This window comes from Chiloscyllium punctatum, chromosome 24 (assembly GCF_047496795.1).
Source record: "Chiloscyllium punctatum isolate Juve2018m chromosome 24, sChiPun1.3, whole genome shotgun sequence".
NCBI classification, from domain to species: domain Eukaryota; kingdom Metazoa; phylum Chordata; class Chondrichthyes; order Orectolobiformes; family Hemiscylliidae; genus Chiloscyllium; species Chiloscyllium punctatum.
The window spans coordinates 23,513,185-23,585,273 of NC_092762.1; the positions used below are offsets into that span (position 1 = coordinate 23,513,185).

A 72,089-nucleotide genomic window follows, 5' to 3' on the forward strand; every position below is an offset into this window, starting at 1 on the left:
AACATGAAACATATTGCATTTATCAATAATCTTCACCATTCCTACAACCAAGAACACGTTGCACGAGTTTAATGAATACTGAAGATGTAAGAATGTGATACAAGAATAAATTCAATTCCAGTTTAAATTATAAAGTAGGAAGAATGCACAGTAAGACTCAAAATGCCAGAATTTCATGTACGTCACCATGTCCAGAACTGCAACCCAGCAGATGGGAAATCTGTCCCTGAATCCCTAATATTCACACGTTTGCTTGCTCCATGAGCCCAGTTGGAAATCTGTGTGAAGGAGCATGCAGTCTGACAGAGCGCCTGTGAGAAACCTTCACTGTCTGATCTAGGAGCTGTCTGTTCCAGCTGTGAGACCGGAGGTGTAAAGGGGAGCACCTTGGCATTCAGTGGTGTAGATTCAGATTGTCCTCGTCATATTATTGTTGAAAACCTTCTGTCAGAAACAGCACAGAAAGAAAGGAACACGAGGAGGCTATTCCACACACCGGTCCTATCCGACCATTTGATATCGTCATGGCAGATCAAACGCTTCAATCTTGTAACCCAGCTCATCCACAACAACCTGTCACACAAAGGGAAAAATACATTTCAGCAGTCGCCAATGTTTATGCGACTATGGGAAGGAAAAGTTTTTCGACACAGTGGGTTTCTGCATGAACTTTGCAGGTTTTGTGGCTGAGCAGCTGATTCTGGTTGATCATGTTTCAAACGATATGATTGCGTCAAAACTCACAACCAAGAATGTAAGGAATGTTCTCTGGTTAAAAGCAGAGACGTGAACTCCTGACGATGGGAATTGATGATGATTCAGCAGAACAATCATTGATTGAGCTGGCATCGAAACTCCGATTCTGGTGTAAATCAAACCCATAAACTTTGAATAGCAATGTTATCAATGCTGTAGAAATCTAATATGCTTTTCATTGCGCCACAGAGTCGTGCTAGCCACAATTCAGGTGCACCCAAAGTTGCGGTTGTCGTGGAGAAAATGTAGACAATCACCAGGAAATGCGGAGAGACCTTCAAGGAGTAGATCTTTTATTTGTAAACAAAAAAACCGTGACATTCAGATAGCAAATTCTTGAACGTCCCCGAACCTCAGGTTCCATGGGACTACTTTATACCTTTTCTCAAGTTTCTCAGCTTATCAGCACGGCCAACTGCGTTAGTCCGAATTACTTCACTCCAGCTACACAATGAACCAATGATGTTAGTTCCTATTATCATTCTACTTCTGCCACTAAGGGTTTTCCAACATTCTATTGTCCAACATTCATTTATATTATTCTATTGTCATGATTTGGTATTTTACTGCCACCTCTGCTACAATGATCTTCCATCCCAGACTAAACTGTCATGATTAGATATTTAGCTACCCAATCTATCACAATGTTTTCCTGTCCCAAACTGACTGTGCTAACTACCAATTTGATATTTAATGACTTATCCTGCTAAGAGGGTCTCAAGCAGGCTGACTCTACGCACGATCAATTGAATATTAAAAGTCATGTCCAAAATATTTATAGTCACGACATGTCCCAACCTGCCATGATGATATTTAACAGGCAAGGCTGACTTGACTAATTGTTATTATCTCAGCCTACCATAGTAAATTTTCAGCAAACTCTGACTCTGCTAATTGGTGTAGGAGCATTGCACTATTCTTATCCCCTCCTGCTACAGCGGCCCCATCCTGCCAGAGTGATCTTCTGACTAGTGTACCATTCCACAGACCCCTTGTAACAGATTGCAAGTAGTATCCATGCGTATAAACTTCCCATGCTTTTATGGTCTCTATTTTCGGTAAGGTGTTTGGATCTTTCATCAGACATCTGCTTATCTTCACCCCACCTTCCAGTACCTGGTCCTTATCCATGCGTACTCTAGCTTCTCAAGTATTCGGCTAAATACTCCTATTTTGATGACTCATAGCTTTACCTCACGTTCAAACAGTGAATTCCAAATAAGCAACAATATCAGAGGGAAAACGTTCTTCATATATCTGCTCTGAAAATCCTCTCCCTTGCGTTTACCGTACATCCCTGGTTGTTAACCCTTCCCATGAGAAGTTTATTCCTAACACACATACCGATCCCCTTAATGTGCACCTTAATCATTTCCTCACTCAGCCTTCTCCGCTCTCAGATAAAGAGCCTGAGCTGAGCTCGTCTATCTTTGCCATGGCGAGAGTGTCGTGCTGGAAAAGTACAGCAGGTGAGGCAGCATCCGAGAAGCGGGAGAATAGACGTTTCTGACATAAGCCTTTCATCAGGAATGAGTCTTATGGGTGGGGACTGAGAGATAAAAGGGAGGGGGTTGGGGTTGTGTGAAAAGTTGCTGGTAAAGTGATAGGTGGATGGAGGCGGGGAAGAAAGTGCAAGTTAGAAGGGGAAGAGATGAATGTGTCTGGAGGGTAGTGCCGAGTTGGATGCTTTGGACTGTGATAATGTGGGGAGTGGGAGGGGAAATGAGGAAGCCATTGAAATCCATATTTATCCCGTGTGGATGCAGTTTCCCAAGACAGAATATGAGGCATTCCTCTTCTAGGCGTCAGGTGGTAACCGTTTGGTAGTGGCTAATGCCTGAACCATCAGGTTGTCCTGTTATACAATTCACATTACAGGAGAGATGTGAAAAACGACAGACTTGAAAAATGGATAAAAACTTCTAGATTCAGAGTTAGAATTAGACACAGTATAGACAGATATCATTTGGCCAGTTGAGTCTGCATTGTGCCATCGACGCGATTCACACTCCCCCACCCTATCTTTCTCAACCCGCATTATTGATGCACCAAAAAATACTCCAAATGCATCACTCGAGAGAAATCAGAGTTAACATAGTGAATCAAAACCAGTTCCGATGAAGTGTCTGTTGAACCAAAGTCGTCATTCTGTTTTCCCCGAGCTGTAATTCCTACTTTTGTCTTTGTTCATAAATCTTACAGACCATTCAGGTTTTGATTGCCATCTATCTGAATTGGTCTATGCCTTGGCATCACAAATTCACATCTGAATACTTCTGAAACTTAGGAGGATTTCTGCCCCTAAAACATTTGCTTGCGCTGAGTACCAGAATTCAACTACCCATTGTTTCAAAGCATTTGTCTGCGCATTCACTCAAATCTTTTCACCTCTGTACATAAGTCCATGCCACACTCCCCCGCCACCCCACCCCCACCCCCTCACCGTGATTGATCTCACCATCTAAGAGAAACGTTTTTTCAGTCTACGCCATCCATATCCCTGATTATTTTGCACATCTCAATCATGTCTCCTCTCAATCTCTTCTGCTCTAAGATAAACAACTCCAATCTATCCAATCTCTCTTCATAACCGAAACTATTCTTCTCAGACAATATCCTGGGAAATCTCTCCAACATCATTTCCAGTGATATCACATCCCTGCTATAATGTGAATTGCAGAACAGCACACAATAGTTTAGATAGAGCCAAATGAGCAAGTGAAATAAATGATGTAGAAATCCACAGAAAAAATGTCTTTTAGAATAAAGTTTCTTTTCCTCAGTGCTGTCCTGATTCCTTTTCCTGAGCCTGATATTCCAATAATCGCTAGTCCATATCAGGAAAAGCTGCGACATGAGAATTAATCTCACGACTGTGGTATTGAAATGGATTGACTGGTTTGAAGGTGAGCACGTGGTTATTCTATGACGGCACAGAGGCGCATGAAATGCCAAAGCTGGGAGTGGTCCTGGTCAAAGGCGGGAAAAAGGGTATATTTGTATCCATTTATTAGATTATTAAGATATAACAGCAGCATTAACCCGCGCTGCAGATTGACTCAGCGGAAGCATGCTGTGGGTCACGAGAAGTCGATGAATTGGAAGCATTCTCTGAAATGTTCCTTAACAATGCCCCATTTTGTTACTTTTACTCGAAGAGCTGTTTTTGATCACATCGTCACCACATTGGCCTCTTGCGCCCAGTAAACATTCCAATCCAGCGTACATCACTTAAATTCCGACACAGCCACATGTCATATTCTTATTCCCTCTGTGATAATCGGAATTGACAATGTCATTCTCTGAGATGGAAAAATGTAGCATGGAGTTGGTAGTGTAGTGAACAAAGAAGAACAAAGAACACAGAAAATGTGCAGCCCAGGAACTGGCCCTTTGGACCTCCAAGCCTGAGCCGATCCAAAACAACTGTCTAAACCTGTCACCCAATTTCTAAGCATCCGTAGCACTCTGCTCCTCACTTACACGTACATCTGTCCAGGCGCACTTTAAATGAATCTACCATGTCAGCCTCTACTACCTCTGCTGGCAACGCATTCCAGCACCTACCACCCTTTGTGTAAAATATTTTCCGTGTATATCTTCCCTAAACGTTTCACCACTCTCCTTGAAAGCGTGACCTCTCATTATTGAATCCCTCACCTTGGGAAAAAGCTTATCTCAATCCATCCTTTCTGTACCCTTCATGATTTCGTAGACCTCAATCAGGACCCCTCAATCTCGTTTTTTCTAATGAAAACAATAGTAAGCTACTAAACTTCTCTACAGAACTAGCATCTTCCATCCCAGGCAACATCCTCGTAAACCTTCTCTGCATTCTCTTCTAAACGTCCACATTCTTTTGGTAATGTGGCGATCAGAACTGTACAAAATATTCTAAACGCGACTGAACCAAAATCTTGTACAATTGTAACATGACCTGTCAGCTCTTATACTCAATGCCCCGTCCGGTGAAGGCAAGAATGCCCTATGGCTTCTTGACCACAAGATCCACCTGTGCAGCCACCTTCAGGGTACAAAGGACCTGAGCTCCCAGATCTCTCTGCTCATCAACTTTACCCACAGCTTTTCCGTTTACAGTATAGTTGGCTCTAGAATTAGACCTCCCAAAATGCATCACCTCACATTTGTTTGGATTGAACTCCACCTGCCACTTATCTGCTCACTATTCTGTCTATCTATATTCCCCTTCATTCTTTGACAGTCCTCTATGCTTTCTGGCGACTCCACCAATCTTCGTGTTACCTGCAAATGTAATCACGATATTTGGGCTGGCAATCCTTGGAGACTGGAACATGGCAGGTGTTCATTCCATCGAGCCATGTACCATGTTTGCATGTCTGTTTCCAGTGAAGTACCACTGTTTCTTGATGTAGATCACTAAATCAAACTTCGATGTAGGAGTCATGATTTAGAAGTTTACAGATGATACAACAATTGGTCGTGTAGTTGCCTATGATGAATAATGTCAGGGACCACAGGGATGTATGAATCAGGTGGAAAGGAAAAATGGCGAATGCAATTGAATCCAGACGAATGAGTGGTAATGATTTTGGGGAGTTGTAACAATAACAGTGAGGATTCTGATTGGTGCACAGGAACATGGGTGGCACGGTGGCACAGTGGCACAGTGGTTAGCACTACTGCCTCACAGCACCAGAGACCTACGTTCAATTCCCGCCTCAGGCGACTGCCTGTGTGGAGTTTGCACATTCTCCCCATGTCTGCGTGGGTTTCCTCCCATAGTCCAAAAATGTGCAGGTTAGGTGAATTGGCGATGTTAAATTGCCTATGGTGTTAGGGGTAGGTGTAAATGTAGGGGAATAGGTCTGGGTGGGTTGCGCTTTGACGGGTCGGTGTGGACTTGCTGGGCCTTGTTTCCACACTGTAAGTAATCTAATCTAGAACAAAGAGATCTTGGAGTGGACATTCACAAATCTCTGAAGAACAGGGAGATCAGTTGTTCGTGTGGGTTTTTTGATATTTTCTGTTGTTGCCACAGACTGTGGATGATATTCGATCTTTAGCAACCGCCAGTTTAGGAAACAACTAAAGGAATGAGCACAAGTCTGGTCAATGTAATAATCTACATTTTTAAAACTTGTAAGACAGCAGAAGGAAGGCTGAAGTATAAATCTTAGCCCATCAGGACCGCTTCACCACTCAATGAATTTACCACTGATTCCTCTCCGAGTCATGCTGGTTTGTCCCTTGGAGTGTAATTTGTAAATGGTGAAGTTTCAGTGCATCTTCAACCTTGTCCTTATAGTCAGTACAGTTTTTGAGCTTTGAAGGTTCTGTCAACAAAGCCTGGATGACTTACTCCAGTGAATCTTCTAGGTGGTGCACTCTGCTGCAATTGTGCCTTAGCAGTTAAGGGAATATATTCAGGTGTTGAAAAATATACAGTTAAGTGACTGCATTGTCATGGAGGGTGTCCAGTTCCTTCAATGGTGTTGAAGCTGCACCCACCTCGGCAAATGGAGAGAGTTCTGTTAAACATCTAATTTGTGCATTGCGGACGATGTAGGCTTCACGGAGACAAGAGTTGAGTTAATAATCAAACAAAAACGACCGACGGACATGTTTTTGTAGTCAACTTCTTTATATGGGCGGTTCAGGTTCTATTTCTCCTAAATACTAGCTCCCACGGAGGAATTCAGTTACAATGAAGCTATTGAATGTCAATCGAAATGATTAGATTCTCATTTGTCAGAGTTATCATTGCTGCATTTGGTCATTCTGTGGATCAATCCGATTCCAAACGCTTTCTGATTTCAAGTTCCAATTCCCATCTGCGCCTGAGATTTTAACCCATTTCCTGGGTTTCGCTGAAATTTCTCCACCTATCTTAATAATATGTAAGGACGCTGAAAAGGACAGCAGAGATTTACAAACGTGTTGCTAACTCTGTATAACATGGAGCTTCATGGAATGATTGTTTAGGCGAGGATTGAATCAAAGGAGGTGGAGGGTAGATATAATCACGTAATAACAATTATAAACGTTCAATATTCGTAGGATCTTGACAGGGTAGATACGGGCAGGTGGCTTGCCCGATGCTCTGAGGAGAGCACCAGAGGACATGAACTCAGATTTAGATATCGCCCAGTTAATTCAGGATTGAGGAGTAATTTCTTTGCTCAGGGGACAAGGAATCTGTGGCATTTTCAGCAACCGCTGTTGAGACTGTGTTGTTAGCTATTTTCAAACTGTGCCAGATAGTTAATCAGAAAGATGATGAAATTTTGTCGAGGTAAGTGAGCAGAAAGGAGTTGAAGATTATCAGATCAACCATGAGTTCGTTGAATGATGGGGCAGACTCCATGGGCTGAAAGGCATACTTCCACTTTATTTAACATTTGGTCGAATGCCTTGTTTTTTCATAAGTTCAGCATTATGAGGGGATAGAAAAAGTTTTATTAAACAGATCAGACAGATCAGGAACAAAGCTCGTAAACGCAGGAAGAAGAAATGGACTATGACCTGTGGGCAACAAATGACATTGGCCACAGCACAGGTGGCTGTGTACAGAAGCTGTGATTGCTGAAGAAAGTTGGTCGATCTTATACAGTTGGCAAGTAAGTAATCACACTGGATGATGGATCGTTGTATTATTCACACTCAGCAGGCATTTGTGAAAGAATGAAAGGTTTCGTTCATTGGAGAAGTTTTCTGTGGTTCAATTCCGAGTGACTGTTTGAAATACTGATCAGATAATTGTGTGAAGTGTTAGGTTAAAATATTCATGTGCAACCCCACTGGATCCCGATCTCTTGTTATTTGTTTCTCTTTTTTGATGTAAGTTCATAGAAAGACAAAATGAAATGTGAGGGTGGAGGTGGGGTGTGGCGCGGAAGAAAAATGCATTCGCTCTCATTACACCAATTTAATCTACACTTGAATAGAATGACTGCTCTCACTCTTCTTTTCGACTTTAATGTCGAGTTGATTATTCGTGAATCTCCCGTGCTGTGAAGGACAAGAATAAGATTCTCGATCCAGTGTATACCAGAGTGTGAGGTGCAAAGAAAAACTGCAGTAGCGGTTTGTGAAGTTAGCAAACAGTGTGACTCGAACCCGTGAATGTGAAGCCCAGCGGTATAATAACCCACCACTATAATCTCTCGGTCTCCTCTGTACATTTTGTAGAGCGGTGATTTATGACCTCATCACGGTTCCATGCGTTGAAAGTCATGGATGAGAAATTTCCAGAGGGGAATCGAATCCACACCATTGTGTTTCTGCATTCACCAGAATTATAATGGCAGCAAATTCCAATAAATAGCCATGCTCGTCAGAATGAATAGATGTCATTGATACATTCTGAGTCAGAACTGTGTCAGAATGAAACAGAGGACAAGACTGTTACGTCATATTCACACCTACATTTGACACAAAGTATCATCAGTCACTTTCTCTCTCACGTGAAGAAGCAGCCATGGAGAGGGAAGTAAAGACGATGTTGTGGCACAATGGCCTTTCTCATGTGGCTGAACGTGATTTGGATTAAATCGCAAGAAACGCTGTTTTGTTCATTTCATTTTAATTTTGCTGCAACCTCACAATGTTCATTGTTATAATCAGAAGTTAATTAGATTTATCTCATTGGGATGATTAATGTTCTATTCAAATTTGCTCCAACATTATTTCAGCTTAAGGAAAATATTGCTTACAAAATCAGAGGGTTAAAGTGCAAAGGAAACCCCAACAGTTTTGTTGCTCGTTGCTTTGGCAGATTTCACTGAATATTAAGTGAACCAAACATCATGGTGTTTGTCCTCACATCTTCAACGTGTGTGATTAAAGCAGGAAGTCGCTCTCCAAGCAACTGGTCACTTCCTATTCATTATATAATATCATCGCTTCACAATAAGAAAAATCCACTCAGTTCCATTTACAATGTTTCAGGTACATTATTATGCCAAGTCTTTCCAAATCCAGAGTTTTTGGAATCGAATGTTATTCATCTTCACACGTTCACTAAATTTCTTTACATTTCAAGTCAACCAACTTAGACATTGTTTTCCCCCAATATCCGACCGACTACATCCCACGCATACACCTTTACCTAGCCACACGCTGTTTCTCTCCTTGTGAAATGTATTCCTTGTATGCAACCAATTGCGCCCTTCCAAATATTTTGTAAAACAGATTCTCGGAGTGACAGCGATTCATTTGTAAGTTGTTCAAATGTTTTGTCAAAGGTTTTGAATGCCTGACGTCTAGATGTTTACTTAATTGAAAGAGAGAATTTTCCACCTATTTACTCTGTCCAAACATTTCATAACATGAAAAACCCCAATTAAGTCTTTCTTGGTTCAGGAATAACTGTTCTAAATTTTTGAAGATAACAACTGAATAAAATCTCATCCTCAGCAAACGCCATCAGCGTCGTCTCTAATCGCTTTACACCCCAGTAAACACCGTCATTATCAATTCATAGAATTACAGAATCCTACAGTGCAGAAAGACCATTTCAGTCAATGGATCCGGTGTTGACTCTCTGAAGAACATCTCACCCAGACCTAGCTCTCCTCCCTATTCCCTTATATTCCACCAGAAGAAGGGGCAATCTTCGCCCTTATGATGTCAAATGAACCTGTTGGAGTATAACTTGACGTCCTGTGACTTCTGACCTTGTCCCTGCGTTATCCGTGGCTAATTCTTTAAACTTACTTAATTCAAATCCCTGGACTCGAGGGGGGAATTTAAATTGGCCAATCAACATAACCCTCAGACTGAACAGCAGTGCGAATTACTGAGACAAAGTTTCATCATCGTGTGCAAAACCTGCATCATTTTTAATGGCTTTATACCCTGATTCTGTAATTCTATACCCTGGTAACTCAGCCTCATCAAAGCAAATCAACCCAAATTCAATGTATCGAAACACTACTCTGTGCTTTACGTTCTGGTTCGTGCTGCGTGAAATGTTTCTGCACTCATATTTGAATGCTTATACGCTGTTTCTTCCTCACCTTCCTGCTTCCAATAACACTTCAATCCGGCACAAGTCTGTCAAATGCTTTTCATTCCAACACAGTGACAAGATGCAGTTGGCAGAAGTCACGTGTTTGGCCGTTCACTGACACTCTGCCTCCCTCAGAGTTGCAGTCCTTCCCCACCTTGATTCAGGCAGCACTGTCCTTCCTGTGACATACCCCATCGAGAATGGAAGGGCAGGTATCAATACCCGCCCTTGGGAATGGAGTGACAGTTATAAAATATTTACACTGTCCCCAGTGGAGAATTGAGCCCTGTGAACTGAATCCCATTTCACAATGCTTATCCCACAGCCTAATATGTCTTGGCATCACAAGTTCACATCCGAATATTTGTTCAGGTTATAAGGGTTTCTGCCGCTCTGAACAATGCAGACAGCCTATTCCAAATTCCAACGCCCCGCTGGCTCATAAAGGTTTTCCGCAAATCTTCTCAAACCATTCTGCCTTTCTCCATAAATCTCTGGCCCCTGCTAATCGATCCCTCCATCAATGGCAAACTCGTTCATTCAACCCTCTCTATACCCTAACTCGGTCATGTCTTGTCTACATCTCCTTTGCACTGCGACAACCACTCCACTCTGTCCTGTCATTCTTCCTAACTGAAACTCTTCAGCCCAAACAATATCCTGGTAAGTATCTCCTGCAATTTTCTCAGTGTAATCACATCCTGCTATAATGTGACTTGCAAAACTGCACACAACACTCTTGTTTGAGGCTAATGAGCATTTGTTTTAAAATTTCTGTATTAGTATGAGGGCGATTCTGGCGAGGCAGAATTTATTACCCATGCCTAATTGCCTAGAGAGCAGTTGAGACACAACCATATTGCTATGAGTTTGAAGTCACATGCAGCACAGACCAAATAAGAATAGTAAATTCCATTCCGAAATGACATCAGTGAAACAGATTTTTTTCAACAATTGTCAATGGATATATATTAGTCTTTAGATTCTTCATTGCAGATATTTATTGAATCCAAATTTGACGATCATGACATTGTGGGATTCAAGCCCGAGTACCCAGACTATTATCTCGGTCTCTGGATTATCAGTCCTATGAAATTATCACAAGTCCAACGCAGAAAGCCACAAAAGCTAGACTTTTCCAATAAAATGTCTTTTTCACCAAAACTGCCCTGGGTATTTTCCATGAGCCTGACGCTCCAATTGTCTCTGTCCTAAGTCAGTAAAAGCTGTTACATGGGGATTGATTTCACAACCGCGGTATCCAAATGGATCGATTTGTTTGAAGGTCCTGATGGTGGGATTGGGGCATGTTTACCCAACAACAGTGACCGCAGCAGCAGCACAGACGGAACAGTATGAATGTGAAAGAGAGTGATAGATTGGGCATTGCCTCAGAGAAATGGGGGGAGGGGCGGAAAGGAGGTTTAATGATCGTGGGAAGGAGAGAAGTCTACGACAACGGGTGTGTTTGAATCGGGTGATATATGAAACACAGAGATGAGAGAGAGTGGAATTTGAAGGTAAAACAATTAATTTCTTAGCATGTGCCACAAAATGGACAACGGAGAGAACACTTAGTGCCGTAATTTGGTTTCAAATCGAGGTTGCTGTGGTCACAATGCAAAATACCGACAACCACGATCACAGTAACCACAGAACAGGATACATGCAAGCAGCAATAAGTATACTAGCAGAGGAAATGTTCGGAAGAACACCACATGTACAATATCAGTACCCAGCGAAGAGTGATAGACATGTGGGAACTGGGAATGAGCTGAATCTTTAAGTTTGGTGTCCTCAGAGTCTGTGGAGATCCCTTGAAAGAAAATGTTGAAAACTGAGATTGATAGATTTCGACAAAACATCAAAGTCTCGAGGGACAGGACAGGATATTGTTGAAATGTATGCTTCAATACCATTTTAGCTTCACATCGGCACAGCCGCCCAGATGTAACCGGAAATGGGGGTGAGGATGAGTGCACGGAGTTACACTGGCTCCAGTGATGCAATAGGTGAGCGTGCGCCCTTCTATGATGGTATAGACGCGCAAGAAATTCCTAGGTTGAGTGTGCTCCTGATCAAGGGAATGGTTGTCCCCGTTTATACTCTCATAGTGATCGACAGTGCATCTTGCTAAGACAACCGAGTGGCACACATGGAGCGTGTTGAGCCGTGAACTTTAGAGTGGTGAGTTTAAAAGATGATTTTGCTATTTGGATCTGTGTTTCCGACACTGGCGGTGACAGCTACATTTGTTTGCATCAGCTCAGCTTCAGTTTCTTCCACACAGTCAAGATTTCAAACTGGAGAAGGTCGTGTTGTCGTGATGTTTTAAACTAGTCATCCTGGGGGACTGGGACACGGAAGTTCGATGAATAAAACCTGAAAAACAAGCCTGACCTCAGAAACAGAGATAATAACTTTAATTTCCTGCAATCCCATTCATTCATATCCCTTATGCAGGGGATTCAACCATCTTCACCCAGTCCTGCCTACGAGAGACTCCAGGACCAGAAACACATGAGCTGATCCTTAATTCAAGAATCCCCACCGTGTGGGGAAGCAGACTAGTCGGCCCTTCCAATCCACACGGTACATCCGAAGCGCATCCCACCAGACCCTACGGTATTCCGTATCCCATAAGCCTGCATTTCCCAATGTTGATCCCTGTAACTGGCACATCTTTGGTCAGAGGGTGAAATAAAACGCAAACACGCAGAGAATGTGCAGACTGCCCACAGACAGACACCCGAGGCTGGGATCGCACCTGGGTTTGTGGTGTAGCCAGACAGCAACGAACGAGGGGCGAAGAATAAATGTTGTCCTCACCAGTGATACTCACACCCTGTGGGTGAATGAGGAAGATTGAAAGCATATTCACAACGTGGAAAACAGGATTTGTATCTGTGTGGAAACAATTTGAAAGAATCGTTCACCCTGCGTAGAAAAAAAAGGAGGCCGATACTACAGAGAAAGCAGGGCAATGTGGGAACTGCTGGAAGGGATTCAATGAACCACAGAAATGGAAACTCATTTAACCAGTAACACTGGGAAGAGACCGTTCACCAGTCCCGTGTGTGGGAAGGGGTCACTGAGCAAAACAACCTCCGGAGACTCCAGCAGATTTACATATCCCATCAGGTGTTCGATTATGCTGTCAATGCTGCTGTTAATCCCAACCAGCTATTTGTTCCATAGCGTCAATCATAGAGTCAGACAGCATGAAGGCATACAAGCCCGTCAGTCCAACCAATCCATGCTGAACACACTGCCAAACTAACCTAGTCCCATCTACCTCCTCCTTTACCCTCTGAGTGGTTAAAATGCCCTTGTTGTTTTATTACTGTGTTGCTAATCCAAAACCCAGGTAATATTTTGGGGACAAAGGGTTCAGGTCCTGGCATAACAGGTGGTGGAGTTTGAATTCAATAAGCACCTGGAATTGAAGAGTCTCCAGATGACCTGGATCAGTTATGTGGAAAATTCCATCTGATTCACTCATGCCAGTTCGGGAAGCAACCTGCCATATTCATCTGCTCCGTCCCACATGAGACTCCAGATGGATAATATCGTGGTTGACTCTTAACTGCCCTATGGGAAATAACTGACGTACTAAGCATGAATACATTTATTTTAAAAGTCCCACTTTCCCAATCATGTTTGGAATCAATTGTCCATTAATTGTTGCAAACGTCCCCTCATCCATCACTTCCTCAGCAAGTTAATTGCACACGTAAAACATCTTCCCTAAAAAAAACCTCATATGTCTTTTTATTTTAAAAAAACTCTCTCTTTTCATCTTAAGCATATGCCCTCTCATCTTGAAACCGCCTTCTGGGAAAAGGCAGCTATCGTTAACTCTAACTTGCCTCTCAATAATTCATAAACTTCTGTCAGGTCGCCGCTCAAACCCCTAACTAGAGTGAAAACTGTCTCGACTAGGAGAAAGTGAGAACTGCAGATGAGAGATCAGAGTCGAGAGTGTTGTGCTGGGAAAGCACAGCAGGTCAGGCAGCATCTGAGGAGCAGGAGAATCGACGTTTCGGGGAAGAGCCTGGTGAAGGACACTTGTGCGAAAAAAATGATTCTCCTGATCCTCGGATTCTTTTTTTCCTGATGTGGTTTTCCAGCACCCCGATCTCGAATCTGAAAATAGTCTCAGCCTATCCAGCCTTTCATTAGAACTCAAACCTTCCACAGACAACATGTGTGTATACCTTTGCTGAACCTACCCCAGCTGAATAATATCATTCCTACAACTGGGTGACCAGAACTGGACATAATATTCCAGAAGAGGCCTCATCAATGTCCTGCAAAGCTTTAACATGACGTCCCGACTCCTCTACACAAAGAACTGAACAATGAAAGGAAGTTTGTTAAATGCCTTTGAAGCATCTTGTCTGTAGGTGAAGCAAATTACAAGGAATTATGTACCTGTATCCCGAGTTTCTGTGTTTTCCAACAGTACGCAAAGCCATACACTTTTTGTTGTACCAAAATGCAATACCTTCCATTTATCCAGATTGAACTCCACGTTACATTTTTCAGTCCAACGACTCATTGGATTAAGATCCTTTTGAAACTTAGGTACTCTTCTCCACTGTCTACAATTCTGGTGTTGCCTGCAAACCTACGAATCATGCCTGCTGTGAGGTCCACTGTTTTCTCATATAGATCAATGATTCATATTTACTTGTAGTGGCCGTGATTTAGCAGTGTGCAGATCATACAACAGTTAATCATGCAGTTAACCATAAGAAAGAAAGCCGCAGACCACACGGAGATATCAGACAATTGGAAATAAAAATGGTGAAAGCAATTTATTCCAGGGAAATGGGTGATAGTGAAGCAAAATTAAAGTTCAAACCAGCTGTCCACGCTCAAGTTGTGGCACTCAGCTGTCTCAGCAAGATGCATTGTAGATTGGTGTTATTATAAACGGGAACACATATTCCCTTCTGCCCCGCATTTGACCAGGAACACTCCCAACCTCGGAATTGCTTGCGCCTCTAAACCATCATAGAAAAACCGTGCATTCACCAGTTGTGTCACTTGAGCCATCGCGTATCTCTGCGACCTCATTCCCATCCCGATTTCAAGTTGGTTCTTCGCGACTGCACCACTCAGTTCCTCTGATTCAGGGGCTAGGAACTGGGACGATGTGGCAGCAGTGGTTACTGCCTGGTGTGGGGAAACTCGTGAAGTAACCGATGTTAAACTGCATTGCTATTGAAGTATACTTTTCAACAAAAGCTTGGTAAAAACAATGACTGCAGATGCTGTAAACCAGATTCTGGATTAGTGGTGCAGGAAAAGCACAGCAGTTCAGGCAGCATCCGAGGAGCAGTAAAATCGACGTTACGGTCCAAAGCTCTTCATCAGGAATAAAGGCAGAGAGCATGAAGGGTGGAGAGCTAAGTGACAGGAGGATGGGGGTGGGGAAAAAGTAGCATAGAATACAATAGTTGAGTGGGGAAGGGGATGAAGGTGATAGATCGGGGGGGCAGGGTGGAGTGGTAAGGTGGAAAAGAAGATAGGCAGGTAGGACAAGTCAGGACACGTCATGGTGACAGTGCTGAGTTGGAAGTTTGGAACTGGGGTGAGGTGGGGAAAGGGGAAATGAGAAAATTGGTGAAGTCCACACTGGTGCCTTGGGGTTGAAGTGTTCCGAGGTGAAAGATGAGGCGTTCTTCCTCCTGGCGTCTGGTCGTGAGGGAGCGGTGGTGAAGGAGACCCAGGACCTCCATGTATTCGGCAGAGTGGGAGGGAGAGTTGGAATGTTGGGCCACAGGGCGGTGGGGTTGATTGGTGCAGTTGTCCCAGAGATGTTCCCGAAAGCGCTCTGCAAGGAGGTGCCCAGTGTCCCCAATGTACAGGAGACCGCGCTGGTAGCAACGGATACAATAAATGATATTGGTGGATGTGCAGGTAACAAAAGCTGCACTGTCCCCAGAGTCTTTGATGTTTTGGAGAAATCTATTTATCTCAGCCTTCAGCACATTAACGATGGAATCACCACAGCCTCTGTGGGCACTGATGTTAAACGGTCAGCCCATTCTGATTTCCCACAGATCTGCCACGATTCACGAAGCACTGATATTGTGCATTTGGTGCTCTGCCTAACATTTCTTATGATACTGTAATTATTTTGCAGGCTGAGTGCGTTCATCTGTGGGGTGCCGTGATCGTATAGTGGTTAGTACTCTGTGTTGTAGCCACAACAACCTCGGTTCGAATCCGAGTCACGACAGTAACTGCTCTATCTACCCGAGTATTTGTGCAACACAAAAGAATCGGTTGTTTTAACGTTTTGATTTTCTCCAAGGTGATGTTTTTTTTGCTTCAAGCTCTGCTGGGTCACATCTTTATGTTTCAGAATTCAAGTCCACCCGTTCTCAGGGATTTCTTCCCTCCTACGATCACTAACCAAACTTTCCATCCCATACCCCCATTTCATTAATTTGGAGATGCCGGTGTTGGACTATGGAGTACAAATTTAAAAATCACCCAACACCAGGTTATGGTCTCACAGGTTTAATTGAAGCACTAGCTTTGGGAGCGCTGCTCTTTCATCATGTGTTTGTGGAGTAATTTCTTATTTCTTTAAGGCACTGCAGAATCTAACACTGACTGTCCCATTGATACCGTTCAGTCTGTGTGGCTGTGGTCACTGTTACTGGGTGAACGTGCCCCAACTCCACCATCGGGACCTGCAGACCATTTGATCCATTTGGTTACCACTGTTGTGAGATCATTCCTCATGTAGCAGCTTTTCCCGACGTAGACCAGATATTATTGGCGGGGTTCAAGCTCAGGAAAATGGCACAGGACAGTATCGGGGAAAAGCGACTTCATTGGATAAGATCAGTTTCACGGCTTTTCTGCAATGGCCGAGCGCTATTACCACTAACCACTGGACTGTTTATTCAGACACCAGGGACCCGGGTTTGACTCCGATCATGCTAGGTGGTAGAATTGGGATTCAATAAATATCTGGAATTACGAATCTAAGAACTCCTTTATATCCATGTTCAATTGTTGAAAAAACAAAACCATCTGACGTCCTTTAAGGAATGAAAATGCCATTCTTACCTGCTCTGGCCTCCATGTGACTCCAGACTCACTACAATATGGTTCAGTCTCAACTACCCGCTGTGCAATGAGGGACAGCAATAAATACTGCCAAACCAGCGACGCCCTTATACTTTAATAGAATAGAAAAAAAGTTCATTCGGCTCCAGCTCGATTACTGTGTGCAGTTCTGCAATTCGCAGTACAGCATGAATGTGATCGCACTGGGAACGTTGCAGTAGAGATTCACTGGGGTATTGTCTGGGCTGAAGAGTTTCAGTTCTGAGGAGAGATTGGTCAGACTGGGGTAGTTTGTCACCGAGCAGAGGAAATTGGAGAACACATTACTGAGATGTACAAAATAATGAGGGATAGGGGTAGGATAGACTGAAAGAAGCGTTTCTTATTGATGGAGAGATCGAACACTGGGGCCAAGAGATTTCGGAAAAAGGCAGAAAGGTTTGAGTAGATGTGCGGAAAGGGTCAGAGCGGCGGGAATCGCTTTAACCTTAAAAGAATTGAGATGTTAATTTGTGATGCCAAAACATATAAGACTGTGGGCTAAACGATGGAAAACTTGATTCAGGTCGTTAAGCAGTTGTGTTGGATAAGTGCGGCCACAACACTTTGAAGGGCTTCCTTCGATGTTGTCCTCCTCCACAGTATCGTGGTTCGTGTCCTCTCCTGTCACAGGGCTCAATTCACTGCTAGGGGCATCGTAAATGTTGTAAACCTGTGGCTCTGTTCCCCACTGAAGGTTATTCATACTTGGCCTTCCATTCTCGGTTGGACATGTCATAGGGAGGACAGTGCTGTCTGAATTAGCTGGGGAAGGACTGCAGCTCCTGGGGTGAGATGTCAGTGAAAGTGCAAACACGTAACTTCTGCAAACTGCACATTATGTTTGTGTTGCAATGAAAACCATTATATAGAGTTGTTCCTGATTGATGTGTTTATTTAAAGTAGGAATCTGAGGAAGATAACAAAGTAAACCCACTCAGATCTGAGTGCAGAAACATTTCCAGCAGAACTAATGAGGTTGTACAGCGTAGAACCGTGTTTGGATGCATTGAATTCGGGTTGGTGGGCGCAGCTTGATTTCACGAGGCGGAGTTACCAGTGTGTTAAAGCCATTACACATGATACAGATAGTGTTCAATGTGATGGTACATTTGTTCAGTGGTTCGCACTGCTGTTAAGTCTGTAGGTCAGGCGGATTGGCCATGTTAAATTGCGCTGATGTTTCCAGGGAGTGAATTCAGTAATTTAAGTGAATTATCCATGGGTAATGCAGTGATAAGGTCAGCAGTCACATGATGTCAGGTTTTATTCGAAAAGGTTTATTTGAAATCCCAAGCCAGAGGCCTGCAGGGATAGAGAAGCGAGCTAGATCTGCTTGAGATGCTGTTCAGAGTGTCCCTACAGACTCTATTGGCTGAACTGTACTTTCTGCATTGTAGGGAATCTGTGATTCTATCAGAGAGGACAGTGCCAGCGTTTACTGGGCTGCTAAGACATTAGAGACGATGCTGATGGCGTTTAGTGGGGATGGAATTGTATTTATTTGTGTGTTGGAAAATTTGACACTGAACCAAGGAAAACCGAATGGAAGTTTTCCAGAGTATTTGAGGTTTGGAGAGAGTACATAGGTGGTAATTTCACTCTTTCAAGTTCGTATATTTCCGAACGTCAGGCTTTCAAAACCATGGATGTAGGACAAAGAAATGATGGGAGCAGAATCTCTGTCACTCAGAGAATCCGTTTCCAAAATATTTCGAAAGGTTGAGAGACACACAAGGAGTGAGTTTCACCAGGAGAGAGACTGCCTGTGGCCAGGTAAAAATGTAAAAGTGGGGTGTGGGGGGTGGAAGGTGCAAGGAAACAATGTCTAATTTGGATGACTTCAGATGCAAAGAAATATCGGAAACGGATGCAGGTGAGTAAGATTCAGCAAAAGAAAAACTCAGTTTTGAAAGATTTCTATTAATATTCCACATGAAGAATTATAAATGGAACTGAGCAGATTTTGTATATTGTGAAGGAAAACTATTCCATAATGAACAGGAAGTGACCCGTCTCTTAGAAATCGATTTCCTTCTTTCATCCCATGGCTTAAAGATGGGAGGACAATCGCCATGGTGTTGGGTTCATTTGATACCCATTTAAAATCTGCCAAAGTAACGGAGACTCAAAACTAGCATCTTGTTTTGTCGTTCAACCTTCTGTTTTTCTCATCAGTGTTTTCTTTAAGCTGAAATAAATTCGGTTCAAAATTGAATGCAATATTAAACGTTCCAATCACACAAATCCAATTCACTTCCGATCATTGCAATGAACAGAGTGAAGTTGCAGCAAAATTAATAAAACGAAACGAACAAAACTGCATTTCTGGGACTTTTACCCAGTTCAGGTTCAGCCATATTAGAAAGACCATCGAGCTAAAACATCACCTTCACTTCTCTCTCCGTATATACTTCTTCACGTGAGAGAGAAACTGTCTGAAGAAATTATGCGTCAGGACGAAATGTGCGTGTGAATATGATGGGAATTTCGTGTTTGCTGGTTCATTCTGAGACAGTTCCTACTCGGAATAAATCAATGACAAGGTATTCTTTCCAAGGACGAGCTCAATCCCTTGGATTTTGCTGGTATTATTATTCCGCTGAAAGCAGAAACATAATGGTGTGGATTCGCTTCTGCTCAGGGAATTTCTTATCCCCTCGGTACACCATATGTAATCTTGATGTTGTCACATGTGAGCCCCTTTGCCATGGGCTGAAGTGGCCCAGAGGTGAAGGCGACGGGTTGCTCTTCCATTGCGCATGTGTGGATTTGAATCCTACTCGGGCTCTTATTTCCGTCAAACATAGCGGTGGATTTCCTTTGTGCCTCGCATCTTTAATATACATTGGTTGGAGTATCTTGCTCTTGCCCTTCATTGAACTGGAGATTTGTGATAAATCGATACCACATCAAAGTCCAAATAAAGCAATTTGATTCTGTAGTAAGTTAAATTGGAATAATGAAAATGAGTGTAACATTTCTTCTTCCTTTCATTCCGTCTGGACTTTCTATGAAATTACATCGAATGAGAGCGAAACAAATAAGGAGAGATCGGGTACAATAGTTTATTCAATGCGATTGTGAATTTTAATGTAACTCCACGCAAAGTTCTGATCAGTATTTTAAACAGTCAATTGAATTGGAACTGCAGAAAGCTTTTCCAATGAAACGAATCATTCATTCTTTCACCACCATTTGCTGTGTGAATCATACCGCGATCCATCATCTAGTGTGATCACCAAGTTGGCAACAATATAAGATCCACCAATTTTCTTTAGTAATCACAGCGTCTGCACAAACACATCTGTGGTGTGCCCAGTGCCACTTATACCTCCAAGCCACAACACATGTCTTGTTCATCGGTGTATGAGCCTAGTTCCTTATCTGTCTGATCAGTTCGAGACACCTTTTCTATCACTTCATCCCATCCCCTCCGAATTCTAAAATAAAATAAGGCGTTACATCAAATGATATAGGATTGGGAGTCGGCCATTCAGCCCATTGAGTCTTCTCCACCATTCAACGAACTCATGGCTGATCTGATAATCTTCACCTCCATTCTCCTGCCTAACCTCGATAATGCTTCATCGACTTTCTGGTTAAATATCTGTCTGTCACAGTTTGAAAATACACAACAAATCAGCCTCAACAACAGTTTCAGGAAAGAGTTCCACAGAATCACTGGGCCCTGAGCAAAGAAATTCCTCCTCATTCCTGAATTAAATAGGCAATATCTAAGTTTGAGTTCATGTCCTCTGATGCTCTCCTCATACCAGAGAGCAAACCGTCTGCCCGTATCTGCCCTGTCAAGATCCCACGAATATTGAAAGTTTATAATTATTATTATGTGATTATAGAGCTCCATTTTATACAGGGTTGGCACCATGTTTGTAAATCTCTGCTGTCCCTTATACCGTCCTTACATATTATTAAGGCAGGTGGAGAACTTTTTTTGTGAGGCAACGGTTGAAATTTCAAGCACAGACCAGAATTGGAACTTGAAATCAGCGAGTGATTGGAATCAGATTGGTCCACACAAGGACGAAATAGAGTAATTATAAATCTGACAAATGAGAACCTTATCATATTCCATTGACATTCAATGGCTTTACTGTAACCTAATTCCCTTGTGTAATCGTTTACGGAGCTAGAGTTTGGGAAAAACGGATTGAGGCCGGCTATATAAACACTTTCACGACAAAAACATGTCCGTTGGTAGACAGTTTCGGATTGTAAAAACAACTCATTGCTCCGTGAATCCTACATCGTTTGCAAGGTACAAATGAGATGTGGAACAGAACTCTCTCCATTTGTCGATATGGGTGTGACTTCAAAAGCATTTAAGGAACTGGACACCATTCACGACAATGCAGTCACTTGATTGTACCCGATTTAATACCTGAATATTTATCCCCTTCACCGTTAAGGCTCAATCGCAGCAGAGTGCACCAACTACACGATGCACTGGAGTAAGTCATCCGAGAACTTTTGACCGAACATTCAAAGCTGAACAGCTGTACTGACTAACAGGACAAGGTTAGAACATTCAACGGAACGTCACCATTTGCAAGTTCCCCTCCAAGGCCAATAGCAGCCTGACTTTGAAAGGAATCAATGATAAACTCATTGAGTGGTGAATGAGCCTTGAAGGGCAAAGTTGCATACTTCGGCCCTCCATCTTTAATCTAAAAACTTAATAAACGTTGATTAATGCAGTGACCAGACTTCTGCTCAGACCTTTAGATATTCCCTGAACTGGTGATTGCTGACGTTCTACTTTCTGAAACATTCTGTGGTCAACAACAGAAAAATCCAAAATCCCTCTCAATCAACTTATTCCCCTCAAGATGAAAGTGATGCTGGAGAAACACAGAAAGTCCGTCAGCATCTGAGCAAAAATCAACGTTTCAGGCAAAGGCCCTTCATCAGGAATGAGACAGTCTAGGGTGGAGAGATAAATGGGAGGTCGTTGGTTTGGGGAGTAGGTGGCTGAGAGTGCAGTAGGTGGATAGAGGTGGGGGTTGACGGTGATATGTCAGAGAGGAAGGTGGAACGGATAGGTGGGAATGAAAATACACAGGTGGAGCAGGTCAGGAGGACGGTGCTGAGCTGGAAGGTTAGAACTGGTGTCAGATGAGGGAGTGGGAATGAGGAAACTAATGAATCCACATTGATGTCATGGGGTTCAAAGATTCCAAGGAAGAAGATGAGGCATTGGGTAGTGCGGGAGTGGTGAGGGCGTGGCTCAGGACTCCATATCTTCAGGAGAGTGGGAGGCGAAGTTGAAATGTTTGGCCATAGGTTAGTGGAGTTGATTCTTGCAGGTATCCTGGAGATGTTCTTTGAAGTGCTCTGTCAGAAGATGTCCGGTCTACCCAATTAGAGGTGACTGCATCTGGAACAGCAGATACAACAAATTACATCTGTGGAAGTGTAGGTGAACCTTTGATGGATGTAGAAGGCTCCACTGTAGCCTTGGACAGAGGTGAGGTGTACGATGTGGGTTCAGGTTTTGCAATTCCTTTGGTGGCAGAGGAAGGTGCTGGGAGGTAATGGTGGGTCACTTGAGGGCATGGGTAGTCACGGAAGGAAAGGTCTCTGAGGAAAACGAATGGGTTTGGGGAGGGAAATATATCCCTGGTGGTGGGGTCAATTTAGAGGTCGTGAAAATGTCGGCAGATGATGTGATTTTTGCGGAGATTGGTGGAATGGAACCTGGGGACCTTCCTCGTATCCTTGATCTGTACTTGTTGTTTTGGAGATATGGGGTTGATGGTTTGACGTGCAGAACATGGATGAGATGCGTTAGAGGGCATCTTCAACCATATGGTAGGGGAAGTTCCGGTCTTTAAAGAAGGTCAACTGTTGTGTTCGGTTGTGGAACTGGTCCTCTTGGAACAGATGTGGCAGAGGCGGAGAAGTTTGGAATACAGGATAACATTGGTGCAGGAGGTGCGGTGTGAGGAGTTGAAGTCCAGATAGCTGTGAGAGTCAGTGGGTTTCTAAAAAAACATCAGTAACACTGACCACCAGGGATATGTTTCACTCCCTACCCCTATCTACTTTTCGCAAAGACCATTCCCTCCATGACTACCAAGTCAAGTCCACGCCATCCAATGATCTACGCTCCCCTCCCAGCACCTTCCTCTGCCACACAAGAATTGTAAAACCTGCGCCCACACAACCCCACCTCTGCCCTCTGCCCAAAGAAGCCTTCCACATCCATGAAAGATTCACCTGCACTTCCACACATGCCATTTATTGTATCCATTGCACCCGATGCAGTTTCCTCTACAGTGGGGACACCAGACACCTTCTCGCACAGCGCTTCAGAGAACATCTCCAGGACACCGGCAACAATCAACCTCAGCGCCCAGTGACCAAACGCTTCAACTCCCCACGTCACCCTCCCGACATGCAGGTCTTGGGCCTCCTCCACCGCCTTTCCCACACTACCCGACGCCTAGAGGAAGAACGTCTCATCTTCTGCCTCATGACAGTTAACCCCATGGCATCAATGTGGATTTCACCAGTTTCCTCATTTCCCCCCGCCTCCCACCTTACCCTAGTTCCAACCTTTCAACTTGGACCGTCCTACTGACCTGTCCCACCTGTCTATCTTCCTTCGCACCGATCCACTCAAACCTCTTCTCCGAACTAACACTCTTATCTCCACCTCCATCCACCTATTGCTGTCTCAGCTAAATTCTCCCAAACCTCACCCCACCCATTTATCTACCCAACCTCGAGGCTCTGAGCCTTATTCCTGATGAAGGCCTTTTGCCCAAAACGCCATTTTTTTTCTGCGACTCGGATACAGCCTGACCTGCTGTGCTTCTTCAGCACCACTCTCATCTTGACTCAGATCTCCAGCAGCTACAATACGCACGTCCGTCCAACTAATTCCCCTGCCCATTGACCTTCAGCGATCATGAATGTCCACTCCAAGATCTCTTTGTCTGTCTACACCACACAGAATACTCATTGCTATTGTTTCTTCTTCCCAATTTCGTTCACACTCATTGGTCTGAATTCAATGCAATTCGCCATTTTTCCTTTCTATCTTATTGATACATCCCTGCAGTCTCTGTCATTCCTCGTCATAGTCAACTACGCGACCAATTGTTAAATCATCAGCACACCTCTGAATCATGGCTCCAACAACTAAGTCGAAATCATTGGTCTACATAAAAAAACAGTGGAACTCCACTGCAAACACGCATACAAACATTGTTCATTGCTGGTTGGGATTAACAGCTGCAATAACAGCAGAATCGGCCTCCTACTGTTATTTGTAAACTTGCTGTTCACTCTGTCAGTTGTTCTCCAGAGTGATCACTTCTCACATATAGGTGTGATGAGTGACCTGTGCGCATTGGGACTGAGCAAGTGAGTTTACACCTCAGCGGGTAATTGAATCCCTTCCTGCAGTCACCCCATGGCCCTGACTTCTTGGCGTAGCGGGTATCCTTTTTTCTACTTAGTTTGATAAACAGTTGAATTCGAGTCCACACAGGCACGATTCCCATTTCCCCGTTGTCCATCTATTTTTGTGCTTCCTTATTTTCCCACGAAAGGTTGTTATCATTGGTCTGAAGACCATTAGTTCTTCATTCTTAATTCGCCTTGAACTTAGTCAGGGAGAATTTATGGTAAACCACCTTGTTGTGGGTCTTGAGTCACATGTTGACAGGACTCGTTATGGTCGGCAGATTTCCCTTTCGAAGGAACATGAATGAATGAGTGTTCAGCATATTAAAGTTATTGTCTCTGTTCCTGAGGTTGGGTTCATTTTCCAGATTTTATTCATCGAATTTAAATAACAGCAGCTGCCACGTTCCAGTCTTCAAAGTTTACTTGCCCAATATATCGCCACCGCACTAACATCTCCCTGCTGCATTTCTCCATTCAAAGAATGACATTGTCAATTTAGATTATCCCAGACTGAGAGAGAATACGACACGTTCCTGTGTTAGAATGGAAGCAATGTACAATGGATTGGACTGTTTACTGGAGCAGGAGAATGATGTGGAGACGATGTGAGCAAAATCAGTTCTTACTGTCAAAGTAACAAACTACCACTTTGTTGGGCAAGTCTCTTAGAATGCTTTCAATACATCAGCCTCTCACTTAAGGCTTCAGCAAGCTTCCTCTGAGCCAATCCTCAGTGCTGGTTAATGCTGCTGCTGAATCTTAATAATATAATAACTTGAGACCAAGATGCCCTTCCACCTCGCCTTTGACCAGAAGCACTCCCATCCTCAGCATTTCACACGCTTGAATAAATAAACAATGTCGTTTCACTGGTGTCGAGGAGTCCAGAACTCGAGGGCATAGATTTAGGTTGAGAAGGGAAAGATAAAAAACAGACCTAAGGGGTAACTTTTTTATACAGAGGGTTGTGCGTCTATGGAATAATCCGCCAGAGGAAGTGGTGAAGGCTTATTCAATTGCAACATTTCAAAGGCATTTGGATGAGAATAGGAATAGGAAGGATTTGGAGGAATATCGGCAGGGTGCTGGCAGGTGGGACTAGATTGGGTTGGGATATTTGGTTGGCATGGACGAGTAGGACCAAAGAGCCTGTTTCCATGCTGTCCATCTCTATGACTCAATGTCCGCACCTTCACCAATCATGTCACTGGTGCCACAGAAAAGCTTCACGTGCTCATTTCCTCCCCCACCTCCCGGTTTGATAATAGTGGCTGTGCCACAAAGTTTGCCTGATTCTGGTTAAATGAACAGGGGTTATGTTACTGACTGCAGCAATGGGTACCTCCTTGTGTGGGTAAGTTAGTGAAGCAAAATTTTAAAACTCATTGCTATTGAAAAATACATTGCACCAATATCTCGCACTATCCTCTGAAACTTTCTGTTTCTCGAAATCCATCAAACTCAGTCTTCAACATGCAGTCCGATGGAACCACCACAGCGTCTGAGGATATCGAATTAAAAATTCAGCCAATTCTCAATTACCACATACCTCCTGTCCCTCGCCTAATATTATTGTTGTGCATCTGCTTCTCTTCCTAACATATATTCTGTCACTGTAATTATTGTTGTTTTTAAACCCGTGTCTCTGCATGACTCAGTGATGGTTTCAATGATAAAATATTCTGCATTGTGGCCGCAGTTTGCTCGTATGAATCCGAGTCACTGCATTTTATTCCTTGTGACTCATGCAGAGGAAGCACAGAAAGAAGTTAGTTAATTTTACTTGAAAATATTCTCAGACATTATGATTACTTTGCCAACAATCCCCTCTCACACACACACACCTCTGCGAGTCATATATCAGGATTTAGACTCACCCCTTCTCAGAGTCTTTCCTTCCTCCCGCGATCACTTATGTCTTTTACGTTCCACCTCCTATTTCCCTTACAATCACTTTCACATTGACCTGGTTCAGTTGGTGTTGTTGCGCTCACTGTTGCTGGGTGACCATGCCCAAGTCTCACCATCGAGACCTTCAAACCAGTTGATCCATTCGGATACCCCGGGTGTGAGATCAATCCTCATGTAGCTGCTTTCACTGAAATGAACCAGCGATTATTGAAACATCAGGCTCAGGAAAAGGGCACAGGGCAGCATTGAGAAAAATAAACTTTATTTAAAAAAAACACGAGTTTTTTTCTCGAATTGCGCATCATTTATTTCACTTGTTCATTCGGCTCAAGCGAGACCAATGTGTGTAGCTATGCCATTTATATTAAAGCAGGGCTGTGACAGCACTGGAAACGATGCAGGGGAGATTTGATAAGTTATTTTCTGGGCTGAAGAAGTGAGATTGGACAAAGTAGAGTTGTTTTTCTTTGAGCAGAGGAGATTGTGGGGGGCATGATTAAGATGTAAAAAAGAACTGAGGGATATGGATAGAGTAGACTGAAATAAATGTTACACTTTGATGGAGGCTTCGATCACGGTTGGCCATCGATTCAAGGTCAGGGGCGGCAAGATTAGAGCGACGTGGGAAAACGTTTTCAAACAGAGGGTGGTTGAAACCTGGAATCCAGTGGATGGAAGGGTCGGAGAGGGAGGAATCCCTATAACTTTCCAAAATATTCCGATTGGAATTTGGGATGGCAAGACATACAAGGCTATGGGTCAAGTTATTTGAAATGGAGTTTGGACAGTTCAGTGATTGTTATTCATAGCTGTCCTTCCATTCTCGAAGGGACGTTTCACAGGAAGAACTATTCTGTTTTAATCAAAGTGAGGGAGTACTACTGCTCCCGCGGAGACAGAGTGACAGCGATAGTGCAAACACGTGTCTTCTGCAAGCTGTACCTAGTGTCAGTGTTGGAATGAAAATAATTAAATACTTTTGCTCTGTAGTGAGCTGTTTTTTAGAGCAGGTAGCTCAGGAAGATATACATTCTGCCCTTTCCCACTAACCCATACCACTGAATACCGGCACAATGTAGGAAACTTTCTTTCTGTACACCATCGTCCAATCCTTCTTGACTTCCAGCACTTCCCGATATGGCACATTCCACGAAATCCAAGAAGGTGTAATGCTGATCGTTTATGATGTCTCTCCTCACTGTGAAAGGTTCATTGATTTATCTGCCCATCACTCAATTTAGCAAACAGATTTTCCAGCTCACAATGTGATCTCGTCCAGACTGGGAAGAGAAAAACAGAGCGGGTGACAAACATGTGTACACCTACGTTCTATCTGCAAACAAAAAGAAGACCATGAGCTTCCAGGTTCCTGTCACTGCATCACCCCACTGTGTTCCCATGTCTCCATTTCAGTTTTGTCTCCTGCACACCTCCCGCACTGCACAGCGCGAGTTGAAAGAGCGGTACGTCATTTCCTGCTGAGGGACTGTGCAATCTTCAATACGCAGTATCGAGTTCAATTATTTTAGATACTGTACACCTTCTTTCACGTTACTGCCCCACTTACACATATCATTCGTTCCAAAGGTGGATGGTTTGGCTCGGAAATCTCTCCCAGATGCACTAAACCTGCTGATTTAGTTCAGATATTTCTGCTTTTCTTTAGATAATTTTGTTCTGTTCTGATTGACAGCCTTCAGGAAACGTGTGTTTGCACGGGAGGGTGGTCAGAGGAGATTTACCAAGGTGGTGCCTGAGCTCGACCTTTCCTCCTGCAAAGATAAGCGAAAGTGAGGGCTGCAGGTGCTGGAGCTCAGAGCCGACAATGTAGTGCTGCAAACGCACAGCACGTAAGACAGGATCTGAGGAGCAGGAGAATCCATATTTCAGGTACAAGCCACCGCTATTTCATTACCAGCCGATGTCTGGACGAAGAACGTCTCATATTTCACCTTAGGACCCTGCATCCAGACGGGATAAATCTGTATTTCAACCGCTTCCTCATTTCGCCTCCCCATCATTATCCCAGTCCCAATTAGCCACTGCTCTCTGGACACATCCACTGAATTATCACATTCACCCTCACCTTCATACACTTTCCCATCACCTGACCACCAATCCCATTCCTCTCCCTCAATCTCGACTCAAACTTTTCATTCCTGATGAAGGGTTTATGACCGAAACATCGATTCTCCTGCTCCTCGAATGCTGCCTGTCCTGCTGTGCTTTTAAAGCACTCCACTCTCCCCACTGCAAATCTCGACCGGGGCTCTATATCTGAGAGAGGAGAATGCTGAGACAGGAATTTACTAACGTGCACAGAAAGGGGATAGATATGTGTGACAGGAAGAAACTTCTTATGGGAAGTGTTAATAACCAGGGGTATAGAAGAAATGCTAGAGAGGGGATGTTCAGAGAAGATTTCGGAAGAATGTTTACATCCTGAGAGTGTTGTTTGTGTATATCTTACTGTTTGAACGTGTGGTGTCTTCAGGAGTATTTGGCCGTACACTTTAGGAGCTAGAGCATGCACGGATAAGGACTAGTTACTGGAAAGTGAGGCGAGGATAAACAGATGTTTGATGAAAGACTTGAACACCATAATTTTGGGTGGAGTAGAATGGAGGTTAGCGCCGCTCTGTGGCACAGTGAGAGACGTGTTGGACATCTACTGCATTGTTAAGATTAAGATTCAAAGTTTGTGGGCTTGAGTCCCACCAGAATCGGAGTTTAGTTCAGATTACAGCTGAATCAATGATTGTTCCGTTGACTCATCATCAATTCCCATCGTCTGGAATACTCGTCCCTGCTACTGACCAGAGAAGTTTCCTCACTTTCTGGGTGGTGAGTTTTGAAGGAATTGTATCATTTGAAATATGATCAGCCCACAATCGTCTGTTCTTTCACAAAACCCCCACTGCAGAAGCCCACTGTCTCTAAACACATTTCCCTCCCACAGTTACACAGAGGTTTTCGGTTTATTCAGTGTCTTTTTCCCTTTGGGCGACAGGTTGTTGTGGATGGGCTGGGAAAAGACATTGACGTGTTCGGTCAGCCATAAGGATATCAAATGGTGGCGAAGCTCTGGCGGGTGTAATGGCCCCCTCCTATTCCTCTCTGTCTGTGCTGTTTCTGACAGAGTGTTTTAAACAATAACATGATGAGGACCCTGTGAATCTACACCACGGAATACCAAGGACCTCCCCTTTATCCCACTACTCACAGCTGGAATACACAGCTCCTGTTGCAGCTTTAGATCAGACAGTGGAGGATTCTCCCAGGCGCTCTGTCAGACTTCATGCTCCTTCACACAGGTTTACAACTGCACACATGGAGCGATCGGCCGTGTAGATATTGGGGATTCAGGGACAGATTTCCCCTTTGCCTGGCTAGAGTTCTGGCCGCAGTAATAGACATGAATTTGGGACATTCAGTACCTTACCCTGGATTCTTATCACTTTAAAATGTAAACTGAAATTTAATTTACTCTTCTATAACATTCTTATATCTTCAATATTCACGAAAACTGTGCAACATGTCCTTGGATGTAGCCATGGTGAAGTTTGGTGATGAGTGCATTATGTTTCATGTTGTCGGTAGGAACTTGTAGAAGGAAGTACGGGAAGTGTCGATGAATCGAATTCTGTGCTAAATTGAAGCCGATCCAATGAGAAGCCCTGCGACATCTATAACGTCACATGGTAAACAACGCAGCGAGCCACAGAAACCCAGTTTTAAATCCCATTTTTCTGTGTCCCGGTTCCTGAACCTGATGCTCGAAAAGTCACAGGTCCATATCAGTTCCTCCTCTTCTGCCTTAGCATTATTTCCATAACTGCAGCAAAAGTAGAACAGGCGGGTCGAAGGTCCCAGAGGTACGAGTAGGGCACTTTGTGGGCTTGCTGCCGGTGGGCTCCAGTGGAGCAACTAATCAGCGCTTGGTACTGAACAGTGTGTTAAAATGCCGCAGTTGTAATTTCAATCCTTATCTAAAGCTGGTTTTACTGACGTGGATCAGGAATTATTGGAACATCAGACTGAAGTGGAGTTGAAGAGTAATGTCGAATAAAGCAGCATCTATTCGAAAACGCCAGTTTCTGATTTGTGGGATTTTTCTGTCTTTGGGAAGGGTGTCAATTATTAACCGTAAACCTGCACATATTCACCAGGTGATTATCCATCTGTGGATTGAGAAACAGAGGTGATATTTTAACTTGATGACCTTTTTCAAATCTCTGACACTGCACTGGATTACATTCTTGAAAAGGCTGTTCAACTCGTTTCATATCATCCTGTTTGCTGCAAACTCACACAGCTCATTCAACCATTCGAAAGGAATTACATTTATCTCTTTGGGTAGATTGAATGTTGTCAGCGTATCTGGTAAAGTCATGACAAATGGTTTTGCTGCTGTGTGGAACAGAGGGTTCCAACAGGAATAAGGACAAACCTTGTCGCTGGATTTTTCGGACAGAGATTAGTGAGAATTAAATGGACTCAGTCCCGTTCCTGGTCATTGTGAACAAATGTTCAAGGCAACAGATGGCAATGATAATGATGTTTGACATTGACAGGTCCATTCCTACTCACTAGAATCACATTTTATTACAGATCACGTGAGCGGAGGAGTTGATGATCATTATGGCAACCTGAGACAGTGCGACAATTAATCCCATGTTGTTAGTCTCACTCTATCCCATAAACAAGTTAGCAACGGACTGAGCTAACCGGCTCCCATTTAATCCAAAGCTAAAACAAACATTTCAGTACATTAACAATTTATATTAGTTCACGTCGAACCAGCTGCTACACCTTTCAACACCACCAACTCTTCTTACACTTAACATGTTCAGTTCCAGGTGTTATGCAATTCCTTTCCGATGATCGCTAAACAATTCGTGAGTGTGTCACCTTTGCCTCCCCTTCCAGGCAGCCCAGAATCCCTGTCCCTGTGAAATTCGCTCCTTGTGTGTCTGCACGTGGTTTTTCAACTATTCTGAGATCATCTTCTAAAATGTTTTTTTTTCTTTCTGAATAATCAATTCCGATACATGGATACAAAAAAAAATCGAATTCGGCCAATCAGTTTCAATCATGCCCCAATCCAGTTTGAATGTGATATCTTTACAATGTTAAAACCAATGAAACGGTCCGGCGTTTTGTGGGACAAATACCGGACATCTTGAACAGTTCCCCAGAGCGGCAAAGAGCAGCAAAGAGAGCAGCTCAAAGACCAACAGATGGAGGATGGTAGTAAAATCTCCAAGAGGTGACTATCTGGAGAAATAGATTGCATAGAAAAAAAACATTGACACCGACCTGGATAAAAAATCTACAGAGGAAGATACAAAGAGAAGATTCGACAACTAGCTGGTTTTTAAAATTGATTTTTTAAATAAAATGTTAATGGGCTCGGGGTTGGGGAAGGTATTGTAGAGCAGAAGGTTAAAGCCCGGTTGAGAGAAAATGAGTTAAAAGTAGTTATAAGTTGATTATTCTCTGTCAAATGTTAAAAAAAAATAACGTTGTTATTTTTAACTTTAAATGGTGATTTTTGGGATCTTTGTCTGCCTGTTGAATTTTAACAGAATACAGCACGGCGTGAATCCTTTCTGTTTTGCTGATTGACATTAGAGAGGGGTTTACCTCGTCAAGTAACACCAGTTTATGTGGTTGCTTTGTTGTTTCGCTCATTTGTGCATTTTGCCTCATTAACGATTTTGAAGTTGTCCCCTCTACACAAAACGTCCGTGCTGTTGTACCAGTGTACAAGAGGTGCAGTGTGTCTAAGCGACAGGACACCCGACAATAACATTCGATGCTGATTCAATCTATCTGTCCAGATGATCTGAATCGCTTTCTTCAGTTCCATGTCACTCTGGGATGATGTGAGCTGTGAAATCTGTTCTCTGCACTGGGGGTAACGTGATAAAGCTTACACACATCAGTTCCAGTGTAACTGAGTGACAGGACTCGATGCAGTAACACCCCATGCTGAGTCAGACAGCAGAGCCCTCGCTGTGACTTCGAGAAGGACACAGACATGTTCCCGATAACTGCGAGAGATTCTCTCTTTCCCAGCAGTTCTGCACTTTTCTATCTGTCTCAGATGGCGTTATTTGCACAACGTTTCCAAAAGAATGAGTTCCTGTGCATGCATGATCTCCGTTTTGTTCAGCTTTCCAGAAGTTCCATAACTCACACTCCCTCTAACCCCCTCCCGCGCTCCATAAGCCTTAATCTGGTTGATAGGAAACTGAAGAGCGGACACACATTGCTCTACGACGACACTGACTGCTAATAGAAGACGATTTCGTCCAGCTCCCATGGTGAGAGCCCGCTCGTGGGGGAACTGGCCAGCACAGCCTCCTGGCAACCAGGAGTCAGAGCGGCAAGGAGCTGTTATTAAAACTCAGTGCTGCCTTCACTCCGAAACAACAGAACAACCGTTTTTTTAAAAAAAAACAAGGAAACTGACCTGATTTATGGATCATGCTTCTGCTGCGGTTCTCTCCCTTTGGTTTTGGGTGTGATATCGCCTCGGGTGGGTGATGTAAGTGCGAGCCCTGCAGTTTTGCATCCAGCTCCATTTTGGACTCTGGTATAATTGTGATGGTTCGAGGTCACATCAAGGTACCGAAGCTTAAAGACACACAACAGTACCTTCTTGTAGACCGTTACTAGAGGAGAAATGAATTCCCTAACTTCAAATGGTGCTGATCCTATTAATGTGGATTTTGCCGAGTGCACGTCCTGTGCAGAGTAACCTGAAAGCCTTTATCTGTCCAAAATGTTGTTTCTCTCATGCTGTGATCTGCATGCCATTGATTACTAAAATCTGCATTTACCAATCGCAAACAAAAGTTTTCACTGTACTCAGGTACACGTGACAATCAAATAAAGTCAATCAATCAAACTACACAGACACATCCTTATTGTTTGGTGCAGGAAAGCGAAGGTGGGTTGCATGGCCTCACTTTGCACTGTGACATATTTTGTGATTCTGAGTGAAATCACAGTTAAATCAACAGAATGTGGCAAGTTAGTCGCAGGTTGTATTGACACAGCCGGGACACATCTGCACCACAGAGTGTCGCACAATAATAGTGAAGACCTTTTGAAACCATCCTCTGAGGTACATGCCACACGCCAGACAAAAAGCTGAAGACTATGTGAAGCTGCTATGGTCAGCGCGAACAGAGCGGCCGAGCGGGAGCGTATTGGGCTCATAACCATGAAATTAATGAATTGGAAACATCCTCTACTCGTTGACAATTCCTTGTTTCAGTGTGTGTACTGTACCCGCCAGTGTTTCTCTATAATAGATCTCTATTCTATGCATTGCGTGTTGTTTCACTTTCTGCTTCCTTTCATTCAATGTATCTGAAATGAATATTTCATACTGATACACACGGGAAATTTGCACAAATGAGGAAACACACTTGTGAAGTCCTGGAAGCTCTTTTCCTGTTCTCTGTCGGTGTGCTCTGATCTGATTCACAAAATCTTTTGCCAGAGCAGGGAATAAACTGATGAAGGTGAGACACATCAGTTGTAGAGTGCTCTATGCGCATGACGCCCTGCAGTTATTCCCCACGCCGTTTCACACAGCAGTGTTCTCAATGAGAAATGAAAAGTTGTGAATTACAATTCGATCAATTTGTTGGAGACAGAATTGCGAACCAGGCACAGCTCCACATTATTACGACATACATCACCAACTATGAATAACCACAGGGATATACAAGCGTCAGAGAGTCACTATGGACTCGATGGGCTGAACAGCTTCTTTCGGCGCGTGAGTGACGCCACACATTGATGCTGTCCCTCTTCCTGTCTCTGGGACAGAGTGGCTGATGGTGAAACAAAGTCTCATTGTTCACCCTATCTTCTGCGTTAAACTGTCTGCAGCCCCGCAGCTCAGGTACGTGGGGATGGCTCTCAGTGAGTGAGACTTTCACTCGGATTGTTTTTATCTGGGAAAGTTGGGGCTCAGATGTTCACTGCTGCCCGATTGCAGCAAAGCAGCCGATGTTACTGTTACAAAAAACTTTCTGCAGGATTGCTGCGTGAAGATGGATTTTGAACAGCAAACAGGCTGCACAAAAATGCCCTCACATCAATTTACTTGAGGGTAGAGAGTGCGGAGTCCATTTGTGTCTTACCCGCCAGCTCAACATCTTTATCACTTCTCAGATAAATGATATTTGCAGGAAGCTCCCAATCAAACTTGCTGATTCCCAGCTCTTGATGGAACTGGCTGTACCGATGAGAGCGAGCTTTAGAGTGTAACCGCGCTTGCCTCCCCTCACACTGCTTGCCGGTGGAGGGAAATAGCTGAATAGTCTGCCGATGGAGACAACTTAGTGCAAACGGAAGGGATAAAGAGCACTGTCCCATGAACAAGGAGATGGAATGATATTCTTAAATACTTGGCGATATTCTTAAATACTTGTATGTTTAGAAATCCGGGAACAAATTGGGATGTAGTTGGACCTGATCGAGTCTCAGCTGGTTTGATATTGGCAATGTAAGAGTGTCTAGGGCACGATCTTCGCCTAGCAGCTTATGTGAAAACTGGCATGGGAGAATGTCTGACTTCAAATCGCCATCGAGCCTTGGTTGTTTGGTTTCACTTTTTCCCGGTCGACTGATCAACTGTTTGATAAAAGGATGTAAATCATTAAGTTGCACCCTTTGAAATACCTTTGTGTTTTGGGGTCAGAAGTGTCATTGTTGTGGGCATGGCACAGGACCACATGTGGTGAAAGTGGAACAAGTGTTAGAGGATGTTCACCCACAGAATCCCACTCTGAATAAATCCACCATCTGGATATTCACACAGTTCTGGGTGTGAAACTTTAGGAAGTGGGGACGTGAAATGATTGAAAACAGCGCTGAACACGTTGATGAGAATGGTGCTGTGTACGAGCAATGTCAACAATAAAGGTCATTTGGAAAGTTGGGACAGGTCTCCTTGGAGAGCAGAAGGCCAAACCCTGGCCTGGTTAAACCTTTCCAAGATATGAGTGGGTTAGACAGAGGGAATAAGGAAGGGGGAATGCTCCCTACGCCTGAAAGGATCGGGAACGATTCGGCAGAGTTTTAAAGACATTAGTAAAAGAAGAAAAATGTACATGAGGAGAAATGTTTTCACATAGGGAATGGTTAGGGTCTGACATTGACAAAGACGCAGTTTCAATCGAGTTGTTGAAAAACTAATTCAATGTTCATGTTGAAAGTAAAAATGTGTAGAGTTACAGGGAGAAGGCAAGAGAATGATACGAAAAGCGAATCACATTTATATCTGTAGAGAGCCAGCACAGCTAAGGTGTTTTGTTACATGTTTGTGATTCTGACTGGAATCACAGTTCGACCAACAGGATGGAGGGAGTTAAACAACGGTGATATTGGCAAAGGCGGGACACATGACACAACAGAATGTTATCCAGCACGTATATGTCACAGGGAGGATGGCGCTGTCTGAAAATCCTGCAGGGTCTCCTGCGGATGAGACACAGGAAATTACACTATTCGAGTCGAATCAGCCCTGTGAAGGATAACCAAGGAGCAGGAGGCGCCTGCTTCAGAACTCAATGACTAAAGAAGCTTAGGCTCGAGTCCCCCCACTGCAGTTTCTGTCGCTGTGGCGTGTTCAAATAAAAAAGCAGAACCTGGAGTTTGCTTTGTGGAGACAGACGCCAGTGTCCATCTTGTCATGGTCGTGTTTGCCTCCCACACGGTAAATCGTGGGCTCAAGCTGCTTTAGGTTGTAGGCAAGTTGAAGTTTTAACAAAGTGGGTATAACTCCTACAGAGTTAACTGTGGTGTGGGAGAGTGCAGATTTTCTCTAAATGTCTGAGCTGTCATGGTAGTGTTCGCCTCCCGCACGGACAATCGCAAACAGCTCAACACCTGCTTTATGTTCCAGGCAGGTTGAGTATTTACAAGAACCGAATGGAGACTGTTATTACATTTCTGTTGTGAAACAAAGTCCTGTCGCAGCCGTTACTCTGCAGGGAAAGTCGTCCCACCTTATTCCAGTTCGCCCTCCGGTCCAAACATTGACGACATCCCTGTCTATGTTTTGTCATCAATTTCACGTGTCTTTTTTTTACGTTTTCAAGATGTTAATTACGCTGGACAACAACGAGCTATTGGAAAGAGAAAGGAGAAAAGGAGAATGGCTTCAACTTTCAGTGCCGGATGCCACTGAGCCGCAGTACGGTGGCCTCGGCGGGTTTTTGTAGAGTAGTGGTCATCACGTTCGCCTAACACGCGAACGGTCCCCAGTTCGAAACTGGGCAGAAAGCGCTTTGTTCTTCAAGTGCAGCGTTTCACATGCACAAGAACGGAGCTTCCTTACTTGCTTTCCCATCTGCAAACCTGCCTTCGAATTTGCTTGAACGAATCTGCTCTCAGAGTGAAATGTAAGGCAACTCCATTTAATTACTGTGTAACGCATTGTAAAATTTTTCTCCAACCTGGTTCTGATCATATACCACTCTGTTTGAGAGTGTAGTTGCCGCGTTCTGATCCTTCCACGAAAAGCAGTACCGCATTTGCATTCCTTGCGCAGGCGGCCCGGTTCAAAGGCAGGGAAGAAGCTGATGCGCTGGTGTCACAGCGCACCACGAATTCCTGAACTTGTCTGTCTGTCAAGCATACCCCAAAGTCGTCTCTGAAAGGCATCATTTGGAAGCGGTCTGTCGTTATTCAACGCGCGAGAGTTGGCACCAGTGGTCCTGAATCACGTTTTGGTGCAGTTCGCACGTTAGTGGCTCATTCAATCAGCAACAGCATTGAAAAAAACATACGCTCTCAGAGGAACCTCCGGACCTGTGCTGTCATAGCGTCGCTAGTATTAAGGTGCGCCCCGAGATCTAAGGCATGTTGGAACTGAAACGGAGGAATCGACAGAGAGGCTACAGAATGACATCGCATCCATTTGGTATTCTTTAAATCACTGAGGAGCAGGAAAATGTAAACGGGGAGGGCGAGTGGAGAAGTGTGGCAATTGCAGCTCTGGTGAAGCTCCTTCTTTGTGATTCACTCAGCAAACAGAGACGTGAAGGTGACTCAGACGTGAGAGCTCTTCACATCGAGAACAAAAAGCAATCAAGGGCAGTTAGCACCTCTTCCGGAGTGGCGGTGGGGTGAGGTAATTACCTTTTGACTCTGTTGCTGTGTTCAGAAACTGCCGTTTAGATTGAGGTGAACAGAAACTCCATTTCTAATAAGCAGCATGGAAGTTAGCAAAATTTATTGAGTCGCTTCTCGTCGATTCACGCACAGGTTTCCAACTCAGTTGGTATCCATGTGGCTTATGTCCAGGAGTGAACATCTCTGCAGCAAATTGCACGGTTAAGGTAAACGGCACGGAAAGTGTCATCTCGAACTGGCTCCGAGGTCAGAGCATCCTCACAATGTGATCTGTCGTTCTCGGAATGTAATGCGACCTCCGGTTTTAGGGTAGAGGACTTTCTTTGGGACCCTTCTTCTGCAAAACAGACACAGTGACTGAATAAATGCTGCACGGTATGATGTGGAACACGGCCTGCTCAGCTTTGTGCATTTTCCCTGTAGTCCGGTGTGTTTCGTGATCCGTGTAAATGTGAAAGTCGTCCTGTTTCGAGCAATGGGTATAATCATTTAGCAAAGCAAGAATCGAAATTGCAGTAACGTCAAGCAGCTCATGGTTATTTGACCAAATCATAAGCGAACATATATTGTCACGCACTCACAGATGCATTTGTACTGAAAAAAGTCTGAGAAGACAGACTCAGCTTACCAGTGATTTTTGTCTGGATTGATGGACTATCATTATCTGCTGCGACATTGACATTGTAGCCGGGCACATCCCAGCAGCTGTGCGAGTCGGAGAGGGATCATGGAACCCTTTTCATGTGACTTTGCATCTGTTGTTATGCAGGGGCACAATTGGAACTGCAAGAAAACGGGCAGTGTGGCCGGCTGGTAGTGTGGCCGATCGGTCTAAGGCGCTGGATCCAGATTCCAGTCTTGAAAGGGGCGCGGGTTCGAATCCCGCCACTGCCATTTCTGCTGTTTAACAACAATGCTGCAGCTTGATAAACTACTGCTTCGGTCCCCACTGTATTGATGTTGAAAACAGAAGTGAAATGGGTTTGCTTCCCGGGGAATTAACTGTGGTGTGGCCTCGTGCTACGCGGAAAATCGCAAACAACTCTGCTGTTCCAGGCAATTTGTGCGTTTACTGGAACCGAATGGAGACTGTTATTTCATCGCTGTTGTGATGAAACACAGCAGAAACGAACGACTTTCGTACTTTTGCTCCGACTGACCATACTCCGTGAAATTTTCCCAGACCCTCAGATGAGGATTTTTGCTGCTGGAAGTTACCTCAGGAACCCTGTGAACTCGCGACGTGGTGACTCGACTCGTCGTTATTTGCTTTTCTGGCAAATGGGAAAATCGATCCAATGAATTTCGAAGTCATATGTTATTGAATTTCTCCCATTTCCATTATTTCCGTCCTGGAGACATCGGAAAGGAAAGGTAACCTAATCGAGACTGTGATTGGTGAAATTCACTTTTTATGGCCCGTTTTTATTATGTTCTTTCTTTCTCTCTTTTCAGCATTGTCTCGGAAATGTTGGTGCACTAAGGCTGCAGTATGTTTGAAAGAGTAGTTTGGAATTGTCCTGTTGTTAGTTGTGAGATTACTTTATGACTCATGCCCTCGGACTGTCTCACATTTAGCATTCGTGCATCTCTGTGTGTGAAAATGCATTCGGCATGCCAGTTTTGTTTGTGTTCCGTGTTAAATGCTTACTGTTTTGCGATTCGCTCAGTACATTACGAGTTAACAGGGTTTCTGAGGTAACTTCCAGCAGCAAAAATCCTCAACTGAGGGTCTGGGAAAATTTCGCGGAGTATGGTCAGTCGGAGCTAAATAAGGAAGTCGTTCGTTTCTGCAGTGTTTCACAATACTACCTTTCCCGTGAGCAGTCGAACAGATTAAACGATTGTGCCACAGACTGCGACGGCAAGCTCTGCTAAAAAGTAATCCTATAAAGCCGGCGTAAGCAACACGACGGTATTGGGGTACACCGCGTGGAAACAGATACTTCGGTGTATCTCGTCCATGCTCACCACATAGCCAAAATTAAACAAGACCGGTTCCCCAGCATTTGGCCCCAATCCCGCTAAACCCATCCTATCCAGAAACTCATCCGATTGCCATTGCAATTTTCTGAGTGTAATAGCCTCCTCCACTTCCTCTGGTAGCTCATTCCATACACGCACAACCTTCTGTGTGGGAAATGTGCCTCAGGTCTTTTGTCAATTTCAGCCCACTCACCTTAAACCTATGCTCTCGAGTTTTCAACTCACCCCAACTTGGGTAAAACACATAAATACTCAGTTTACAGCCCTTCCATAAGATCATGTCGCAGCCGTTACGCTGCGGGGAAAGTAGTCCCACCTTATTCCAGTTCGCCCTCCGGTCCAAACATTGACGACATCCCTGTCTATGTTTTGTCATCAATTTCACGTGTTGTTTTTTAAGTTTTCAAGATGTTAATTACGCTGGACAACAACGAGCTATTGGAAAGAGAAAGGAGAAAAGGAGAATGGCTTCAACTTTCAGTGCTGGATGCCACTGAGCCGCAGTACGGTGGCCTCGGCGGGTTTTTGTGGAGTAGTGGTCATCACGTTCGCCTAACACGCGAACGGTCCCCAGTTCGAAACTGGGCAGAAAGCGCTTTGTTCTTCAAGTGCAGCGTTTCACATGCACAAGAACGGAGCTTCCTTGCTTGCTTTCCCATCTGCAAACCTGCCTTCGAATTTGCTTGAACGAATCTGCTCTCAGAGTGAAATGTAAGGCAACTCCATTTAATTACTGTGCAACGCTTTGTAAAATTTTTCTCCAACCTGGTTCTGATCATATACCACTCTGTTTGAGAGTGTAGTTGCCGCGTTCTGATCCTTCCACGAAAAGCAGTACCGCATTTGCATTCCTTGCGCAGGCGGCCCGGTTCAAAGGCAGGGAAGAAGCTGATGCGCTGGTGTCACAGCGCACCACGAATTCCTGAACTTGTCTGTCTGTCAAGCATACCCCAAAGTCGTCTCTGAAAGGCATCATTTGGAAGCGGTCTGTCGTTATTCAACGCGCGAGAGTTGGCACCAGTGGTCCTGAAATATGTTTTGGTGCAGTTTGCACATTAGTGGCTCATTCATTCAGCAACAGCATTGAAAAAAACATACGCTCTCAGAGGAACCTGTGCTGTCATAGCGTCGCTAGTATTAAGGTGCGCCCCGAGATCTAAGGCATGTTGGAACTGAAACGGAGGAATCGACAGAGAGGCTACAGAATGACATCGCATCCATTTGGTATTCTTTAAATCACTGAGGAGCAGGAAAATGTAAACGGGGAGGGCGAGTGGAGAAGTGTGGCAATTGCAGCTCTGGTGAAGCTCCTTCTTTGTGATTCACTCAGCAAACAGAGACGTGAAGGTGACTCAGACGTGAGAGCTCTTCACATCGAGAACAAAAAGCAATCAAGGGCAGTTAGCACCTCTTCCGGAGTGGCGGTGGGGTGAGGTAATTACCTTTTGACTTCTGTTGCTGTGTTCAGAAACTGCCTTTTAGATTGAGGTGAACAGAAACTCCATTTCTAATAAGCAGCATGGAAGTTAGCAAAATTTATTGAGTCGCTTCTCGTCGATTCACGCACAGGTTTCCGACTCAGTTGGTATCCATGTGGCTCATGTCCAGGAGTGAACATCTCTGCAGCAAATTGCACGGTTAAGGTAAAAGGCACGGAAAGTGTCATCTCGAACTGGCTCCGAGGTCAGAGCATCCTCACAATGTGATCTGTCGTTCTCGGAATGTAATGCGACCTCCGGTTTTAGGGTAGAGGACTTTCTTTGGGACCCTTCTTCTGCAAAACAGACACAGTGACTGAATAAATGCTGCACGGTATGATGTGGAACACGGCCTGCTCAGCTTTGTGCATTTTCCCTGTAGTCCGGTGTGTTTCGTGATCCGTGTAAATGTGAAAGTCGTCCTGTTTCGAGCAATGGGTGTAATCATTTAGCAAAGCAAGAATCGAAATTGCAGTAATGTCAAGCAGCTCATGGTTATTTGACCAAATCATAAGCGAACATATATTGTCACGCACTCACAGATGCATTTGTCCTGAAAAAATTCTGAGAAGACAGACTCAGCTTACCAGTGATTTTTGTCTGGATTGATGGGCTATCATTATCTGCTGCGACATTGACATTTTAGCCGGGCACATCCCAGCAGCTGTGCGAGTCGGAGAGGGATCATGGAACCCTTTTCATGTGACTTTGCATCTGTTGTTATGCAGGGGCACAATTGGAACTGCAAGAAAACGGGCAGTGCGGCCGGCTGGTAGTGTGGCCGAGCGGTCTAAGGCGCTGGATCCAGGTTCCAGTCTTGAAAGGGGCGCGGGTTCGAATCCCGCCACTGCCATTTCTGCTGTTTAACAACAATGCTGCAGCTTGATAAACTACTGCTTCGGTCCCCACTGTATTGATGTTGAAAACAGAAGTGAAATGGGTTTGCTTCCCGGGGAATTAACTGTGGTGTGGCCTCGTGCTACGCGGAAAATCGCAAACAACTCTGCTGTTCCAGGCAATTTGTGCGTTTACTGGAACCGAATGGAGACTGTTATTTCATCGCTGTTGTGATGAAACACAGCAGAAACGAACGACTTTCGTACTTTTGCTCCGACTGACCATACTCCGTGAAATTTTCCCAGACCCTCAGTTGAGGATTTTTGCTGCTGGAAGTTACCTCAGGAACCCTGTGAACTCGCGACGTGGTGACTCGACTCGTCGTTATTTGCTTTTCTGGCAAATGGGAAAATCGATCCAATGAATTTCGAAATCATATGTTATTGAATTTCTCCCATTTCCATTATTTCCGTCCTGGAGACATCGGAAAGGAAAGGTAACCTAATCGAGACTGTGATTGGTGAAATTCACAGTTTATGGCCCGTTTTTATTACGTTCTTTCTTTCTCTCTTTTCAGCATTGTCTCGGAAATGATGGTGCACTAAGGCTGCAGTATATTTGAAAGAGTAGTTTGGAATTGTCCTGTTGTTAGTTGTGAGATTACTTTATGACTCATGCCCTCGGACTGTCTCACATTTAGCATTCGTGCATCTCTGTGTGTGAAAATGCATTCGGCATGCCAGTTTTGTTTGTGTTCCGTGTTAAATGCTTACTGTTTTGCGATTCGCTCAGAACATTACGAGTTAACAGGGTTTCTGAGGTAACTTCCAGCAGCAAAAATCCTCAACTGAGGGTCTGGGAAAATTTCGCGGAGTATGGTCAGTCGGAGCTAAATAAGGAAGTCGTTCGTTTCTGCAGTGTTTCACAATACTACCTTTCCCGTGAGCAGTCGAACAGATTAAACGATTGTGCCACAGACTGCGACGGCAAGCTCTGCTAAAAAGTAATCCTATAAAGCCGGCGTAAGCAACACGACGGTATTGGGGTACACCGCGTGGAAACAGATACTTCGGTGTATCTCGTCCATGCTCACCACATAGCCAAAATTAAACAAGACCGGTTCCCCAGCATTTGGCCCCAATCCAGCTAAACCCATCCTATCCAGAAACTCATCCGATTGCCATTGCAATTTTCTGAGTGTAATAGCCTCCTCCACTTCCTCTGGTAGCTCATTCCATACACGCACAACCTTCTGTCTGGGAAATGTGCCTCAGGTCTTTTGTCAATTTCAGCCCACTCACCTTAAACCTATGCTCTCGAGTTTTCAACTCACCCCAACTTGGGTAAAACACATAAATACTCAGTTTACAGCCCTTCCATAAGATCATGTCGCAGCCGTTACGCTGCGGGGAAAGTAGTCCCACCTTATTCCAGTTCGCCCTCCGGTCCAAACATTGACGACATCCCTGTCTATGTTTTGTCATCAATTTCACGTGTTTTTTTTTTTACGTTTTCAAGATGTTAATTACGCTGGACAACAACGAGCTATTGGAAAGAGAAAGGAGAAAAGGAGAATGGCTTCAACTTTCAGTGCTGGATGCCACTGAGCCGCAGTACGGTGGCCTCGGCGGGTTTTTGTAGAGTAGTGGTCATCACGTTCGCCTAACACGCGAACGGTCCCCAGTTCGAAACTGGGCAGAAAGCGCTTTGTTCTTCAAGTGCAGCGTTTCACATGCACAAGAACGGAGCTTCCTTGCTTGCTTTCCCATCTGCAAACCTGCCTTCGAATTTGCTTGAACGAATCTGCTCTCAGAGTGAAATGTAAGGCAACTCCATTTAATTACTGTGCAAAGCATTATAAAGTTTTTCTCCAACCTGGTTCTGATCATATGCCATTCTGTTTGAGAGTGTAGTTGCCGCGTTCTGATCCTTCCACGAAAAGCAGTACCGCATTTGCATTCCTTGCGCAGGCGGCCCGGTTCAAAGGCAGGGAAGAAGCTGATGCGCTGGTGTCACAGTGCACCACGAATTCCTGAACTTGTCTGTCTGTCAAACGTACCCCAAAGTCGTCTCTGAAAGGCCTCATTTGGAAGCTGTCTGTCGTTATTCAACGCGCGAGAGTTGGCACCAGTGGTCCTGAATCATGTTTTGGTGCAGTTCGCACGTTAGTGGATCATTCAATCAGCAACAGCAATGTAAGAAATTACACTCTCCGAGGAACCTTTGGACTTTCACCAGAGCTGCAACTGCCTCACTTCCCCACTCGCCCTCCCCTTTTTACATTTCCCTGCTCGTCTGTGATTTAAAGAAAACCAAATGGATGCGATGTCATTCTATAACCTCTCTGTCAATTCCTCTGTTTCAATTCCAACATGACTTAGATCTAGGGGTGCACCTTAATAGTAGCGACGCTATGAAAGCACCCCTGTTACCTCAGAGTATTAATAGGCCATTTGTTTGAAAAAAATGACCCTCTAAAGAGTAACCCACCCAAACACTTTTCTCGATCATATTTCTTCACATTTATTTCTGTCTAATTCACATATCCCTGAACACAACGTGCGGTTTAGCATGGCCAGGTTCCCTAACCTGCATATTCTTGGATTGTGGGAGGACACCACAGCAAAGTCACATGGACTTGGGGAGAACGTGCAAAGTCCCCACAGTCATCCGAGGAGGGAATCAAACCAATGTCCCTGGCGCTGTGAGGCAGCATTGCTAACCACTGAGGTACCATGTAATCTGAGGCAATAAGTAAAATCAGTGAAAGATACGAAAAAATAAGTTTCAAATGAACACTCTCCGATATTGTCAAAGCATGTCAATCTTACTTTCAATACGAATAGGTGTATGGAAAACAAAAAAAAAACAAAATCTCGGCAATTCATGTATAAACAGTAATTAAAAATTTAATTTGATCAAAGGTCATAACAATATTTAGACAAATTGCAATTTTTAATAACAAATGTAGGTAATTAGCTGACTAATGAACACTTGGAAGTGGCATATATTTCCTTAACGCTGAAGAAAGCGACTTGTTTTCCCCCTTGTTACACAGCAGAATAACAATGTGTGTGTGTGTGTGTGTGTGTTCGAAATGTTTGAATCAAGCTCTTTCTAACAAAATAACTGATGACTTACGATCACTTAGCCTTGTCATCTTTAAAACCACAACATTCTCAAATATTTTCCAGGAATTTTCAATCAGAAGAACTAGTTAATTCCTTTTCATAGCAACCCAAAGAGAATAAGTAGCGGACACTGAGAATTAGTGAGTCAATGCAAGAATTCAACTGAAGACAATAGCCCTTCTTTCCAAAAATGTTCAAAATTTAAAAAAATCTAAATTCATTGCCATTGTTGAATGAAAGAATAAAGAGATGCTAATTCTTTTTCATTTGATTTTGTTGCATGAAACATCTGTAAGTCGTATTATGATTACAAACACGATAAATGTGAGCATTGAAGGTAAATGTAATTAAATTAATTCAACCATGTTTCAACAGGTAAAATTAAAATTGATACTTACAATGATTGAGAGATTGTGCACTGCAATATCTTTACAGTGGTTTATGTACTGTGCCGTAAATCCACATTTGCGCAACCTACTAGATTGAATAAGTATTATTTTTATTATAAATCAGCAACAATTGAATTATGAAAGTCTGTCAATGCATTAATGAATAATGAAAAATCTCTTTTTGCAAGTGATTGAGCAATGTCTGGATATGAACTGGAATTAATTCAGTGAAAAGTAATTACATTTTCCTGAATTTTAAGGCTGAGATTATCGTGATCATTCAAATGAGCAAACATCAGATATTTGCAATGAAGTTGGATGGGAAGTCATTGGTTCCTTTGTGGGGTAGCTAACCTGAAAAATAAAGGTATTTTCATACTGTACTATTAGCACTAAGACATAATGAATTAAATCTAAATGTGAATCTCACTATACTTGTTCAAAAGACCTTTTTTTATAAATAATTGCGCCATTATTGTAATGGCAATGATTTGATAATGAATGCTGTCTTTTGAAGAATTAAAATGAATCAATATTTCAAAAGCACTTTGCTGTGATGTTGATTGGATATTTATTAAGATCAGTAAACCGAGGAATAAAACATTGTACCTAGCTTTTATGGATTGAAGAAAAATGAGCCATCCAGTGATTATTGAGCAAAGATCTTTTTTTAAGTAAAAAATGTACGTAATACAAGAATTGTGAATTTCCATACACTGGATTCCTTGTAGAGATATGTTACATCAAATTATATGATCAATATTATGATCAATGTTTAAAGACTTGTGTCAGGATTAGGAAGAGAATTAGTAAGTCATGAAAGTGAGCTTGGAACTGAACAATGTAGTCAATGATATGTGGCATATATGCGATTTTAATAATATTGTCATTTTTGTACAATGATGAATAATGTTGGAATAGAAATGACAAAAAATTCAACATGGTCAAAGCAGTTCTTTTCTTACAATGAAATGAAAACAATAATCATTTTGTAGCACACATGATTTGAAATAGCAGGTTTTAAAATGTGACATATACAATGAAGGCTAACCCTTTTGCAAAAATGTGGGAAGTTCACAAATTTAAAATGCAGTATTTGTTCAATTTGTAATTAAAAATGGATATAATTTGAATTGTCTCTTGTACACACACAACAAAAAAGGAGATTGTTAGATTGACAAAGATTTCCTTCCCAACATTATTGAAGTATAGTCAATATCTGTGATAAAGTAGAATTATTGGTTTAAACAATATAAATCAACATTAACGACTGAACTGAAATATAACACATCAATTGCATTAACTGCATAGAATAGTAAATAAATGTTTACTGTCCTCATTTGTCCCAGGAACAATAAGATACTTACTCAGGTTATTCCACTGAATAGTAATCAGCTGATGATGAATATCATTGTGTCGCTTTGTGTGCACTGTTTTGTGTGAACATTGATTTCAATAAATTTAGATATTTACATGAATTAGGAACAGACTTATAACTGGGTGTGAAAGATCTTATTTAAGATTAGACATTTTTTATGTATTCACGAGGTTTGCTGAACAAAACACGGTTAAGTCATCATTCAATAAACTGGATTAGAGAGAAATATGCAAATTCAATTTTCAAATGAATGCACTCGGATATTTTCACAACATTTCAATCTTACATTCAACATAAATAGATGAATGGAAAACTAAAAACAAATTTCAGACAACTCATAAACAGATCAATATCTAAAAATTGATATATAGTAGGAAGTGGCATTTGTTTATTTAACTGAAGAATAACTTAATTTTTTCTCATATTTATACCTTTGAAGCATCAATTTCTATGTGCAGTCTGAACTCAGTTCTTCAGAACAAAAGAAAATCAAGGAATATCTTTACTTTGCATATTTCATCTTTGTGAATGCAACATTATCAAATATTTTGCAAAGAATATTGATTGAGTGGAATGAGATACATTCTGTTATTAGCGGACTGAAGAATATATATAGCAGATACTGTGATTATTGGAATGAACAACAAATGAAAACATATCTCATGTTGAATTGAAAGGCAATTCATTCGATTCTTAGATATTTTCTTCTCAACATTCAGAGCTGCTCTGGCACAGCTCTGTGCAAGGTGGGAATTGAAATTGGTCTGGTAACAGAGACACGACCAGAGTTGCACACGATTCCTTCATAACATTCCCAACCAGGCTGGGCAGGGCTGAAAACTAATCAGATGTTTATTGTGATAATTGGATTGGAAGGAAATGGTTGGATACTGTGTGCAATCTTCTGAAAATTAAGTAGTAATTTACAATAATGATGGGAGTTAACAAATGTCTTAATTTAACATGATTTTTATGATCACTTGTGGAACGACAACTTGACAGAATTGTGTGATTACTGTGCATTATAAATAAAAATGAATATAATTATTCTATATGCTCATAAGTTCCACATTTTCTGAAATGAAAATTACAATCTTTTTGATCTACACATAAATTGGAACAAAATAATGAATTGGTCAACCTGCTGAGTTATTTTCCAGCAATTACTGAGTTTGTTTGTGATTTCCAGCATCCACAGTTTTGTTTACATTCTTGTATTGATTGTATTTCACTTCAATTCTAACATTGCTACATTTCTGATTATTACAATAAGAGCTAAGTATTTTTTATGTTAAGCATTATTTAAATCTCAGGTGTTCCTTGTGTAAATAAACCAGAATTAACAAATGTTTGTTCTATGCTTTTACAGTAAATCTTGAATTCTTAGAAATCACACTTTTTTTTGAAAATGCGGGAAGTTGTTTTTCGCTGAGTAGTCACATTGAATGACTAATGCTTTATTTCCAATTCATGTGCATTAAAATGCAGGTTAATTTTAATTTATGCAGATGAATAACTGCTTCAAACAAATTGACTTACTCGATTATCAAGAGATTTATATTTATTTAAGACAATTGTTGCTTCGTTCTATCATTATTAGAATTTACTAATCCTTTTTATCGGTCCATTACACACTGGAACTGTCTAATACAATCCTAGTCCAATTATAACAATAAATATCTGAGCAGTTTTCCCTGTGAATAAACACAGTAAGTATCTGATTATAGTCCTGCCCTTCCTGCAGGGGAATATTATGGAGGGCTCCGGTAATGTGTGTACTAGTGGAGCAGAGGGCATGGGTTCAATTCCCACCTTCAACAGAGATGTGTTAAAACACCTCAGAGTTGATTAAAAAATATCTAAGTGTCTATTGAATTGCTTTTCAACCAACATTGTCTCAACTTGTAACTGTTGTTCATTATAATGATCACAACATCTTGAATTTATTTGCTTCACATCACTGATTAAAGTATGAATTGGTCTTGGACTGCTTCAGTACCTGAGAAGTAAATTATTTATTAACACTAAATAGTCACGAGATTATGCAAATTCCTTTTTCGATCAAATGTCATGGACTGTATCTTGTGGTCACTCTCATATTCACTTTCATTATCTTTTATTTTCTTCTTAATTCAGACACAAATGTTTGAACATTGATAATGTATGAATAAAGTAAGTATAAAGTATGAATAAAGTATTATGCTGCTTCTAAATACCTCTCAACTATTAATAACTTTGCAGTCTTAAAGATTCTACGGTGTAAATAATATTTAAGGTGAGGGGGAAAGATTTAAAAGGGGTCTGAGAGGCAACTTTTCCACACAGTGTGTTTCACATATTGGGATGAGCTGTGAGAGGAAGGGCAGTGGCTGGTACAAATACAACATCGAAAAGACTTTTGGACAGTTTATTGGATAGAAAACGTCCAAAGGGGTATGGGACAAACACAGGGAAATGGGACCAGTTTAGTTTAGGAAACCTGGCCGGAATGCCAAGTTAGGCTGAATGGCCTGTTTCCGTGCTGTATCAATCTAGCATTCTACAATTCAAACTTCACTGTGATTGGTAAAGGAAAGAACAAACGGGTGTTAATTCTATTTTGTATCCATTAAAAAGTGACACGAATTTTAAATGATTTTGTCACATGAAATAGTACGCTCTTATTGTGATTAGAAATACAATGAATGTGAGCATTGAAGTGAAATATAATTTAATCAATTCAACTGTGTTTCCATGGTTAAAACAAAAATTGATATTCACAATCATTGTGAGTTTGTACATTGCAATATCTTCACATTACTTCATGTACTGAGCCATTATTACACATTTAGACCCCCTACTGAACTGAACATTAATTAGATATTAGCAACACTTAGATTTTCGAAAATCTATCAGTACACTTGTAAGAAGGAGAAATTTAATTTTGCTACATGACTGTGCAATATGCAGACATGAACAGGAATTATTGCAGTGAAAAGTCGTTACAGTTTTCTGAATTCATAAGGCTGAGATTACTGTGATTATTCAAATGAGCAAAAGTCAGTTTACAAAGCGTGTTGCAAGCAAAATGATTGGTTCCATTGTGGGATAGTTGACCTGAAAACAATAGCATTGTTTCAATGGATTAAATTAAAATATGGATTAAACTATTATATGGATCTGACGATACACATTAGAAAGGCAAACAAATTATTCTGCAATTATTATAAGGATAGTGAATTCCTAATAAATGTTGTATTCTGAACAAATAAATTGACTCAATATTTTAAATACACTTTGCTCTGATGTTGATGAGACATACACTAAGATATGTAAACTGAAGACTGAAATGTTATACCTCGATTGATGGATTGAGGACAATAAATGAGCCATTCAATAGTTATTGAAGAGAATTCTTTTTTGTCAAAATGCAGACAATACAGAAGTAATGTATTTCATTCAATTAGTTTACTTGTAGAAACATGTGATGTGATTTTAATTTATGTAATTTTATACTGATCGATGTTCAAACATTTGTGTCTGAATTAAGAAGAAAATAAAAAGATAATGAAAGTGAATAGGAGAGTGACCACAAGATACAGTCCATGATATTTGATAGAAAAAGGAATTTGCATAATCTCGTGACTACTTAATGTTAATAAATAATTTACTTCTCAGGTACTGAAGCAGTCCAAGTCCAAGTACAACAAGATCTGGACAATATCCAGGCTTGGGCTTACAGGTGGCAAGTGACATACATGCCACACAAATGCAGGCTATCACATATAAGACATAACCTAACCACCATCCCTTGACATTCGATGGTGTTACCATGACTGAACACCCACTATCAACATTATCCTGTGGATAATCATTGATCAGGAACTGAATTGGTCTCACCACATAAACACAGCGGCTACAAGAGTAATTCAACTCCTGGCTTCTGAAATCCTGTCCAAACGCTACCAGGCACAAGTCAGGAGTGTGATGGAAAACTCCCCACTTGCCTGGATGAGTGCAGCCCTAACAACACTCAAGAAACTTGATACCATCCGGAATAAAGCAGCCTGCTTGATTGGCACTGCTGCTACTGAGCATCAGTGATGGTGAGGGTTGATGATTGTGGATATCCTAGCTACAATCTCTGCCTCTTCTTATTAACAAAGATAAAAGAATCTTACATTGCTCAACTTTCTCATCAAAACCGAGTACAGTATTCACCCAAGCCCTCTTTTATACCAACCAGCAGCATTTCCACCACCAATAGCAGCTTCTCTTAAAATATTTTGTCAGTAACTTGTAATTAACTGGTTACTACAATTACAACTGAAAATGTGTTGCTGGAAAAGCACAGGTCAGGCAGCATCAAAGGAGAAGGTGAATCGACGTTTCGGGCATAAGCCCTTCTTCAGGAAGGTCCTGAAGAAGCAGTGAACCACATTTTGAAATGATCTTTCTGAACATAATATAGGTCAGGTTAAAACTGAAATAGGTGTCTTACACAATTGCTGCAAGGACACAGACAGTAGAATCTGAGGTGATCATGAGTATGTGGAGGTGAATGTGGGAGACAAGCTGGGACTGTATTGGATTAGTCATGTTCAGAAGGAACAAATGCTGGATGCAGGGTTTCAGCAGCTGATGGACTGACACTCAGGTGAGCCATCGGAAAATGAGCAAGTGACCACCATCTAATAGGACAGAGAAACTGATCCATCAGCCTGAAACTGACTGACCACGTGGCTGTCAGTGACTCCAACACAAGTGAATGGAAACATTGCTCAGAGCCTGTTTCTGTAACATTCAACACAACCAGGAAATGGAAAGTGAATAACGAGCTCAAAACAAGGCCACTGCTCTGTTAGTGTCTAAACATTTCAATGTTCAGTTATTGAACATTACTGACTCTCAGAATATTCTAACCTTCAGAATCACCGTAAAAGGGGAAAGTAAACAACATTCTTGGCAAAGGCAGAATGAACCAACTGCTTGTATAAAAACAGCTCAGAACAAAGAGTCTGAATCCTCCACCAACTGACAAACACAGACACCATCAGATTTATAGATAGAGATTGGAATTCGTGAGAAAAACCCTTTCCTGCTGATGGTGTGTGGTAGACACCATTCTCAGTGAGAACTGTCACTTACTTCCTTTGAAAGGAATCTCTGTTTTGCCTCAGAAAAGCAGGTGTGCCCGACACTTACAGACTGAATTACAGACAAACGAAACCTGATCAGGGACTCGCAGGTTAATTAAGCTATTAATGACAGTCCATTGCACACAACAAGAGCTTAGACCACAACAGATTCTAGTGAAACCAACAATAAAATGAAAAAGGTGAATTCGTCTTTATAATCATGCAGCCTCTCGCAATCAAATAATCCCAGTCAACTTCCAAACATTTTAAAACTATTAATACCAATGTATATATATTTATTTACTTTCCTAATTTCCTTCAAAAATATATCTGACTATTCTCTTTAAAATATATTTTAAATGGTCAATTCATAATCACAATTCATTTCCAATTATTCTTAGTGCAAAACAACTTGCAAACTAAAATAGTTTTCATGTCAATAATGACACTGGAAGCTTTGTTATGTAGTTTACCCATATTTCCAAATATTGTTTTGGTTCATTATTGCAGTGAAGCTAAAATTAAAGTCTATTTATTTTCTCTGATATTCTTCCATTACTTTATTCCCTACTAACAATGCCCATGGTGTAATGGGTGACAAGCATTAAATAAAATTGAATTTTCAATGCAAGAACTTGTACAAATAATCACATATTATTCAGTTCATTCATTGTCGTTGATTAGCAGGTTTATTTTCACTGTATGATCACATTAAATTCACTTAAATAATCACAGTACAATTCTCACCTCTATAGATATGTCGAGTGAATGTCAAACGATTCTTATTTTAATTAAAACCAAATTTACATTTTGCTCTGTTTTATTCCAGGAATGACAGGATGTGTTACATTATTATGGGAAACAGGAACAAGTGAAGGTGGTGGCTCTCAGATGTGAGGCCTGAAAGCCAAAGGGCCAGGTGGTAGTTACAGTGGGGGGGAGGTACTTCGTGCCCCGCTGTCCTCAGAAGGCAGTGAGGATGGTGACACTGACTGGAACGGGTTAGATGGTGAAGTGCCCATGTATGGACAGGGGGACGGCAATGGGTGCGATCACCCACCACCCTGTAATGCCCAGAAGGCCAGGTCCATGGCACCACTGGGCATCAAAGGTCAACTTGGACAGACAGTAGGGAGCAACAAAGGGAACTGACAGAAACCAAACATGAAGAGTTCACCTGCTGAATGACAAATGTTGGTGTGTTAACACCCAGCCTGATAGAGAAATGGTAGTAATGGGCCTTATTGGGAGAATATGGATGAATTCGTTGAGGTACAGTCTCACCGATGATGGTGTTAGGCCAAAATCTCTCAGGTCATGATATCCTGAAGTATACATGAGAACCTGTCCCTGAAATGAGAATATAGGGGTGTGAGCCGGTTCCCCCCAGTGCATAGCCGATCAGTGTCTCCAGGAATTTACAGATATTACAGTAAAACACTGGGGAGGGGACAGGCTTTATGGGCTAAAATAACCTTGGTGACTCAGGGACCCAAGGTTAATATCGAGGATCACACAGAGAGGAAGCCTGAGGTGTGTAAGGACCACGGGGGATTACCAAACCCCAATCTGTGATGATGATATCAGTTTGTTGTTTTTAAACTGGGACCCCATTTAACAGTAATTATAAACATGGGACACTCAGTGGGAATTATTCTAACCACTTTCTGAATTGGGCCATGGGAGCTGAGGCAAACTCAGAAACACAGGGGAATAGCGGCAGTACAGGGAGGGTAACCAGACCCACAAAGTTACAAGGGAAGGAGGAAAGGGCACAGCCAAGCAACGTAGGCAGAGAGAAGGAGATAAATGTTCACATTGTGTGTGTGCATGAGTTCACGTAGACACATGAATATTTATTGATGCTGTGTATGGAAACCAGCAGAACGTAATATTAATACAGGCGCATCTATATCAGTTACCGCCACGGATTTGCCCCTCACCCCTCAATTACTAAAATGACAGCAGTTGGAGAGGGAATCGAGGAAGCTGGATGAAATAAACCTCTCCCGACGCAGATCACGGATATGGCAAAATATATTCAGATATGGGGGTGGGACACTGAGGAAGGGACCACTCTGGGAGTTGTCAGTTTCGAACAGTTAGGACCAACTATTGATGCAGAGACACAAACTTTGATTCCGGGACAGGAATCAAAGGAGAGGCGACATCTCCAGAGTAGTTACCTTGCAGGGAGACTGGAACAGTCAGGGAATGTGGGGAGTTATAGCTAGGACCCAAACAGCAGTGTGGGTAACTCAACCAGGAATGCGGGTTGTAGGTCCTGTAAAGATCAAGGGCCCTCTCACTCCCCACACAAAGAGAATCCCATCAAAGCTGGGGCCAGGAGGCAGTAATTGTGACAGTAACAGATTGACAGAAGCAGTGAATAGTCAGACCGACACTATCCCAGACTAACTCACAGAAGCCGGACGGCTCATCCCACCTCATTATTGAGTATACCTCCCTCAGTGAATCCGCCACTAAAGAGTATCCTACATTAGCGACCCATACCACTGTATTTAATGGATTGAAATCGCAAAAAGATATAGTCTCAGCCCTTGATATTGTGAATGGGTTCTGGTCCATACCTGTGCACCTGGAATCCCAGAATAAGCTGGCGTTTACTGGCTGAGGAAAACAGTACATCTGGATCCAGTTGCCTCAGGGATCCCACAATATTTCATTATATCCCACCGATAGATGGCTGATGGAGTTAGTCACATTGATCTTATCAACACCTCATTACCTCAGTTGGTGAGAAAGAACATATCCAGATATTAAACAGAATATAGGGTCAGGTCAGGCAGGCCGGGCTTAAAATTAACCCACAGAGAGTGGGAAGGTAGGGAGAAATGTACCTGGGACATCACATCAGAGATCAAATCAGGAATGGAGAGGGGACAATCCCAGCAGAACAACAAACCATGATTTCAAAACTATTCACCCCCACACCGTGAAGGGGGTAAGGCAAACTTTAGGATTGTTTAATTACTGTGGGAATTTTGTGGAGAATTCTTCAGAATTGGCAGAACCATCACAATCCCTGATAGAAGCATTGACATTAGCCAGGGGTCAGGGAGTTAACATGTACACAGACAGTCAGCATGCCTTTGGTATTGTTCATGACCATGTATTGGCCTGTTCTCTGTAAGGGTATATCACCCTGTCTGGGGGCCACATAGAGCATGAAGTACAGGTCAGAGAGTTAGTGGGAGCAGCTAACTTTCCCAGTGAAGCAGCAATAATGAAGATTAGAGCTCACAGGAAAGTTGAAACCCCACACCAACGGGGCAGTAAGTATGTGGGTAAGGCGAGTGAAATACTGACTGAAACAGGGCAGACATTTGGGGAAGAGGCAGTGGCAGTAACTGCAGAAGTGAGTAAGGAAAGTTTAAAGACCTTCGCAGACACAGCCCCACAATTGAGAATAATTTCATCAAAAGGCTTATAATTCTAGATTTGTATTGAAATCAAATTCCACATCTGCTGTGATGGGATTCGAATCAGGGTGCCCAGAATATTACCTGGGTGTCTGGATTAATAGTTCGGCACGATAAGGATGGAAACCAAATCCTTGATCAAACAGGTAGAAATTAGGAGAGCTGATAGAATGGAGGAGAATTGAAGGGAATGGGGGAAGAGAATGACCAAGTTTAGGTTCAAGGCAGCTGAAACTAAAGCCACCAACTGGGAGGAGAATAAAAGAAGAAACACTCACACAGCTGGAATTGGATAAATGCAGATACCTCAGGGAGGTGTGGAACTACGCTGGGAGGACAGGGTGAAGGCCCGAATAGGTTTAAAAGAGGTGAATCAAATTTTGAAATGATCTTCCTGAACATAATATCGATCAGGTTAAAACTGAAATAGGTGTCTTACACAACTTGCTGCAAGGACACAGACAGTAGAATCTGAAGTGATCATGAGTATGTGGAGGTGAATGTGGGAGACAAGCTGGGACTGTATTGGAGTAGTCACTGTGAGAGGGAAAAAATGCTGGATGCAGGGTTTCAGCAGCTGATGGACTGACACTCAGGTGAGTCATCGGAAAATGAGCAAGTGACCACCATCTAATAGGACAGAGAAACTGATCCATCAGCCTGAAACTGACTGACCACGTGGCTGTCAGTGACTCCAACACAAGTGAATGGAAACATTGCTCAGAGCCTGTTTCTGTAACATTCAACACAACCAGGAAATGGAAAGTGAATAATGAGCTGAAAACAAGGCAATTGCTCTGTTAGAGTCAAAATCATTTAATATTCAGTTATTGAACATTATTGACTCTCAGAATATTCTAACCTGCAGAATCATAGTAAAAGGGGAAAGTAAACAACATTCTTGGCAAAGACAGAATGAACCAACTGCTTGTATAAAAACAGCTCAGAACAAAGAGGCTGAATCCTCCACAAACTGACAAACACAGGTACCATCAGTTTATAGATAGACAATGAAATTCTTCAGAAAAACCCTTCCCTGTTTATGGTGTGTGGTAGAAAACATTCTCAGTGAGAACTGCCACTTATTTCCTTTGAAAAGAATCTCTGTTTCCCCTCAGAAAAGCAGGTGTGCCCCAAACTTACAGACTGAATTACAGACAAACGAAACCTGATCAGGGACTCGCAGGTTAATGGAGCAATGAGTGACAGTCCATTGCACACAACAAGAGCTTAGACCACAACAGATTCTAGTGAAACCAACAATGCAATGAAAGGGGTGAATTAGTCTTTATAATCATGCAGCCTCTCTCAATCAAATAATTCCAGTCAACTTCTAAACATTTTAAAACTATTAATACCAATGTATACATATTTATTTCCTTTCCTAATTTCCTCCAAAAAATCTGATAATTCTCTTCAAAATATATTTTAAATGGTCAATTCATAATCACAATTCAGTTCCAATTATTCTTAGTGCAAAACAACTTGCAAACTAAAATAATTTTCATGTCAATAATGACACTGGAAACTTTGTTATGTAGTTTACCGATATTTGCAAATATTGTTTTGGTTCATTATTGCAGTGAAGCTAAAATTAAAGTCTATTTATTTTCTCTGATATTCTTCCATTACTTTATTCCCTAATAACAATGCCCATGGTGTAATGGGTGACAAGCATTAAATAAAATTGAATTTTCAATGCAAGAACTAGTACAAATCATCACATATTATTCAGTTCATTCATTATCGTTGATTATGAGGGTTATTTTTTTTGTATGATCACGTTAAATTCACTTAAATGATCACAGTAGAATTTTCACCTCTATAGATATGTAAAGTGAATGTCAAATTATTAATATTTCTAGTAAAACCAAATTCACATTTTGCTCTGTGTTATTCCAGGAATGACAGGATGTGTTACATTATTATGGGAAACAGGAACAAGTGAAGGTGGTGGCTCTCAGACGTGAGGCCTTAAAGCCAAAGGGCCAGGCGGTAGTTACAGTGGGGAGAGGTACCTGTGCCCCGCTCTCCTCAGAAGGCAGTGAGGATTGTGACACTGACTGGAACGGGTTAGCTGACAAAGCACCCACGTATGGACAGAGGGACGACAATGGGTGGGATGACCCACCGCCCTGTAAGGCCCAGAAGGCCTTGTCTATGGCACCGCTGTGCATCAAAGCTCAAACTTGGACAGACAGGAGGGGGGCAAGAAAGGGAACTGACAGAAACCAAACTGAACCGTTTACCTGGCTGTATGATAGATGTTGGTGAATGAATACCAGCCTGATAGAGAACTGGTAATAACGGGCCCTATTGGGAGAATATGGATGAATTAGTTGAGGTACAGTCTCACCAATGATGGTGTTAGGCCAAAATCCTTTAGGCCAAGATGCCCGGACGTGTACAGCAGAACCTGTCTCTGCAATGAGAGGGTGAGGGTGTGAGCCGACCCCGCCCCCCCCCTCCCCCAGTGCACAGCTGATGAGTGCCTCCAGGCATTTACAGATATTACAGGGATACACTGGGGAGGGGACAGACTGAATGGGCTAAAATAACCTTGGTGACTCAGGGACCCAAGGGTATTATCGAGGATCATACAGAGAGGAAGCCTGAGGTGTGTAAGGACCACGGGGGATTACCAAACCCCAACCTGTGATGATGAAATAGGTTTTATGTATTTAAAAGATGACATGGGACCCTATTTAAATGTAATCATAAACATGGGACTCCCAATGGGAGATAATTCTAACCACATTCTGAATTGGGCCATGAGAGCTGAGACAAACTCAGAAACACAGGGAGGGTAGTACAGTACAGGGAGGGTACTGCAGTACAGGGAGGGTAACCAGATCCACAATGTTACAAGGGAAGCAGGAAAGGGCACATAGACAAGGAACGTAGACAGACAGAGGGAGATAGATGTTCACATTGTGTGTGTGCTTGTGTTCACGTAGGCACATGAATATTCATTGACGCTGTGTTTGGGAACCAGCAGAACAAATATTAATAAAATGAGCATCTATATCAGTTACCGACACGGATTTGCCCCTCACCCCTCAATTACTAAAATGAGAGCAGCTGGAGAGGGAATCGAGGAAGCTGGATGAAATAAAACTGTCCCAATGCAGATCATGGATATGGCAAAATATATTCAGATATGGGAGTGTGAAACTGAGGAATGGACCATTCTGGAAGTTCCCATTTTAGAACAGTTCAGAGCAACTATTGATGTAGAGGCACAAAGTCTAATATGGGAACAATCTGGCCAGGCCCGGGACAGGAAGCAAAGGAGAGGCGACATCTCCAGAGTAGTTACCTTGCAGGGAGACTGGAACAGTCAGGGAATCTGGGGAATTATAGCTAGGACCCAAACAGCAGGGCGGGTAACTCAAACAGGAATGCGGGTTAATATCTGTAGATCCTGTAAAGATCGAGGGCCCTCTCACTCCCCACACAAACTGGATCCCATTAAAGCTGGGGCAGAGGAGGCAATAATTGTGACAGTAACAGATTGAGAGAAGCAGGGAATAGTCAGACAAACAGTATCCCAGACTAACTCAGAAGCCAAACGGCTCATCCCACCTCACTATTGATTATACCTCCCTCAGTAAATCTGCCACTAAAGAGTATCCTACAGTAGTGAACCACACCACTTTATTTAATGGATTAAAATTGCAACAATATACAGTCTCAGCCCTTGATATTGTGAATGGGTTCCTGTAGACCTAGAACGGTCAGAAAAAGCTAGTATTTACTGTCTGAGGAAAGCAGTAGACCTGGATCCAGTTACCTCTGTGACCTCATAATATTCCAGTATATCCCACCGATACATGGCTGGAGTGCGTCGATTTAATCTTACCAACACCTCATTACCTCAGTTGGAGAGAAAGAACATATCCGGATATTACACAGAGTATTGGGTCAGGTCAGGCAGGCTGGGCTTAAAATTAACCCACACAGCGTGGGAAGGTCGGGAGATATGTACCTGGGACATCACATCAGGAAGATCAAATCAGGAAGAGAGTGGGACAATCCCAGTGGAACGAAAGACCATGATTTCAAAACTATCCACCCGCACACCGTGAAGGGGGTAAGGCAAGCTTTAGGATTGTTTAATTATTGGAGGACATTGGTGGAGAATTACCCAGAAATGGCAGAACCATCACGAGCCCTGACAGAAGCGAGGACATTAGCCAGGGGTCAGGCAGTCAGCATATACACAGACAGACAGCATGCCTTTGGTATAGTTCATGACCAAGTGATAGCCTGGGCTCGGTGAGGGTACATTATCCTGTCTGTGGGCACGTAGAGCATGAAGGACAGGTCAGAGAATTAGTGGAAGCAGCTAACTTTCCCAGTGAAGCAGCAATAATGAAGATTAGAGCTCACAGGGAAGTAGAAACCCCACACCAATGGGACAGTAAGTTTGTGGGTAAAGCAGGTGAATAGACAATAGACAATAGGTGCAGGAGTAGGCCCTTCTGCCCTTCGAAACAGCATCACCATTCATTATGATGATGGCTGATCATCCTCAATCAGTATCCTGCTCCTGCCTTATCCCCATAACCCTTGATTACACTATCCTTAATACCTCTATCCAATTCTTTCTTGAAAGTATCCAGAGACATGGCCTCCACAGCCTTCTGGGGCAGAGCATTCCATACACCCACCATTCTCTGGGTGAAGAAGTTTCTCCTCAACTCTGTTCTAAGTGGCCTACCCCTTATTTTTAAACTGTGTCCTCTGGTTCAGGACTCACCAATCAGCAAAAACATGCTTCCTGCCTCCAGAGTGCCCAATCCTTTAATAATCTGATATGTGAAATACTGCCTGAAACAGTGCAGACATTTGAGGAGATGGCAATGGCCGTAGCTACAGAAGTGAGAGAGGAAGGTTTAAAGATATTCCCAGAAACAGTCCCACAACAGGAGAAACAGGAATGGGAAAAGGGTGGGGCAGTAATAGGACACGTCAGAGTCTGGGTGATCCAGCAGTGCCACTATACTGTATAAGACAAACATTATTAAAAACATATCATCGGCTGGCTCATATTGGGGAGGATAAAATGCAATATCAGATGATCCACTACAATCCTTGCCTGGAACAGGGAGAAATACAGCAAGGTTTTGTCGAAAGTGTGTAGTGTGTTCACAGTGTGAGCCAGGGAAAGCAATAAAATGGAGGCAGCAGCAAGGACCCAGGGGCCCATGGGAACAATTACAAATAGATTTTACACTAACACCCATCCCAATCCCAGGGAAGGAAGTCCTGCTGGGTTTTAATAAATAGGTTTACTCAGTGGGTGGAAGCATTCCCCTGCAGATCCTGACCAAGGGAAAAATGTTACAGGGAACATAGCTAAAGAGCTATGTGCCCTGTTTGCTACTGAACAGAAATCCCATCACCATACCACCCCCAGAGCTCTGGGACAGTAAAAGGAATGACACAGACACTGAGAGCTAGTCTGACTAAGGCCCTCTCAGAGACAGGACAGCGATGGGTTAGAGTACTCCCCACCAGCCTAATGAAACTAAGGACAACCCCAGCAAAGCAGACGGGGCTGTCCCCCTTTGAATTTAGTGACTGAATGGACTATGCATATGCCACAGGGTATGGTAGTGGGAGGGCCGGAGATGTGTGGTAGTGGGAGGGTTGGAGATGTGCAATGACAAGGATAGGGTTAAACCATTTGTGAAAGAACTGGCAAAGCAGCTGCATGAGCTGAGAGAATCAGAGACTGGGAAAGGAAACATGGAAATATCCGAGCTGACATTCCAAACCCTGGAGTTCAGGTCAGATGGGAAAATATTACTGGAACTTATGAAGTAAACACATCAAAATGCTGGACTTATCTGGGGGAGCCAGAGAGGGAGCTCTCCCATCATGTATTAGTAAGGAGCTCTGAATAAACATTGGTCATGCTGCTCAACACAGAACTCAAGACTCCTCTTTGATATTTCTCCCAGCAACAGTTGTGCAGGAGCATGTTGCTGGCTGGAGGTCTATGGCTAGTGCTGTTACACAAGGATCAGAACTGGGACATCAGTTGTTTGTAATGTATATAAATGAAAAGTTTGAAAATGCAAACGATTTAATGAGCAAGTTTGGAGATGGCACAAACTGTTGAAGTTGTGAGTTGTGAAGAATGATGTCAAAGGATACAGTAAGAAAGAGATGAGTCAAAAAACTTTGTGGAGAAATTGCAGATATATTTTAATTCAGACAAGTGTGAGGTGATGCGTTTTGGAAGACACACAGCAAGAGGAATGTATACAATAAACGGAAGGGTCCTGAGCAGCACTGATATACAGAGGGATCTTCAGTTGCAAGCTGAAAGATCCCTGAAAGTGGTGAAGGAGGTGAATGGCAGGCTTGCCTTCTTCTGTCAGGGGAGTGAATATAAAACTGTAATCAGGCCACCTTTGGGGTATTGTGTGCCGTTTTGATCACCACATTATAGGTAGAAGGTGAAGGCTTTTGGGAAGGTGGAAGCAGGTTTACCAGGATGTTGTCTGGATTGGGAGAGGTTGGAAAATCTTGGATTGTTGTCTTTGAAAAGTCAATGGCTGTGGGGTGACCAAACTGGCACAGACAGAGTTTGTAAACCATGATTTACTACAGAAATTGCATCTCTTGTTAAGAAGAAGAAAGAGGCTTATGTGTTGATGAGGCAAAATGGTACAGATGAAGCAATACAGAGTTACAGATCAGCTAGGAAGGATTTAAGGAGAGAGTTAAGAAAAGCAAAGGGAGGACACGAGCAGTCTTTTGCAAACAGAATAAAGGATAACCCTGAAATGTTCTATAGGTATGTGAAGAATAAAAGGATGATTAGAGCAGGAATAGGGCTAATCAAAGACAGAAGTGGGAAGTTGAGTATGGACCCTGCAGAGATCCGAGAAGTGCTAACTGAACATTTTTCATCGGTGTTTACGCAGGGAAAGGAGAATATTGTAGAGGACAAAAATGTGATACAATATATTAGACTAGAAAGGAGTGAGGTTAGTTACGCACAGGTGCTATCAATTCTAGAAGGAGTGAAAGTAGACAAGTCCCCAGGCCGGATGGGGTTTATCTGTGGATTCTCTACGAAGCTAGTGAAGAGATAGCAGAGCATTTGGCTTTGGTATTTGAATCATCATTGTCTATGGGTTTAGTATCCGAGGACTGGAGGATTGCAAGCGTTGTGTCCTTGTTCAAGAAGGGCAGCAGAGATGACCCCGGTAATTATAGACCAGTGAGCCTTACTTCCATTGTAGGAAATGTTTTGGAAAGGATTATAAGAGATAACAGTTATAATCATCTAACAAGCAACAATTTGATTTCAGATAGTCAACATGGTTTCGTCAAGGGCAGGTCGTGTCTCACAAACCTCGCTGAGTTTTTTGAGAAGGTGACCAAGTATTTCAATGAGACTAGGGCAGTTGACGGGGTATACATGGACTTCAGTAAAGCCTTTGATAAGGTTCCACATGGTAGGCTGATGGAGAAATGCAGAGGCATGGAGTTGAGGGTGATTTAGCAGTTTGGATTAGAAACTGGCTTTCTGAAAGAAGGCAGCGAGTGGTGGTTGATGGAAAATATTCAGTCTGGAGCCCAGTTACTTGTGTTCCACAAGGATCAATTTTGGGACCACTGCTGTTTGTCATTTTTATAAATGACTTAGACGCAGGCATAGGTGGATGGATTAGTAAATTTGCAGACTACACTAAAGTCTGTGGAGTAGTAGACAGTTTGGAAGAATGTTACAGGTTGCAGGGGGATTTAGATAAACTGCAGAATTGGGCTGAGAGGTGCAAGTGGAGTTCAATGCAGCAAAATGTGAGGTGATGCACTTTGGGAAGAATAACAGGAAGGCAGAGTACTGGGTCAATAGAAAGATTCTTGATAGTGTGGGTGTGCAGATGGATGTTGGAGTCCATGTACATAGATCCCTGAAAGTTGCCACCCAGATTGATAGTACTGTTAAGGCGGCATACGGCGTGTTAGGTTTCATTGGTAGGGGGATTGAGTTCTGGAACCACAATATCATGCTGCAAATATACAAAATGCTGGTGCGGCCACAGTTTTAATTTTGTGTACAGTTCTGGTCGCCCCATTACAAAAAGGATGTGGAAGCATTGGATAAGGCGCAAAGGAGATTTATCAGGATGGTGCCTGGTGTGGAGGGAATGTCTTATGAGGAAAGGCTGAGAGACTTGGATCTGTTCTCATTGGAAATAAGGCGGCTAACGGGGGATTTGGTAGAGACATACAAGGTGATCAGAGGATTAGATATGGTAGACAGTGAAAGTCTTTTTCTTAGGATGATGACGACAGCTTGTACGAGAGGGCACAACTACAAATTTAGGGGTAATAGATTTAAGACAGATGTCAGGGGCAAAGTCTTTACACAGAGAGAATGGTAAGTGTATGGAATGCCCTACCAGCTAAGGTAGTCAACTCAACTACATTAGGGAGTTTTAAACAATCCTTAGATAAGCTCATGGATGATTTTAGGATAGTGTAGGGGGACGAGTTGAGAAAATTCCACAGGTCGGCGCAACATTGAGAGCCGAGGGCCTATTCTGCACTGTATTGTTCTATGTTCTATGTTCTATAATCTGAATCTTTTTCCAAGGTAGAAATGACAAATTCTAGAGGCCATAGATTTCAGGTGACAGGGGGAAAGTTAAAGAAAATAAAAACCGAGGGAACAGCAGATGCTGTAAATCAGAAACAAAAATAGAAGTGTCTGGAAATGCTCAACAAATCTGGAAGCATCTGTAAAGAGAAATCAGAGGTCACGTTTCTGAAGAAGGACCCGAAACATTAACGGATTTTTATTTTCACAGATGCTGCAATACCTGCTGAGCATTACAAACAACATGTGAAAGTTTAAAGGGAGTTATATCAGGCAAGTCTCTTATGCAAAAAGTGATAGATGACTGGAATGTACTCTCCTGGGAGGTGGTAAATGCAGAAACAATCACAATGCTTAAGAGGCATTTGGGCAGGCACATAAGCGGACAGGGGTTGGCAGGGATATGGATCATGTCCAGGCCGGTGGAATTAGTTTGGAATGGCATCATGATCTGCACAGACATAATGAGCCGATTATTCAGATACTGCACTGTTCTGTTTTCCAGGGGAACTGTGCGTGGAGTGAGAGGTAATATTTTTTCTAACACACAATGAGTTGATACATTTTGAGAGAAGCAATGTAGAAAGGAAATATATATTTGGCTGGCACAGACACAAAGAGTAGAGACTGAGGGAAGGGGGAAAATGTGTACAATTCTTTAAAGGAGAGAAAACATAATCAGAGTGTTTTGATCAAAACATATGGGATCCTGGGTTTCATTAATAAAGGGAATGAGAACAAATTCATGGAAACAATTTAATTGACTGATTAGGTCACAATCAATCATTGTATCCAATTCAGGTCAACAAATTCCTGCTCAGGAAGGATCTGAGTGATCTTCAGAGTGTGCAGTACAGACTTACTGGTGTGTTGCACTGATGAAGAAAATGCAGTCACTGGATTGATTTGGAAAAAAAAATGTTATTTTCTTTGAAGAAATCAAGTTGAATATATCTTGATTGATTAAAATAGCTAAGATTATAACACACCTAGATAGAGCAGACAATAAAATAAATTGCACTCAATAGGAGATGGCTCAAAATTTAAGATCAAATATAACGTTTTGAGAAAGTGGAAGATTGCAATGTTCCGCTGACTGTATTCGCTGGAAATATGCAGAACGTGCTGTCTATTATGGTGTTGAAAGTAGAGATGATCAATGATTAACAAATACGATTATATCAGATCTGAGGGAAATAAACTTTCAGGGTTTTGAGGACAGTTGGAGAATGAGTATGAGGGATTCTGCTGCAGAGAGCCAGCTTGAATTTGATGGGCCCCTTTCTGTGCCATAACACATTTTTTTTGTACTTGCTTAACTTGTTCTGGTTATTTGTCTTCAGGGTTAAATTATCATTAAGGTAAATCTGCTCTGTGTTCATGCTCAGACCAACACAGGGGGCCCCATGTACTGTGACGAGACCATTATACCAAGTACCATCCCCAAAGCCATCCCCATAGAACTTAAGATGTAACTCTGAGCTGTGGTACTGTCTCTGATTATCTACATCCCTACAATTTAAGCTGCATGCATCAGCGTCTATTACTTGTGGATTATCAGACTGAGGAACTGTTAATAATACATATGAAAATGATATTTGACAAAATCCCAATACTAAGGGAGCTAGCATCATAACTCTAAGCATCTCCAGCATTCTAAACATGATGGGGAAGCACAAAACGACTTAATATACAATCTTACAGAATTAATCCCGCGTTCACGTCACCAATGTATAATCAGTGACTCAAAGTCTCTTCAGTCTGAGTTTCAGTGTGTCTTCCGTTGATTCGGCTGTCCAGACTTCTTCCTCAACTGAAGATTCCACTGGCCCTTTGATCCGAGTGTAGTGAGTCCAGCCTTTCCCCACCGTCCTTATTGCCGTTTCGTTCGTCAAAAGAGCCTGGTACGGCCCTTCCCAGTCCGGCTGCAATTTCGACTCTGTCCATGATTTTACTAAGACCCAATCTCCCGGTTGGATGGGATGAACGGTGAATTCAAGGGGTGGAGTCTGTGCCAATAAACCCTGTTCCCTGAGGCAAGACAACGAGGAGGACAAGCCCAGTATATACTTCTTTAAGAACAAGTCTTTAGTTTCGGGAATTTGGCTATTCTCCATTCGTTCCCAGATAAGTTAATCCAAATAAGATTTCATAGGGGGATAGTCCCAATCTTTCCTTGGGGCTGTTCGTACACGCAAGAGAGTTATAGGTAAACATTTGGTCCAAGGCAGTCTGGTTTCTATTATCAGTTTAGAGAGCTGTCATTTGAGTGTTTGGTTCATTCTCTCAACCCTTCCCGATGATGGTGGGTGCCATGGAGTATGGAACTCACAGGAAATTCCCAACCCTTTCGTTACCCCTCTGTAACAATTTAGAGGTAAAATAAGTTCCTTGGTCAGAATCTATACGGATCACTAGCCCATATCGGGGAATTATGTGCTCTAATATTGTTTTAGACACCCCACTCGCAGTGGCAGTAGCTCAGGAGTATGCTTCAACCCAACCAGATAGATGATCTACGATAACCAGCATATACTTTAGTCTTCCTACTCTGGGTAGTTCAGTATAATCTACTAGCATACTCTGGAAGGATCTCAATCCCGGGTCTCTTCCTCCTGGGGTCTGTTTTCTCAAGACTTTCTTATTTACCTTTCTGCATATTATACATCACTCACATATTTGTTTAGCAATTGTATATATTCCTTTACATCAATATTCCCTAAGAACTAAATCACACATTGCTTGTACTACCCAATGGCTGCCTCGATGTAGGACAGCCATAATCTCTCGCATCATCATTTTGTTTAACATTTCCCTTCCATCAGGTAACCTCCAAAGCCCGTCTGCTGTTTTTACAGCCCCTAAATCTCTCAATTCTTTTTCCTCTCTTTCAGTAAATACAGGATCTTCCCGAGGACCTGAGACAGTAGGTATTAGGGAATGAATCACCACTTCTTGTGGGTTCAGCGCTGCTTCCTTAGCCACTTCATCGGCTAATCTATTCCGCCTAACTTCTAGTTCATTTCCTTTCTGATGACCATTTACATGCACTCCCGCTATTTCTCGGGGGAGTAATAGGGACTCCAAGACCCGTTTAATCAACTCCTCATGTACTAATTCCTTCCTTCGGCTATTGATCAGTCCTCTTTCCTGCCATATCTTTCCGAAAGTGCGAACACCAAATACATATTTAGAGTCAGTGAATACTGTTCCCTCTTTATTTTCTAATGCCCTCAGGGCTCTTTCCAATGCATAGAGTTCGCAGGTCTGAGCTGACCACCCATTTGGCAACCTTCCTGCCTCTACCACACTACCTTCCATCCCGTCTAGACTGCATACCCATTATGTCTTTTCCCTTCAGTCACCCTGGATGATCCATCTATAAAAAGTCGGGCTCCTGCATGAAGCGGAACATCTCTCAGGTCCATGTGGACCTTAGTTTGGTATTCTATAATGTCAAGGCAGTAGTGCCCTGGATTCTGAGTATAGTCTCCTTCCCCTTTCCAAAGAAAGTCAGCTGGATTTAAACAATTGTCAGTGGCCAACACTAGATCATCCTTTTCTATTAATATTGCCTCATATTTCAGAATCAAAGAGTCTGTCAACCATCGCCCAGCTTTTTGGTTTAGGATCGTTCTCACTTGTTGTGGGGTGCTTACTATTAGGGCTCCCCCAAATGTAAGCTTCCTGCTTTCCTCCACCAACAGTGCAGTGGCAGCCACGGCCTGCACACACTCAGGCCGCCCCAAGGATACTGGATCCAGTAGCTTCGAAAGATATGCTACTGGCTGTCACATTCCTCCCCACCTCTGGGTTAATACTCCCAGATACGCTCCCTTATCTACAGTAACAAAGATGTGTCAAGGTTTATCTAGAGAAGGTAAGGCTGACACGGGGGCATGGATCAGATCTCTTTTGAGTTCCTTAACTATTTCTTTTGCCTCATCATCCCAACTTAGACATTTTGGTTCCCCCTCTAACAGTTTGAGATATAATTTCTTAGTCTTCTGAGACTAACCCGTTAGACCCAAAAATTTACGTAACTCCCGTTTAGTGCTGGGCAGTGGCATCCCCACTATTCCCTCTATCCGTTCCGGGCTTATCTTTCGCTTTCCCTCACGAACTAAATGTCCCAAGTATTTCACTTCTCACTCCACATATTGTAGTTTGTTTTTAGATACCCTCAGTCCCTGCTGACCCAGGAAATACAATAATTTGTTAGTGGCTTCTACTACTCTTTCGCTTCTTTTTCCTGTTACTAAGAGGTCGTCTACATACTGCAACAGGGTAGTGCCCTTGGGGCTGCTAAATTTCTCCAAAGTTTGTTCTAGCATCTGTCCAAATAAATCCGGGGATTCTGTAAACCCCTGGGGGAGCTCAGTCCACCGGTATTGCTGTTTCTGTCTTGTCTTAGGGTCTTCCCACTCAAAGGCAAACAAATTCCTACCTTCCTCTGCCAAGGGACAAACCCAAAAGGCACCCTTTAAATCTATCACACTAAACCATTTGTGGTCATGAGGGATCTCATTAATAAGGTATAGGGGTTTGGCACCACTGGGTGCCTGATCTGTACTATTCGATTTCATGTTCTCAAATCCTGCACCAATCGATAAGTTCCATCGGATTTCCGCACTGGTAGTATTGGGGTATTATAAGGAGACATACATGGCTCCAACAGTCCATCTCTAATCAGTCCCTCAATTACTGGCTGCAGTCCTCGTTTACCTTCTATGGAAATGGGATATTTTTGCTCACAGACAACGTCCCCTTTCCTTCTTTTTAAATTTACTTCAAGGGGAGGGATCTGTAGTTTTACACAATTCCCTTCTCTAGCCCATACAATAGGGTCTATCTCTCTCTCCACATCCTCTGCCAACATTGCGTTTTGTACAACTAATTCGTTTTTCTGAATTCCAATCCCCAGTTCTAAGAGGATAATTAAGTCTCTCCCTAGATATACTTCCTATATCAGGGATATACAGCAGTTTCCCTGTGACTCTATCCTTAGGACCTTCTATCATCATAGGTTCAAATACTAGAACAGTAAATCCTTCCCCTTTAACCCCGGAAACAGTAATTGACCGTGTCGACATTCCTACTTTCTTTGGTTTAAAATTCAACGATGACCGTGCTGCCCCCATATCTACTAGGAAGACTACCTCTTCCCCACATGGTCCCACCTTCAGGTTTATCAAGGGTTCCTGGTGGGTCCCCAGGGGCAGGAACCCCTGACACCCCTATTCTTCATCAAAATTCATAAGCGGAATTGCCCTCTCTTCCCTTTTCAGAGCAGGACACTCCCGCTTAAAGTGCCCTATCTTTCCACAATAATAGCATGCTGCCTGTGGAGACCTCCAGCTCTGCCCCTGTCGCTCGAACCCTCTATCAAATGCTCCCCCTTGTCCTCTCCCTCTCCCTCTCTGTCCTACATGCTGCCACCCACCGCTCCGGTTGCTCACTATTTTTCCATTCTTTTCTTAACTACCTCATCAACCGTAGCTACCATCATTTCACCTTCTGTTTTTGTCTCTTATCCTCTCTCTTTACAAACACTTTCTGTGCCTCTCTTAACAATTCATCTAATGGTTTTTCACTCCACCCTTCTATCTTCTGTATCTTTCTCTGTATGTCTGGCCATTCCTTTGTCACAAAATGTACTTTCAAAAGACCCTGTGCCACTGGATCCTCAGGGTTCATTCCAGAGTATTTCCACATTGAGTCTCTTAATCTCTGCAAAAAAGCTGAAGGAGTCTCACCTTTCTCCTGTCTAACTTCAAAGGCTTTAGTCAAATTCTGTGACTTCAGAACTGCCTCTCTTATTCCTTTTAGAATCAGGTCTTTCAATTCCCTCATTTCTTCTTAATACTCCGGGTTTGGATTATCCCACTGGGGGTCTTTGAGGGGAAACTTCGTCTCTTCCTGTCCAGCAATCCCATCTCCAATGGGATGTTCCCTGTCCCATATTTTAATGGCTGCTCCCCATATAAGTCCCCTTTCTTCCCCAGTAAATAGTATATTCAAAATAGACATTAACTCAGCCCAGGTATTCAGACTGGGCCCCAAAAATTGATCAATTTGTTCAGACAACCCTACCGGATCCTCAACCAGGACCTTCATTTCTTTTTTAAATGTTCTGACCTCCCCACTGCTGAGGGGGACACTTACAAACCCAATCTCTTTGTCCCCTATTGATACCTCCCGAAGGGGATAAGTCATTACGTTCTTCCCCTTTTTCTTTTTTTAAAGAAATATTGCAATATTTCTAGCTCCCCATAACTTCAAACACCAATTCATCAATTCATGCTTGACTAACTTTAAAGACTGTTCCAAACTTGTAAATATATTTATATATTTACGTTCATTTATTCAGTATTTAATATTCAAAATGTAAAATGCATGCAGTTCTAAATTTTGAAATCCACTGTAATCACCCAGTTTTAGTCCCTTAATTTAAATCCAAAATTAGTTTTCTTAAATAGTCCTGACCAATCATTGCTCAATTACAATACTATAGGTCGTGAAATAATCAGAGCTGCCTTAAAAGAATTTGTCTATTCAAGTTTAAAAAAAACTTCTAATGCATGAACAATGGCCGAATCCAAGGTCACAGATATTAACCACAGAATTTTGTTTTTACTACAATCTAATGTTGAACTGAAACTTCAACTGTCCTCCATAAATCGCTTTTATGTAAAGATAAAAGAGATTAGTTAGAAACTGATAGTAAGGCAGTCATGACCTGTAAGAAGAACAGGAGTTATCATTCTTTTTTTTTCATAATCTCTATAGAATCCTTAACCTTAAAAGAAATCATGTTAAGTTTCCATAATAAAAATCAGATTCAAAACAGTCCTGGAACTCAAGCTCCAGGGAATAAAACACAAACATTCAGTCACCAACATACAAATGTGCATTCAAACCAAATCACAAAGGGTTAAACTTTCTACCAGCTGTACAGCTCTTTTCATTCTCTCTCTCTCTCTCTCTCACTCATTGACAAATACATTCAGATATTTACAAACCCAGTCTTTGTCCGACCTGTATTTTGGCCAGAAGAGGCGGGACAAAGAATGGATTCCTTAGTCCATACGAAGCAACAATATTTAATCATCTTTTTCCCTTGTACAAGTATTATTTTGCCAATTCCACAACATCCTCCCCAAAGGACTTTCTGGAGGTATATTGTAAGGGACCCCGCCTCCATTTCCATTGCTTTTTCCTTCTTTTGTATCTAGCTCTCTGAATACCCCAGATAGTTCTCCCTCAATACGTCAGATAGTGCTCCCTCAGTACCTCAGATAGTGCTCGCTCAATACCTCAGAAAATGCTCCCTCAGTACCTCAGATAGTGCTCCCTCAGTCCCTCAGATAGTACTCCCTCAATATCTCAGATAGTACTCCCTCAATACCTCAGATAGTACTCCCTCAGTACCTCAGATAGTTCTCCCTCAATATCTAAGCTAGTGGTCCCTCAATACCTGAGAAATTGCTCCCTCAGTACCTCAGATAGTTCTCCCTCAATACCTCAGGAAGTGCTCCCTCAATACCTCAGATATGTTTCCCTCAGTACCTCAGATAGTGCTCCCTCAATACCTCAGATAGTGCTCCCTCAATACCTCAGATAGGTCTCCCTCAATACCTCAGAAAGTGCTCCCTCAGTACCTCAGATAGTGCTCCCTCAGTCCCTCAGATAGTACTCCCTCAATATCTCAGATAGTACTCCCTCAATACCTCAGATAGTACTCCCTCAGTACCTCAGATAGTGCTCCCTCAGTCCCTCAGTCCCTCAGATAGTACCCCCTCAATGCCTCAGATAGTACTCCCTCAATACCTCAGATAGTACTCCCTCAATACCTCAGATTGTGCTCCCTCAATATCTCAGAAAGTGCTCCCTCAGTCCCTCAGATAGTACTCCCTCAATACCTCAGATAGTGCTCCCTCAGTACCTCAGATAGTACTCCCTCAGTACCTCAGATAGTACTCCCTCAATACCTCAGATAGTGCTCCCTCAATACCTCAGAAAGTGCTCCCTCAGTCCCTCAGATAGTACTCCCTCAATACCTCAGATAGTGCTCCCTCAGTACCTCAGATAGTACTCCCTCAGTACCTCAGATAGTACTCCCTTAATACCTCAGAAATTGCTGCCTCAACAGCTCAGATAGTTCTCGCTCAGTCGCTCGAATACTGCTCCCTCAATTCCTCAGATATTTCTCCCTCAATACCTCAGAAAGTTTACCCTCAATACCGAAGAAAGCATCACTTTACTGTGTTTAACCCCCAAAGCCCCTAGACAGTAGCTCCACAAAACATTCACA

At 42.7% G+C, this 72,089-nt stretch overlaps 2 non-coding genes across 2 annotated transcripts; both read left to right on the top strand.

Moving 5' to 3' along the window:
- Positions 1-38,202: 38,202 nt before the first annotated feature.
- On the top strand, positions 38,203-38,284 carry trnal-cag (transfer RNA leucine (anticodon CAG)). The gene has a single exon. It is a non-coding gene; the product is annotated as a tRNA-Leu (tRNA).
- A 3,341-nt stretch (positions 38,285-41,625) lies between these two features.
- trnal-cag (transfer RNA leucine (anticodon CAG)) lies at positions 41,626-41,707 on the top strand. The gene has a single exon. It is a non-coding gene; the product is annotated as a tRNA-Leu (tRNA).
- Positions 41,708-72,089: the final 30,382 nt, after the last annotated feature.